At 25.3% G+C, this 72,089-nt stretch overlaps 4 protein-coding genes across 5 annotated transcripts; 2 read left to right on the top strand and 2 right to left on the bottom strand.

Moving 5' to 3' along the window:
- The first annotated feature begins 12,514 nt into the window (after nt 1–12,514).
- Nucleotides 12,515–18,809, top strand: LOC145839179 (protein Wnt-11-like). The gene is made up of 6 exons (XM_082946787.1): nt 12,515–12,573; nt 13,461–13,540; nt 14,508–14,671; nt 16,983–17,150; nt 18,090–18,273; nt 18,553–18,809. The coding sequence occupies exons 1-6, from the start codon at nt 12,515–12,517 to the stop codon at nt 18,807–18,809; spliced, it is 912 nt and encodes a 303-aa protein (XP_082802913.1).
- A 20,633-nt stretch (nt 18,810–39,442) lies between these two features.
- LOC145838378 (uncharacterized) lies at nt 39,443–46,997 on the top strand. 2 transcript variants are annotated; one of them, XM_082945957.1, is made up of 10 exons: nt 39,443–39,594; nt 40,262–40,333; nt 42,872–43,042; nt 43,205–43,291; nt 43,714–43,854; nt 43,912–43,992; nt 44,829–44,996; nt 45,060–45,158; nt 45,656–45,784; nt 46,770–46,997. In XM_082945957.1, exons 1-10 carry the CDS (start codon nt 39,555–39,557, stop codon nt 46,850–46,852), a joined length of 1,071 nt encoding a protein of 356 aa, XP_082802083.1. In that variant the 5' UTR covers nt 39,443–39,554; the 3' UTR covers nt 46,853–46,997. The 2 variants fall into 2 exon arrangements, with proteins under 2 accessions (XP_082802083.1, XP_082802082.1); XM_082945956.1 differs by having other exon boundaries at nt 43,711–43,854.
- An 834-nt stretch (nt 46,998–47,831) lies between these two features.
- On the bottom strand, nt 47,832–58,027 carry LOC145838652 (WD repeat domain phosphoinositide-interacting protein 3-like). Its single transcript, XM_082946275.1, has 11 exons — nt 57,975–58,027; nt 55,423–55,497; nt 54,405–54,503; nt 53,733–53,851; nt 53,080–53,143; nt 52,610–52,683; nt 52,025–52,141; nt 50,670–50,755; nt 50,164–50,262; nt 49,629–49,775; nt 47,832–48,825 (listed from the first exon to the last, which is right to left on the bottom strand). The coding sequence occupies exons 1-11, from the start codon at nt 58,012–58,014 to the stop codon at nt 48,750–48,752; spliced, it is 996 nt and encodes a 331-aa protein (XP_082802401.1). The 5' UTR covers nt 58,015–58,027; the 3' UTR covers nt 47,832–48,749.
- A 5-nt stretch (nt 58,028–58,032) lies between these two features.
- Nucleotides 58,033–59,429, bottom strand: LOC145838651 (interleukin enhancer-binding factor 2-like). Its single transcript, XM_082946274.1, has one exon. It carries the CDS (start codon nt 59,406–59,408, stop codon nt 58,281–58,283), a length of 1,128 nt encoding a protein of 375 aa, XP_082802400.1. The 5' UTR covers nt 59,409–59,429; the 3' UTR covers nt 58,033–58,280.
- Between the last annotated feature and the right edge of the window lie 12,660 nt (nt 59,430–72,089).

Genomic DNA, 72,089 nt, shown 5'->3' with positions numbered 1-72,089 from the left:
TTTTGTACATTGTTATCAAATGTAATTTGCCAGTTCTGTTGTATGTCTTTTCTTAATGTTGTTGAATGAAGATTTGTGATTCCTATACCTTTGTTTAAAATAATTTCCTGTATATTCTAAGTAATGTTTGGTTGTTTTTTTGGATGTTGCTCTATATATTATTTTTGAAACTAGGCATTAGTTGTTAAAAGGGCAAGGTTCTTTGCGGTAATTGAAAACTTATCTTTTGTGTTGATTTATCGTTTATATTGTTTCTGTTTAAGATTTTATTACTGTACTCTGCTTCTAGAATTACTTGTAGAACTGTATGATATTTTAATTGTGTTGCGGTTGAATATCTTATTATATAGATAGTTTTCATCGTAGAATGTGATAATTAGATTTAAAATTGTTTGCCTAATTTAGAACTTACATTCAGACTAAACGGTGGGTTGAAAAATATTATATCTCTTTTTCTTTGTCTTTTATTTCTTTTTGATACAGTAACCTTATCGTAGTTTAACTTATCTTTGTAATTGGCTAAAACTAATGCTTTTTGGAATTCAGTTTTTATATTATTAAAAGATTCTTCATTGTTAGATAGTTTTATTAGTCTTCTGTTTATTGTTTTGGGTAGTTGTTTTAGTACTTATCGGGGGTGATTGGTGTTGTTGTTTACGTATAAAGTTAGTGAGTTTAGTTTCTTGTAGGGTTGGTAACCTGAGTTTAATATGTTGATGGATACATCTAAAAAATCTGTTTGGAAAAATCCGGATTCTATTGTTATTTTAAAGCCGTTTTGTTTTAATAATTTAATTAAATATTTAGCAGTGTATTCAGCTTATCTCGGTGATTTGCTTCTTATTATCCCTAGTCCGTCATCTCAATATAATCCAAATTCATAGTCTGTAAAAATCTTACTTTTTAAAATTTCATTCAGTAAAAATAGCCCTATAAAATTATAAAATCGCAGATTGCTGCCCCTTTCAATGATCCCATGCTTACAATGAATAAATGATTTGAACTTATTTTTTCCTAGGTGTGATTTTTATTTGTTAAAATTGCTTTACAAGAGTGTATTATTAGATTGATTTCTTTGTCTGTTATTGGGTAAAAAAATTTTAGCAAAATCTAATGCTTTAATTAAATAATTTCTCGTTATACTTGGGTAAAATTTAGTGGTATCAATTTTATGAATCTAGAGTTTTTGTTGAATTTTGAATTTTCGAACCAGGTGATCACTTCGTCTGTATTTTTCCATTGGTTTAGTTTAGAATGTTTTCGTATTGTACAATTGATTTTATCTATCAAATTTGTTAAATTTTAAGTGAGAAGTGACTTACTTGGGTTTATGACTCTGTATTCTATTTTATTGGGGAAGTTTTCTTTGTGATCTTTAATTGTAAAAAATGCTTGTTTTTCTTCGAGTGTTTATCTTGCCTTCTACGTTGTGTGTTTTCATTAGGCTATAGGTCTCATCGTTTGTTTTATTTACAGTGTTTTTGTTTGATATTTTGTATTTGGCACATATTTTTTCGTTTATTATTTTTTCGTAAATATATTTGTCTACTTTATATACGTTATTTGACTTATCAGCGAACTAAAACAACTACTCGAAACAATTAACAGAAGATTTATAAAACTATCTAACAATGAAGAATATTTTAACAATGTAAAAAGTGGATACCAACATAATATATAGAGCAACAAAAACATCTTTTTTATGGGTAGTATTGCTGCAATCAAATCTGCCGTTAATTTTACTTAATGTCATCAAAATTATGGGTAGTATTTGCTGCAACTAAGTGAAATAAATTTTCGTACTTTTCATTTGTAAAAAACAAAAAAACTGTCTAGGCCAAAACTGAGGTTCTAAAATGTTGAACTTGAATTTATGTTTATGCAATGTAAACAATACTGACTAAAACAAAACACCGAAAACATTACATTAGTATTTTAAGTGTTAAAATTTTGCTTATAGTTAAGTTTATTTTAAATAGCTAAATCACTTGAAAAATTAGTGTGTCAATTTTAATTTTGTCATAAAAATTAATTAATATTTTTTTTTGTTTTTAGTATTAGCAATTTTTATTTCTAACTACAAAAGTAAAAAGTAATATGTTACAAAACATATTTTTTTCAAAAAAATATAATTTTCACATTTTATATATTTTGTATTGTATGAAATATTTTGTATTTTTTTACCAGATATAAAATTTTAAAAGAAGTGAAAGTTTCATTAGCAAAATGGGAGACTATATAACTGAATTTGTCTTAACTTATTTTTGTAAAATATAGAAAATAAACATATATGAAGTAAAACAATTGTTAAGTTGGTCTTTTTAGTTTAAAGTATTTGTAATAATGCTCATCAAATCAAGTAATTAAATAAAGTAAATCAAGTAATTAAATAAAGTAAATTAAATGTTTTTTTATGTAATAGTAATATTATTTTCATTGCCACCCTACCTGGAAACATTGAAAAATCTGGAGTTTAAAAATTTAGACAAAAAAAAACCTGGAAAACCTTTAATTTAAGAAATTTTGAAAAAAAACTGGAAAAACCTGGAATTTTTAATAGTTTTAACATGTTCAGTAGTAAAATTTAAATCTGACACAGAAAACCTATTTCATAGAGAGAATTTTTTTTATCATCAAAATGTTTTAAAACAAAAAAATTTTTAAGCATTTTTTTACACTATTTAACATAGTTATTTAACCTTAAATTTAACTTTAAACAAAAATAGACCCAAAAATGTGTACTTTTAAAGACCTGGAAGAAATTTGGAAAACCTGGAAAAAAAAATTAAAAAAGGAGTGGCAATTCTATATTTTAGTAACAGTCATTTCACAGTTTGATTATGTGGTTTTTAGTTCTTGCACAGTGAACTTAGTTGCTTAATTATTTGAGTTTCTTAATTTTACCATGTTTTTTGGTTTCTTCCTTTGACTGGTTAAATATCAAAAAATATTTTGAATGTTGTAAAACAGTAAAAAGTACTCAGTTATACCTCAGTTCAAAACCTACAAAATAAGATCATTTACTAAGTTTCTTTTGTATATCTTTTGTAACAGGTTTCTTTTTAAAAAGCAATAACACAAGAACTTTTTTCTTTAATTAGTAAATTGAAACCTTTGCCAGAAGATGAGTTTAAATAACTTTTTTTAGCGAATTTTCCAGATTAAGTTTGAGGTTTTTTTTTATACTATAAGTGATGATATATAAGAAATCCATATAAAGTTGTTATTATTTATTAGTTTTATTACTGCTTCTTATTTTTTTTACTAAGCAAAAATTTTTTTATTATTCTTTTTTTGTGTTTATATTTTAACTTAATAAGTTTAAGTATACCAAAAAAAAAGTTCTAAATAAGGTATTAGTCATTAATCATTTAAATTCTTTAATTATTTATCAATTAGACGTTTTTACTGCATATTTTATAGATATTTACAGATAGATTGATCATGTTAGTTTTTTGCTAATCTGCTAATGTTGTAATACAAGTGTGTTTCGTTATAAGTTTTTTATTTTTTATTTTAATTACTTCTTTTTACGTTATTTATTTTATTAATAAAAGGGTAGAACTTTAAAAAGCATTAATTAACAGAAAAATTTTGTAAAAATAGAAAAAAATTTTATTGTACTTGTTAGTGATCTAAATTTTATTGATTAATATAATAACTTATTTGAAAACTTAGTATTTTTGTTAGTTGTTTAAGTTTATTTTCTTAAGTGTTAGGTAAGTAAAACTTATGTAATTAATAAGATACACGTTGTTAAAGTTGTCAAAGTTACGAAGTTGTTTTTTTATTGTAACTTAAGACCAAAATGAGCACCAACTTTCATAGTGAGATTTTATTAAAAAAGCATTAATAATATCAACCACTAAGAATTTCCTTCTTTTTCAAAACATTAGTTTTTATATTTTGAATAATTGTTTTAGTCTAAAATTGTAATATTAAAAGGCAATAAACATTTGGAAACAAACAAAAAATGTTTTTTTTTCTTTGATTTTCTCAGATTAATAAATCTTAAAATATAAGTTGAAGAAGTTGAACAAGTTTTTCAGTATTCTAAACTTAATTAAAAATAGTAATCTAAAAATAGTTTAAAGAATAACCAAATAGAAAATGCTGCAATCTAGACTAAACCACTGTTACTGTAACCAAACAAATTAACTATTAACAAAAAAATCAAACAACTTGTTTAAGTGTATTCAAGTTTTTTTCTTCTTTATGAAATATTAAATAAAAAAGCTATCCATAATCTTTTAACAATTCTAGCCACTACTTCTGTAAGTTTACAAAATATAGATTAAATAAATGTACAAATAAATTAAACTATTGGTTTATGTGTACTCAAGTTATTTTTTATTTGTTTGTTTATAAATTTAAAACTACAAAAACTATCTATAATATTTATATAAGGCCTAGACAGTATTTTATTTTTCATTTAATTGCAGCACAGCAACTTAATTGCAGCTACATCTCAATACTACTCATAATTTTAATGAAATCACATCAAATTATGGGCATAATTGATTGAAGCAATTCTACACATAAAACAGTGTCCATAAAATAGTACACATAAGGCCAAACCACTACTTCTATAAGTTTACTAAATATAAATTACATACATACAACTATAAATCAAAATTTTAGTTTGCGTGTATTCAATTTCAATTTTTTTATTTTGTTTATAAAATCTTTAATAAAAAAATATCCAGAATATTTGTAGTATGCCAAGCCATTACTTCTGTTAGTATAAAAAATTTAGATTACATAAATATACTTTTAAATCAAACAATTTGTTTAATTGTATTCAAGTTTTTTTCTTTATTAAATCTTAAATAAATAAAAAATCTATAATCTTTAAAAAAGTCTAGCTACTTCTTTTGTTAGTTTACAAAATATAATTTAAATAAATGTACAAGTAAATCAAACTATTGGTTTATGTGTATTCAAGTTATTTTTTATTTGTTTGTTTATAAATTTAAAACTACAAAAACTATCCATAATATTTGTATAAGGCCTAGACAGTATTTTATTTTTCATTTAATTGCAGCAACATCTAAATACTACCCATAATTTAAATGACATCACATCAAATTATGGGCAGAATTGATTGCAGCAATTCTACCCATAAAAAGTCCTACCGTACAAAAACCTTTAATATTACTACGTCATAATACTTATAAAACTTTCAGATTCTAAATTTCTGTCAAACGTTGTTAATAAACTTTAGCTTTACTAAAGAGTATATGAGGAAATGTATCTAACATACGAAACAGTCGTATAAACCTACCGTTTTTTTATACAACCATATAAATATTTAGTTACAATTTAAATTGTCGAGACCGAGTGCTATCGACCAAAACTTTTTTTTAAATATTAATATATATACAAATAACAATATGTATATACAAATATTTATATGTCTATTTAATTCCACTCATCTTCAAAATTTTGTTTTTTAATAAGTTTTAAGTAAATTAGTAACCTTCAGTGTTGAAGTACATAAAAAAGTGTTTATAAAAAACTAGGAAAAAGCTATATAAATATTGTAAATAAATGCAAATCTATAACTTTTGTAAGGTTTCGGAACGAGTTATAACAGGTATGACAGAAAGAAAAAGACTAACGATCATTAACGATTTATATTTGGAAATAGAATTTAAGTTTATAAAAGACTTTAAAATTCGCAAGTCTCTCAACATTGTTTATCAAATTAGTTTTTGTTACAATTATTAGCTGAATTATGGTGGAAAAACTAAACAACATTCTAAAGTAAAACATATACATGTATGTGTGTAAACTTTGCCAATTAATAACTTGGAGAAGTATCAGTTTTAATCGTATTAATAAGCATAGAAAAAAAGGATTGTCAAAATTGAGAGTTTCTCTCATAATGTGTTCGAACAAATTAAGCAAAAAACCATAATTTCCCAAACAGTCGCACGATAATCTTAACGCAATTTAACACGTGATTAAATAACACCTTTTTGGGCGGAAACAAAAGAGCAATTAACACCAGAGCTCAATTTTTAACAAGTGAATTTCTCACCAAGTACAAGGCACCGACATAACAGATCACTATTTCAACTAAATATAGAAACTACATAGGATCGTCAGGTGAAATTAATGTCGTTGAGCAAACATTTTGAAAGTTGTTTGCGGTTAATGATGCTTGCAGTGGCCCTCTAATTACGTGATTATTTTATTACTGGCTGTCATATCTCATTGCCCGGCTGATGATGAAACTACACCTTGTTTTTGTCAGTTTTGTGAGCAGTCGATTTTTTACGTACGTTGTTTTATAAGTTTGTTATCAATAATCTGTAGGTTGGTTGAAATAAAGTTCAAAATACAATATCAATTTGTTAATATAGATATTTTTATTGTTTTAAACTTACACCTTTATTGATAGCTGTAAAGTATTAACTTATCATTTAGTTTATTGAAGGTTTATTTCAAACAAAAATGCTGAAATTATCTCAAAACAGTTTTACTTTTTGTGTTGTTAACCTTAATTAAAAAGTGATATATTTCTAGTAAAGTTTGTAATAGTTACAATTGATTCTTTTGGATAACATTTCAACGTACAAAATTTATTTATTAAATCACATTATAAATAGTTGTTAATGTGATTTAAAACTAGACGTTGATATTTTAGTAAGCTAGCTGTTGATGTAAAAGTTGTTGACATTTTTGAACTTTATCCAAAAAATAGAATAATGACATAACCAAAATCTAAACCTTTTTGTATTATTAAGCAGAAGAAAAATGCTCATAGTTAAGCCTTTAAGCTTTTACTTTAATGAAAATTTTAACTATATTTTGCGAAAAAACTTTATGTTTAATGTATATATGATTATCTTCTTTTTTTTAAACGTTCAAATCGAACAAAGCTTTTAAATGTTATAAAATAAAAATAAAGTCTTGTGAACTTAAGAATGGAAAAACTACAATTTTGGTTGGTCTTAAAGTATATTTTACCAATTGAAAATACAAACACCACTTGGTAAGCTCTTATAACAAAAATATTGATAGAAAAATATTTATCAAGTTCGTGTTTTTTGAGATCTGTTTTAAATCAAACTGTGTTATTATTGCGAAATTTGTAAAACTCGTTTATACGACTCAACACCTTTTACACTTTGACCATTAAAACTAGTTTCATAACACAACAGAAAAGTTGTTTTTTTTTTTTGGTTTAGTTTTGTTTATTTTTAGTTTTTTTGTAAAAAAAAACTAATTTTTTAAGTACTTTAAACTGTTTGTTGTTAATCGTTAGTTTTTTTTTATAAAATAAGTAATTGAAAAGAAGTTTAGTTGTTTACTGTACATATATGTTTTTAATTTGAATACATTTTGTCTCGATATTTTAAGCATTAAAAAACTTTATCCGGATATTTTAAACATTTTAATCAACTTTATAAAATAATAGTTTATGTTGACTTATAAATGTTTTCCATTACCGAAGCATATAATTGACTGTAGTTACTAGAAAATATAACTTTATGATAAAATAATTCTTAACGTATCACTAACATCAATTACATAAACACACATAATTTAAGCAAAATTTAAGTTTCATTTCGATGTTTAAAGGTTTACAAAAAAATTCCTTATCTTGCTTTGTTAAACATTGCACTGAAACTTATCAAATAATAATTTTTATTGACTTACATAAGTTTTTTGTTTACAAAAACTAGTCGTTAATTTTTGCTGATATAAATACAACTTGTTTTAATATACAACTATCAATAACATCAATTAAATAAACACACCTAACTTTAAGTAAAATTCATATGGTTACATTAAACAATCGGAAAAACTTTTAACTAATGTTTACTTCATTAAGACATTAGTAATGATTTTTTTTTATTCAATACGTCTAAGTTTTGAATTACCAGTGTCAATTTTTATCTAAACTCGTTCTTCAAAGCGTATGGCTTGCTATTTTTTATTAGTTAGTAAAACCTTGATTAAAATTTAAAAGCTACATTTATAATTGTAGAAAAACACAGTAATTTTGTTTTTCTACAATTACGAATTTTTAAAACTTTATTAACTTTAAATTCGAACTTCTTTTTTAGACCAATAACACTGAAGTTAAATGCTCTACTATAAAACGTCATAATATAATTCAAAGTTTAAAATAAAAAAACATTGAAAATTACTGTAAATTACACTTTTATCGTTTAAGGTAAACACTTAGCACTTTATTTAACACGGTAAACCGTTTTGCTTGTAATAAACTTATCTAACCTCTATTACAAAACGTAAAAATAATATCTTGGGAAAATAAAGTATTTTCATTAAATTTGTTTACTCTATCAGTTTTAATGTTTTCTTAAAAGTTTATTCATGTTTGTACATTTTTTCGTGCAATTTATACATCTTTCTAAAAAACATAAGAAATATTAACATTTCATAGTCGTTTATCGTTTTAAGTAAAAAGTCTTTTTTATTTTACAAAAAAATCTACAAAGTTATAAGTACTCGTTACATTGCCTAAAGTACTTTCAAAATAAATCGTTTTCAGTAGGCAATTATATTAGAACTATTATCTTTTATAATAATTTTTTTAGAGTACTTTAGGCAATGTAACGAGTTTTTATAACTTTGTAGATTATTTTGTAAAATAAAAAAGACTTTTTTTTTAATACCGATTTTGATAAAGACCAAAAAATCACGAAGAACAACACACAACCAAGGGAAGATTTGAGATACTTAAAACTATAATATTTTTACTGTAATAGTCGTTTATAAGTTGAAGTGTTAGAAATAGCTCTTTTTAATGCTACTCAAACAAAGAACTTTGACAATTTTAAAAATAGCAACATAGTTTAATAAAATTGTTTTAAATTTAAACATTTTAAATAAATTTTGCTGTCGAAATATATTTTTAACTAATATCGTCTACTTGATGTAATTTTTTTGTTTAGCATATAAGTGCTTTTACATAGGCAAATAAAATATTTCTGACAAAAATTAAATAAACTCTAATATATTACTTTTCAAATAGTATAGAAATTGTATCGTTAAAAATAACTAAGTTTTCAATATGTGATTGTTTAGTTTTGTACACAAAAATTCACTAAATTAGAAGTATATAAAAGTTTTATTTTCAAAATATAGCATGTGTTATAATCTAAGACTTAGTTTGTATGCTTTTTAAATTAGAAAAACGATGAGACTTTACCAGAAGTATACTGCTACAATTAATTCCCATCAAAAAAAAAAACAAATGCACTTGTTTAGAGTTGTGAAAATATTATTTTATATGTTTCAAAATTCAATACGTATACCTTTGATGAGGTAATTCGTTTCAGTACAAATTTTTAAAATTTAATATTTTAAATTTTCATGACACTTTGAATGATCTTGAGTATAACTTTAATAAAAATACATTAAAACTTTGTATTTGAAACAAATTAAAGTATTTTAATTGATTTTAAAATCAAAAGTTACACTGCTTCTTATTTTCACAAACAATTAAAATGTTACTTATTTTGGTTTCCTTGTTTTAACGTGTCATTATAAATTGAGCTTTTCTAATGTCATTATTTTGTTTTATTTTTATAAGGCTAGAAATAACGCTTTATTACTTTAAAGTATACTTATATTTAGTAACTTTTAAGTAACTTTAAGTAGTAGTCGTTCAAAATGTTTATTTTTTCGAACAATTAAAAAACACTAAAACGTTAAATAGCTAATTAATATTACATTTTATTTATTACGTTAATAGCGAAAATGTTGTTCTACAATACTTTTAAGATGTTTTTATTAAACAAGTTTGGGTTGTGATGTCTTTTGAATGTTTTATTTTACAATTCAACTCAAACTATGAAATTTTTACTAAGTTTAAGTCTTTTACTAATTTTAAGTACATTAAGAACATCATAACTTCATTAAATACATTGATTGGTATAGAGACTTTTTTTATATAAAATTATATAAAAGAACTTGTAATTTCACAACTAAAAGTAGAATCAATTGAAAATCATACTAAAAAGTTAATTTCAGAATTAAATTACTTGTACACTTTTTTATAAATATTTTATTACTGGAGACATCATTTGACTTCTTAAAATAAGTTTAAATTTATTCTCAGTTTGACATAATTTTGCTACAAATATTTTAGCAATTTAATCGGTAACTTGCTTTAAAATTTTATAGGTTAAATATTTTAAAGGTTAGGAACTTAGGTTTAAACTTCTCTATCAACAATTTTGATAAGTTAATTGATAATTAAAATTAACTTATACAAATCACAAGTAAAACTGAAGTTGTATAACATTGGTTAATTTAACATTTGCTAAAAAGCCATAGCATACTTCTTGGAAAACAAACTTTTTTTTACAAGTTAAATTATTGTCAACTCGGAAAATTTTTAATAGCTTAACGCAATTAGCCGACGTCAAATTAGCTCGGAGGCGACGTTTGAAACTTCGCAACAGGAGACAAAAAAGATGACATGACTAATTTGGCTTTTTTCGATATTTCCTTCCGACTATTAGAAGTAGGTGGGCTTCATGAGAAATTTGAGTCGAAAATCGTTCATCCGTGGCTAATAGCTGCAAATTACTCGTGTTCAATATTCGCCATATTCGATAGAAGTCTGCTTTGTTGTTTTTTCATAACTTTTTTTCTTTCAATGTGATTTTTTTGTAGATAAGATATCTTACATAAGATTTATGTATTTAGTTTCAAAGAACGTTTTATTTGATTTGTTAGTTTGACATATGTTAAAATTAAAGTGTGAACGTTTTTTATACATGATTGAAAAGTGAAGAGGATTTTTGAATTCAGTTTATTTTTGTTACGGAAATTTGCTTTTTTTAATTTCTACGTTTGTATTTTAAAATGTTTTTTATTTAAAGTATTATTACTAGTTGCTTTCAAGATTCAATATGTTTTAAAGTAAACTAAATGTTATATTCAAAATAAAGTAATTTTTAAATTAAATTAGCTTAATTTATTTGGTATTTATTTGTTTATATTTTCAGATGTTAAAGATTTAGTTAAAGTGATTTTACTTTATTTCTTATAAATTTATTGCGGGAAAAAGACCTTTATATCTTTTTTTATATGTTTTATTTTGTTTAAAAAAATCTTTTTAAGTCAAACAGCTTTTTGATAATTGTCCACAAAAACACTCTAAATAAAATATTTTTTTAATGACAATATACTTCAAAAAATATTAAGATTCAAAGCACTTGAATCCATTACTTAAAACTTTATTGTCGCAGAACTTTTATATTATGATGTTAACAAGGTTATTAGCGTTACTAGCAAGCTATTTAATTCCGATCACTCACAACTTGAAAATACACCGAACTCTGTGCACAAAAGAAAAAAAGTGAGTTTTTTTATTAAATATACTTTTTGTGGCTAATTAAGTTAATTTAGACACATTTGTAGGAAATGACTTTTCTCATAGTTATAATGTGAACTTTTTGATTAATTAAATTAATGAACGCAGGTGTTATTAATATAAGTTATTTTGGACAGTTTTTTAAAGAATGTTTTTAGCTGAAGTAGTTTTATTAGTTAGTATACTATTATCTCTCGACCAACTAAGTACCTAGTATAAAAAAATTGAATAAAAATAATTTCAAAAACTTATTCTGGTATATTTTATGGCTTATTTATTAGTACTGTTTATTGAACGACAAAAATACGCTCAAAAAGTTTGGTCCAAGGACTTTGTGTACAAAAACACCTTTCGGTTATCGAGTTGTTCACCAGAACAGTTTAATGTCATGTCTAGAACAATTTATTGTAATGAATTATTTTGAAAAACAATTTAAGGATATATAAACAACTACAAGTTTAAGTACTTACCAGTTTATTCAAAAAACAATAGTTTTTAGGTTTTAGAACGTTGTTCGTTAAGTTTAAAAAACTAAAAGTCGTTTGTAAATTCATAATCATTTATGGCTCATTTATTGACCTAAATAAAGTTTATTTTATATATTTAAGGGTTTGTATTGTGTTGTAATTTACAATTTATACCTTGACTAAAAATTATTCTTAAATTAAAGTAGAAACTGGAGAGAAATAACACCGAGAAATGTTCGACTCGTCGAAAGACCAACAGTCAGAGATTTGTGCAGTTCTGTTTTAAACAGTGAGTTAAAAAAATTAACTGCAAAATATACAAACTAACTGTTATCAAAAATAAATTTAGAATTATTCTTCTATTTCAACTGGCTATGAATTAAATTTGTAGCAATAGTATCATACAATTGTAAAGTTTTAAAAGTTAATTATTTAATATATTTAATACATTCCTTATTTAACTGTAAAAGTATCAGATTTTTATATTATAAGTAGTTGATGCTTCAACTTAAAATCTATAAGAGTCGGTAGTTTTTTTCGTTCATTCTATGATCTTAAAGCTACTTTTTTTAAAGACCTAACTATAATACTTATTTAAAATAATATAGAAAATTTCAAATCGCCAAAAGACGAAACAAACTTATACAATGCTGTCTGCGTTGGAAATCATAAGTTTAAAAGCCAAATGGGAGACGGTTATGAGAAAGGAGTAAAACAATGTCGGGAACAGATGAAAAACGAAAAGTTTTTTTTTTATTATTTTAGATTCTTTCAAAAAATATTCTTTTTTTTATAACTTTATTACTTCCATTTTATTTTTTTAGTTACAAAGTTCTTAATCATCATTCTAAAAACTCAATACAACTTTTTGTTTTCTCATTTTTCTTTTACATTTACCAAAAAGTTTGTATGAAGTTTAAATAAATTAATTAATAAAATTTAATTTTCAATGAACAACAAAATGTTTAAACCGATAATTTTTAAACCTAAACTTAGTTTAAGTTACGGTGTTTCAAATAAAATTTTTTGCACATAACTACTGTTTTGTCCAATAATATCAGATATAATCTTTACAAGTATATAAAATGGTTTTTAAGTTACTTAAAATATATTGATGTTCTTATTTTAAAACAAGTATTTCGTAAAGGTTTGAGTAAACAAAAATGTTAAAACTTAAAATTTCGTGTGTAGACGACTACAACGCACAAATGTAGTCTAGTACTCCATAAAATAAATTGACTGCAAAGCGCAGGGGTCGGCAGCCTTATGTAACTCGCGGGCCAATTTTCATAGGAAAAATTGCTCGCGGGCCGCACTATTTAAAAAAACACCTTTGAGGGCCGCATTTATTTAAAAAAAGTTCGAGTAATCAGTATAAAAATATTATTTAAGACCAAATTTATGACAAATTACGCAATATTAGAGCACTAATAAGGAGTAATTATTGAAACAAGAGCCTATGTTTAATTTTTATTGCTTTTAAAATGTAAATTTTTGGCTCAAAAGGAGCTCACGGGCCACAGATTTTGACTTTGAGGGCCGCATTTGGCCCGCGGGCCGCAGTTTGCCGACCCCTGGTATAGCGTAATGTTTTGAATACCAGATGATAAAACTACAAATAACTTTAACAGATGGAACTGTTCGTTCAATGAAGGTTCGTTCGAAAGAAATAAAGTTCAGAGTGATAAGCTGCTGCCGAAAGGAATACAAGGTTTGTGGTGGTTACATTACAAAAAATAAAAACATGGAATTCGTTTGAAGTGAATTAAGCGGCGGATGAAAGCTACTATGACGCAATAAGTTACACTGAAGCAGACTTAAAAGCGTTACGATTTTCAGCTACGTTTTATTTGCTTAAACATCTGTACAGCAAACATTTTTACACACTTTATTATTATCTGAGTTTCAATGTTATCTAGTTTTATTTTTCCATAAAAGCTGCATTAGTTAAACTTCAAACTTCAATTATTTTATTGAAAGTTTGATGTTTAAGTTTTACTCCAAATTCTTTTAATATAACATTATACTAAAAAGTAATAAATATACTAACAATCGCTTACTTTCAAGCATACTGAATACCGAATCAGATAAATAAATAAGTATCATGTTACTTGAATATATGGAAAAACCCAAAAAATATTTAAAAACTAAAATATAGTACGTGATTTCTTACCACTTTTGAAATAATACTTTCTGAGTTTAGTCAGTGTTTTAACTAAATATAAAAAGTTTCCAAAAAGTGATATATTTTTTAAATCGAAAAGTACTTGTTTTAAAGTTGTATTAAACTATTTTTTGATCAACATACATTTTTGATAAAGTTCATTCAATCATCAAGACAGATGTAAAAGTTTAATAAATATTTTTTTCAGTTTTATAGTTTTACAAGACTTATGATAATCGTTTTTAAAGACTAATTATTTTAAATAACAAAAGTCAATTAAACATCTTCAATTGTTTGTAATCATATTCAATTCTTTGTTTATAAGCATCATAACAACAAAAACAAACAGAAACAAAGCAATCAGCGTTCTACTTTGCTCTTACAGCAATATGTAAAACAAAATACGTAAAAATCAATATAACGTACAATAAACTGTTAAACTATCCATACTTATTTGTTGTAAAATATTTAAAATTTTACACTTTTTAGTAGTTCACTATTAAACAACAAACAGGAACAAAACAATCGGCCTTCTACTACGCTCTCACCAGGGTATCGATCGCCCACAACATAAATGAGGCGTGCGTCCGCAACACCACTTGCTGTATCAGCAAAGGGAATCCCCCCAGACCACATCCCAGATTTCCACACGTTTACATGGTCGCTAACTCTTCTGTGGTGAGTAGATCAATTTAGTTGAAAAATTGTTTTTATTCTAATTTTTACATTAGTAATTAATTTTACATGGTTGCTAACTCGTTCATGGAAAATATCTGTATATATTTTGGTTATTAAACGAGAAAAAAAGCGTTAATAATCAATTTCACATGGTTACTTATTCTTCCGTGGTAAATATTTTAATTATTTTGGTACCTAAACAAAAAAAAACAGTAGTAATTAATTTATTCTAACATAGTTATAATTCGTCTGTGGTAATTTTTCTTATACATTTTGGTAGTTTTTAATGTACTTAAACATGTTTTTGTTAGTTTAGTTTTTACAATGGTAATTCTACGTAGTCGCTGATTCTGACATAATAAATGTTTTTGTACATTTTGTTAATTTCTTGTATAAACAAAAAAAAATGTTACATGAGTTTTTACAGAGGTAACTAACTAACTGTACAAAGTTGCTAAGTCGTCTGTGGTCAATTAAATTTTGTTATTATTCGGCATAGTTCAGATCAGGGTTCGCCGAAGTGGGCAATATCCCACCTTAAGGGGCGCTTTTGGTTTGCAGAAGGTGTTAATTGATTAAGCGGTGAAAAATTTTATGGGTTATTAACTAATGTAGTGGCGATATTTAATAAAAAGAGGCGATTACTTTTAGATTTCTTTAAAGGGGCCGTTTATGAAAAAGAGTTGTGAAAACCCCAGTTTAGATAAATAAATTGTTAATTTAAATTCTTACGTATCAATTAGTTATACACAATCTAAAGTTTGAAATTGTGAGTTTGTTTATTTCTTTTGTTCTTTTGAAAGTATTTTATAAAAAAAAGCATGCATAAGTTATGTGATAGTTTTGCAACATTAACAATTTTCATCATAAACTACTTAAAATTTAGTTTTGTTAGCTAATTAATTTGTAGGAGAGTTGAAAAATCGTTTAAATTTGTTTAGATAAACTTAAATATCATTAATTTGCTTGAAAAATGTAAATATTAAAAATATATATATAGGTATTAAGGTTTATTAAAATCTAACTAACGGGTTTAACCTTATAATTTAAACAAACACCTAGATAATAAAACATACATATTAGATGTCTAAAAGTTTCTAAAATTAACAAGGTTTCCAAATGAGGTTTGATTAGTTGATTAGTGTATATTTTGAACATAAGAGTTGCAAAACATAAACTTATTTTATATATTTTCTTATTATTTAAAATAAAAGTAATACACTTAAGTGTTTCCTTTTTTCCGCTTTTGAAATTTTAAGTGTTACAAGGTTACAACACTTAAATTAAAGCGCTAATTGATAATAATCAATTGAAGTACTTTGTAAACTTACATCAATTTTTTATTGATTTTTATGTTGATGAAAAACTATTTTTTTTTCTTTTTTTTTCATCAAAATCCTATAAAACTTCCTTATCTTTTACAAAAAACAAAACAAGTATAGTATATTGTTTTTTTGTAAAATAAAAACATTAAGTTTACGCATTTATACTTAACTAAACTTAAAGCGTTAATTGTACAACTACTTTTTTGTCATTCAATTTTTTAAGTCTTTGATGAAACATAAAATTCGTTTTATACACCAAATTAGATACAAGCATATTAAGTTAAAAACACTAGTTGTAAAAAACATTTTTACAATATGTCTGAGTTTCCTATTAGATTACAATTCAACAAATACAACCAAAGATAAAATGTTTTGAATTATTAAAAATAAACACTCAAAAGAGAAAATAGTGTTTAAAAGTGTTTTCCCTTTGAAATTAAATTAGCAATGACTCAAAGCTTAACCAATCAAAGTGGTGAAACTGAACGTAATTACTAAACTACTAGTCAAGTAATTACATTCCTACACTTAGCTTCCTAAAATTTTTATACCAATTGAAGCTCGTGATTAAGTTATAACTCGTTTTTTTTCATTTGTAGTTTCTTTAATGAACTCGATAAAACTTAATACAAACAAACGATAGATTTCAGATTTTTTAATGCTACTTAATCTACATTATTTTTTTTGAACTAATTTTGTATAATTTAATTAATTTAAATCTAGTCGACTTGTTGCACTTGAACCCTAGAAAAGTGTAAATAGACTTACAAATCATAACTATATAAGTTTTTTAAATGTCATAAAATGTTTATAAAAATAAACAATAAATAAATGCACAACTTACTAGCTCAATTATTTATTCTTTATTTTTTACAATAACATCTACACAACTAATTTCAAGCAATCGTAAAATTGGCATATTTTTATTTTAAATAACATATTTTTAATCTAATTTATTATATTTATGTTTGAACATTTTAACACAGCCCAGCACCAACGTGAAAGTGAACTGGGTCAACCTGTTCAACACCTCGCTGGGCATCCAGCAAACGAGGAGAACCCTTAAAATCGACAGGGGGTCGCGGTTTTGCCGGGAGAAAAGATTGTCGAAGGTTGACAAGCTCAACATACTCAATGCTAACATCGGTCTGAAAGTAAGAACTTATTGATGATATAAAGTTTAAAAATGTATTATATATCTAATGTAATTTCAATGTTAAAAAAAAGTATAACCTATCTTTTGAATCTACATATTATAAGATATTTTTACTTTAAGTCAGAGAATATGAAATAAAATTTTAATTTGAAAATTATTTAAGTTTATGCAAAAGTCAAACTCGGTTTTATAGTTGAACAATGGTATCTTAATTTAAATATTAAAATACGCTAATAATAAATTATTTTGTCTGAAAGTCTAGAAGTTTTATAGTAGTCTCAGACTTAACTAGCAGCAAAGCTGTTTTGTTCGAATTTAACCGCATAAAATAAGGTTTAATGCAATAATACCTTATTTACAACAGAATAAGTCGTAATAACATTACTGAAACATCGTACTTAGCTAACATAATCTCACTATACGCTTTAGTAAACACGAAATTCTTTGCTAGTTTACAAATCCGTTACTTTTTAACATAAGTAGAGCTTTATTTTAAAAGTAAAAGTACTAAGTTTAAACTACTCCGTGTGTTTAGAATTTTTGTAATAGAACTGTTTTTACTTCTGTAAGAAATTGCAGATTTTTTATATGAAAAAGTTATTATAAATGAAAAAGCGAACACGAATTATTTTAAAAATAATAGGATTTAAGCTGCTTAAATGTTTGTAAATTTATAATTCTTTTCACATTAAGTGAATATATACAACCTTTGGAAACATTTGTTTCACAATAATTTTATTTTTTTTAATGAAAATTAAATCAAAAAAGTGCAGTATACTTAAAATAAAATGCTTTTAAACACAACACCAAGTATAAGTTACTTTAAAAGGTGAACAGAAGCAAAAAATTTTCAAAAAAAAGTACAAGTAAAAAAATATAGATAAATTCAGAATAAAAAGTACTCCATGCTTTTTGCAACACTTTTTCTACTTAAAAGGTGTACAAGAGCAAAGTGAGGCACAGATGCAAATGTGTAAACCACCCGGGCAGACTTCACAGGTGCGGCATGGTGGAATGCTACAGGACCAACCCACCTCTTTCGTACCTGGCCAGGACGCTGAAGAGAATGATGATGGAGGCCCAGTACGTAAGCGAGAAGAAGCTAAAGTGGTACTACAAAGGTAAAGATGAATGCTGAAAAACTATATAAGTATAAGTATATAAGTATAAGTTTAAAGTTTTCAATTTGTTCTTTATAACGTAAACGAAAAACTTTTATAAAGTGTGTTGTAAATCTTGTTTACCAAAATTTCAATTGATAGTAGCATTTAAACAAAGTTAAGAACACAGCTAAATACACTAAATATAACCTCATTGGAAACATAGTTTAATATGTTCAGTATTTTTTCAAAATTATGAAAAAAAAATTGTCTTATACTCACAAATATTTTTCTCTGAAGACTTCAAGAAGCGAGGGACGATACGGCAGCGGCGGCTCATCTTCTTCAAAAATTCCCCGGACTTCTGCGCGAAAAACGCCAGATTGGGCCTCGGCGGGATGCGGGGCAGGGAAGTCAGACACGTGTCTATGTGTTGCGGTTCGGGGGGATTTACCAGAATGGTTACTAAGAAGGAGTTTTACTGCTTGCAGAGAAGCAGGGAAAAGTGCTGGTTTGAGAGGGGGGCGTGTAGGTGCGAAACTACAATTTGCAACTGAAGCAGTTGAGAAGTTTAGTTTAGTTTGTACCTGGTTCAAACAAGGGTATCATAGTGGTAGGATGTGCGTTTCAAGTGAGTTAAGGTGACACTCTGGTGACCAAAGTAGCAGAATTTAGTTCTTGGTTTTACATGTGCCTTCTTATTGATTCGAACTACCTTTTGGTTTTTCTTTTAATGCTTAGCCCGCTTAGGTAGGATTACTTTAAAGTTAAACCTGGCAGTTAGAAATTATTTTTATTCAAAAATAAACAGTTTTAGTGATATTCTAAGTTTAGCCCTACGCTTTCATGTTGTTAAATTTTAATTCAAAAGTAACCTTTTTATTATAACTCGACACCAAAATATTTTTCAGTAAGCTTAATTTTTTTAATGTATTTTCAAACATAAACAAATTTTGAAAGTTCTGCTGTAGTGTGTTTAACTTTACAATCATTGAAAAACAATCTTTTGTTAGAAAATAAAATAAAAACTAATTTGGTTTCTATTAAAAAATTAAGCTTAAATTTGATTATTAACCACAATTTTTAAATTTACTTTACTGATAAAACAGTTGCCTAATGGTTTAGAACCACTTTTTGTATTAAAACAGTTAATTATTTGTTAACTACTATTAACTTTTAGACTTTGTTTTATTTATTTTATTTTTATTCTGCTGCGCAGATTACTTCTTGTCAGTCATTTATATAGCTAGTAAAATACTATTAACGTTGTGTAGATATTTGTTTAAAAGTTAAACTGCTTTCTTCTGATTAATTATCTAGTAATGAAAGGTCGATCCATTCATTTTGTATCTTAAGTTTATCAATTATAAAACTTTTAAAAACAATGATCAAAATCGTGGAAAAATTTCTATAAAATATAACTCTAATGGTTTTTATTTTATTTAAGTAAGTAGTAAGTATATAAAACTTGATTTTCTTAACATTCTGTGGAATTTTCTTAGCTCTGTAAAAACAAATTTTGTTTTATTTTATATGAAAATCTCTACTTTTTTTCCGTAGTCTTTAAAGTTATTTTTTTTTAATATTTGTAACGTTTTAAACAAAGACTCATTTACGATGTACTTTCTACACTGTTTTTCACTAAATAAACCAATTATTTGTTGCTGTTATTAAAGTATAGAGTTTTATATAACAAATCAGCATAAATTTATTATAGAACTAAATTTAATTAGCTTTTACTTGTAAAATATAGTTTCACAAAATTTTTATTCTTTTAAAAATAATGTTTTACAGTTGTTGAATTTATAATATTAAAAAAAACAAAGTATATAAAACAAGTCATCGTAATTTAAAAAATTATTAACACGTCCTGAATAGATTTTTATTCCAAAGAAAGTTAAAACTTTTCTAAACTAATTTCTTTAACTGTTTACTTGAAAACAAACTTAGCATATCCATGGTTTTCTGCTAAACACAGTTTACATCCTTAAACAAACAGCATTTTTACAGCGTTGTGCAAAGATCAGTCAATTGAATTTTAGCTTTTATGTTTCATAATGTTTAAATGGTTTTAATTCAAGCACAAGCAGCAATGTGTTACATGACCTTTATACTTAAGACTTTATAATATTAACAAAAGTTTTGTTCAGTGTTTAAAAAAAAGCAGTTATTATTATCGAGTAGTTACATATAAATAAAATAAATAAGTTCGTATTTTAAAGTTTAAAAATTATGCTACTTCTACAATTTTTTGAATGTCTTAAACTTAAACAAGCTTTGAATGTAAACTAATTTAAACTTTATCAATAACACAAATCCTCGTGTATGTTGGCTTAAAAAAATAAGTAATTAAGTTTTACGAGAAAGTATAGAATACGTCATATCATCTATATAGGCTTTACTTGCAAACAATACATAAGTAAAACATTTTAAAAGTCTGCATTTTGATGCATTTTGAAAACTACTAATGATAAGTAAACTTTGTTGGCATAACTTTTTGTATTTGATTTTTCTTTGTGGCTAAACAAGCATAAAAAACAAACTATAAGCAAGATAGAAACAACCTAACTTAGTTTGATTTTATCAATTCTTAACTTTTTTTTGCAAACAAAACAAACAGTTAAGACATTTGTTTTTCTAATAATTTGAATTTTTGCTTTTTTACTTACGAAATATTGAATGAATTCGTTTAAACTTTAATATTATTTAACTATTTAAGTTATTACATTGTTAAACGTCAGTAATTTCTTATTTCACAATGTGCGTAAGTAAGCAGTAGTATACTTTATTTTTCTATAACAAAGAATTTACAATTACTAACTTAATCTTATAGCTTAAAAGTTTTAAAAAATTTAGAGTATTTATTAAAAATACAATTTTTCTAGCAGTTTAATAAAAATATAAACAAACAAAGGCAATTAATTATATACTTAAAATTCAAAAGATGTTTTAATTCCGAGCTCAAAGCTAATAGAAAAAATATGCTTAAACTTAATTTAAGACTAAAACTCCATTAATCTTTCAATCAAGGCTAAAAAACATTAACATCCGAATTTTGACATATGTCATTTAACAAAATCACATAAAGTTTTTTTTTTCGAAAATAAGTAAATAAATCTTGTTTAAAAAAATACATTGAAAGAAAAAAAGCTATGAACAACAAAGCAGACTTCTATCGAATATGGCGAATATTGAACACGAGTAATTTGCAGCTATTAGCCACGGATGAACGATTTTCGACTCAAATTTCTCATGAAGCCCACCTACTTCTAATAATCGGAAGGAAATATCGAAAAAAGCCAAATTAGTCATGTCATCTTTTCTGTCTCCTGTTGCGAAGTTTCAAAAGTTTCATTCGTCGCCTCTGAGCTAATTTATCGTCGGTTAATTGCTTTAAGCTATTAAAAACTTTCAGAGCTAATTTATCTTGTTAAAAAAAGTTTGTTTTCCAAAAATGTAATGGCTTTAGAAAAAAACTGCATTGACTAATTTTGTATGGTCAACGTAGTATTTGTTTTCAATTCTTGCTGTACAACATATAGGTTGTACGTAATTGGTAATTGTTTTATTAAGCAATGTTTATATAGAAGTTTAATGTTAACTGCTGTAGAAAGTTTGAAAGTTTTTTGTACGTTATATAATTTGTAAGTTACATTAAGAGGTTTCAAAAAGACTTTTTGTGCTATAACATGAAAATATTACATTTAAAAGAATAGACTATACTAGTTAAAAACATGAATCTTTCAAACATACATAAACAAAACTTGATAGTATTCAAAATTTATTACCAAAAATAAAAGATTAGCATTGATTCTTATGAAAGGATTAACATCAAACTAAAAAACTATGTATACTAAAATTCATTTAAAAAATGTATAATAAAACTATTTAAACAACTAAAAAAAGGACACTTATTGGACAAAAAAGTAAGTTTGAAATGTTAAATTTTAAAACACTTTTTAAAAGTATATTTTTAAATAGAAAAACGTCATAGTAATTTTATAAGTTGGACATACAACAGCTGTTCTAACACTTCAATATATAAACGAGTATGTGTTTTGAAAACTTGTTTAAACTACAGGACAAAATGAAAATACTATTAAGAAAAAACAAAGTTGTAAAAGTGAACACAACTTAGGGAAAGCATGCGACTTGCAACAAGTAATATTGTGCTTAGAGGTTAAGTAAGTATATGCAAGCTCAAAATGGCTTATTTTCTGAAAAAACTACGTTTAAATTTTGTTGTTGAACAAATATAATTTATTAATAAATTTACTGTTTTTATTTAAACATTGGTAGTTCAATTTTTAACTTTTTTAAATTGCAAGAAAAAAATTACTTTAACTGCTTTATATTAAAAAATCTTGTTTAAATTTAAAATAGATTAAACTATGTAATACAACTTTTGTTAATATTTTTTATATTAAGTGCGTTTTCAACAATCATTAATGTAGCGATTAAATTTTAATCTGGTTTAAAAAATATAGTAAGAAAAAATTTAGTTATAAAGTTTATAAAACAAGCTAGGATAAAAAAAATTATTATAATTCCTAAATCATAAACACGTATTTAACTAAAAATGTGCTCATTAAATATTAGAAAATATATGTTAGAAAGCTTTGTCGATAATTTATGGATCGATATAAATTTACTCTAAATAGACTTATTAATGTAACTGATGATAATTAAAACCATTTAACCATTCCAAGTGTTGTCTATTTTCAAATTTAGAATTAAATATTCAACAAAGCAAACAAAACATAAAGTTTTTGTAAAAAAAGCACCGGTGTTAAATGCAAACAAAAATAACAAAATAAATAAATATTTACAGTAAACCGCTGCATTCGCTTTAGATTAGTTCTAATGCAAAAAATATATTTTGAATAGTCATAAACAGTAAATATCAACTTACTTCTATAATAAAACTCACAATGAAACATAGTCGAACTTACAGTTCTATAAAACTAGTTTTACTGATCAAATTTTGAAGGGTATTAGTCGAATAAAATAATTTAGCGCGAAAAATGTACAACAATAACTTGGCACAGTTTAATTTTAATCTTATAATATATTAAGTAATATAATCTATAATATTTTATACTGTAAAAACTTGGCAGATAATGGTAAAAATTTGCCAATTAACTTATTTTTCTAATCAATGAAAGTTATAATGTTTGTATTTTTTATTTCACAAAGCATTTTTTTTTAATTTAAAATGATAATAAGCTATACTTAAAAGAACTTATTTTAAAATAATAATTAATTTACAGATAACCTAAACATTAACTTGTGTCAATTTAAATTAGTTAAATTTTTACACTTTAGAATTTTTTTCCTGCTAATAAATAATCATGGACTTGTATATTTTTTGTTTGTTAATTATAGTTTTAAAATAGCTTTTTAGTTTTTTTTTTAAACTTTTAAAAAACTTAAGAAAAAAAATCAAATTAGCTAAAATAGTAACGTCTGGTTGTGAATCGCGTTTTTAACTTATTTTAGTATTAATACTTTAAATGTGAATACATTGTCGAAAAGTATTAATTGTAAACGTTACAAACTCTGTTCAAAATATATCACTTTTTAATATGGATTAAACACAAAAAGAAAAACTTAGATGTTAACTGTGAAAACCGTTAGCTATAGTATTAAAAAAAAAACTTTACAAAGTAACAATATGTTTTTATTTTGATCTATTCTGCCTGCTAATTTTGTTTTCAACTTATAAACATTTATAAGAAAAAAAATTCAGATTAACGAACTTACAAAGGGTGTTGCTGTAAATTATTTACAATTTTATTTCAAACAGCTCACAGATGATAGATCACAGCAACAAACTCAAAAGCAATGTGAAAGCATGAGCACTCACAAAACTGCCAAAAACAAGTTAATAGTTTAACAACCGGGCAATGAGATATGACAGCCAGTAATAAAATAATCACGTAATTAGAGGGCCACTGCAAGCATCATTAACCGCAAACAACTTTCAACATGTTTGCTCAAAGACATTAATTTCGCCTGACGATCCTGTGTAGTGTCTATATTTAGTGGAAATAGTGATCTGTTGTGTCGGTGCCTTGTAAGTAGTGAGAAATTCACAAGTTTTGTTAGCGCTCTGATGCTAATTGCTTCTTTGTTTCCGCCCAAAAAGGTGGTATTTAATCACGTGTCAAATTGCGTTGTGATTGGCGTGTAACTGCTGGGAAGTTGTGATGGTTGTGTGAAGCGCATTCATGCGTACAAAAAAATTATGATCAAATGTATTTCAATTTTGCTTATCTTTCTGTTCGCTTGTTATAAAAGTTATAAATAATAAACTTAGGAAAAGTAAATACCCAGTACTGTTGAAATTTATTATTACATTTTACTTAATTCTCTATCTTTACGTTATCACTTTTTTTTTTAATTTAGTTCGTCTTTACTGTGTTATTTAGATTCATTTCGTAGTTTAACTACTTATTTGTAATTTTTATAGACATCAAGTTATGTTGTATTACTTAGAAAGTCACAGAATCATAATTCAAAGCACAGAAAAACGTCGGTAGTTTTTTTAAGTTAGACATTTTTTAAATTTTTGTACTAATTCAACAAACTTGTTTTGTTCGAAAATCTGAACTAATATTTTTAAACATTTATTAAACTTTTGTTCTTAGTTTGCCTAAAAATTTGTTGTAAAATATAAAATTTAGTTTAATGCATTATAACATATAAGTTAAACATGAATAAAAAAATAAAATTCTATTCATGTTATATATCAGATTTATTAGTAACTTTGTATTTACAAGTTTATTAAAATATTGTTGCTTGATTACTACAAATTCAATTAATAAAATAGTTTGTACAACTTAAATTAAAATTACTAAAACATAATTCTTAAGGTTTTCAACTTGGTAGTAAAAAAATCATTATTTAAAATCAAAATAATTTTCACAACAGTTGCTACTGTAAGGAAGTTTAAAGTACATATTCATAGCTAATAACTTAGAAAACAAAACAAAAAAAATTCAAAAAGGTTTTAACAGTAACTTTATATTAAAATTTTAACTTTGAGTAAGATAGCTTTGTAACTAAAATTATTCAAAATACAGGAGGGGATGTTGGGTTTTCAAATTCATTTGGGTTTTATTTTAGAGAGTTACACATCGTAGATTTATAGTTTGTTACATACTTGTGACGTTTGCGTTTTGACTTTTAATCAGTCTTTTTCGAATAAAAACTGTGCAAAATAACTAAAAACTAGTGTAATAACAACAAAATATGCAAGATAAATTAGATAATAAGATATATACAATCAGTTACTAAAGTTATAAACTACAGTAAAATTGCAGTTTACATTAATATTTATAAGATGTTAAAAGAAAAATATATCTAACTAGTCGGAATTCTTAGTGGGTGGGTAATATCCTGTTCAATTAATTGTTTGTTTAAAATTGGATTATGACGTTTAATTAAGTTAGCTTTGCTGATCAGGGTCTCAAGTTTGTTTATAAATTCTTTTAAAATACTAAAGTTGTTTACAGTTATTCTTTCATCTCTACAAATATTACACTTACTAATGTGGTCAGATACAGCTGTTTTACCTTTAAGATGTTGTTTGACTCTTTCTTTAGTGGTCTTGATGTGAATCCAATATATTGGATGCTCTTATCCTTAGAGCACTTATATTCATAGACCACGTTAGATTTCAGTTCGTGGGATGTTTTATCTTTGTTGCTGAAGAAGTTACCTATTTTACTTGTGGTAAAAATAACTTTGAACTCTTCAATATAGTTGTTCAATAGTTTTCTATTTTCTTTTTATATTCGTTACTTGGTTTTTCAATTTAAGGTACTTTCAGAATGTTTTTGAAGTTTAAACTATTTAGTTTCTTATTAGTGCATTCTTTACTGTGGTTAATAGATCTTTCAATTACGTCATCAACAAATTTCTTTGGATAATCATTTCTTATGAACTTTTCTTTTAAGTTTGTGATTTCTTGTTTGTAAATTTTATCAATAAAAGCTATAAATTTTGCTCTATTTAGAAACCATAGTATCAAAGCCCTTTTCCATTTAATTGGTGTTATTGCACTAAAATTTAAAATAACATCTGTATCAATTTCTTTTTTATACTTAAACATTATTTGACATTAAAATAAATTCTTTCAAACAATATAAATAAGACTCAATTTTTCAGAACAAAATATATTTAATGCTGTTTTCGTCAGTTGTATACTAAGTAATAAAAATAAAGTTTCAAATCTAACTTATATATTGGAAATGCAATCAACGTAATTAATAATAATAAAGCAAAGAGTAATTAACAATACGTAAGTACTTCTAATTACAATGCAACTAAAAAATAATAAAACAGAGCAACAACTTCTAAAACAAATTATTAGAGTAAAAAATGCTTCAAAAAGATCTGCTATTTCTAAACACTTAGTAAATAACCTTGATTGTGCTAGTAATTACAATTTGAAAAGATTTAAAATTGTTAAAAATTGTTTTCACATTTCGGATTTAATTAAACTTGAGGCTATTTGTATTTTGTTAAGAAAACCTAACTTGTGTAAAAATAAAGATTTTGATTATACTGTTTCGTTGTTTTCTTAATTTGTATATAAGTTGTTGCTCTGTTTTATTATTTTTTAGTTGCATTGTAATTAGAAGTACTTATGTATTGTTAATTACTCTTTGCTTTATTATTATTAATTACGTTGATTGCATTTCCACTATATAAGTTAGATTTGAAACTTTATTTTTATTGCTTAGTATACAACTGACAAAAGAAGCATAAAATATATTTTGTTCTGAAAAATTGAGTCTTATTTATATTGTTTGAAAGAATTCTTTTTTATATACTATTGTTATTATTTTTTCTATCGATAGTTTGATTTTTATGTCCAACGTTTCCACCTAATTCATAGGTGAACTTTATTGATTTTATTAGTTTGTTTAAATTTTGTCGAAATTTTCAAAAGAAAATAGAAAAACTATTGAAAAATTATATCAAAGACTTCAAAGTTGTTTTTACCACAAGTAAAATCGGTAACTACTTTAATTAATTTGTTAAAGTAATTTAATTTCAAATAAAATTTAACCAACTTGTTCTTAAAAACTTTACTTTGCTGAAACTTTGCTTTTGTTCTATCTCATTATTTTTTAGTTTTTAATATTAAACAGTCATTTATGAATTATGATACACAAATATAAAACGTTAGTTTTAAACATAAAAACTTACAAGAAACAAGCAAGCACACTACTTTTATTTTTGTAGTTGACAGTTTGAAAAATTCTACAAAAATATTATTTTAATTTAATCAAATTATTTAAAAGTTCTTTTTATTGGTTTATTTATAAATGGTATAATGTTTTATAGTAGCTACATATAATTATAAACAACAAAACTTTTGTTTTTTTTTTCTTTCTCCATCTCCAATCTCAGCATTTATTAACGTTAAAAACCTAAACATGCTTTTAAAACTCACATACAAAACTAATTTTGACTCCGCTAATAACATCAATCATCGTCTATGTGTTAAGTAGGCCTTAAAAGATTAAGGGTTTAAGTTTAATTTGAAAAAATAAAAATATAATTCAATAGCTACCTATAGATAGTATATTTTGATTACTAGCTTACAACTTAATCAAATTTTTAACTTTAAGTTAATACTGGCAGACAAACGTTTTTAAGAGACTGTGCTATTTGTTTCAGTTTAAATGTTTAGAAACAAACGTTAGCTATACAGACATCACTACTACATTTTACTATACAAGCATAACTTAATTTCTTTAAAATGATATCATTCGTTTTGATTACTACAAACAGTTAAAAAAAATTTTTGTTTTTAAAACTTATTTGTTATAATTTTTCTTCCCTGTGTCTTTTTGACTATTTTTAGCAATATAAACGGTTTAAATTAAAAAAGTTAACTACAATCTAAACTTTTCTTAGTTACACAGAACGTTACTATGCATTTTTTGATTTTATAAACAACATAGTTAATAAAAACACGACTTAATTCAAAACAATGATTAAAATTAGTAATCATTCGTATTTTATATAGTGATATGCAATCAAAACTGAACAAATATAAATGCTTTTTAAAAAAAATATTGTTTTTTTGTAAAACTTACGCGTATTTAATAGTCCAATTAAACGAAAGGTAAATGATGGTACAACTCCGTTTCTAAAAGCTATTTTTTTGTTTAACTTTATTTTGTCAACATCTATATGTAGACTTTATAAATGTGATACAGAATATGAAACTGTTTAATGCTTCCAAAAAGTAATAATTTTATCTTTAAAATCAATTAGTTATCAAGCAGTTTTGTTTATTAAAAAAGCAAACAATGTTTTGTATCTTGAGTTTAAACTTACACTTTTTGAGTTACAACTTAAATTACTTAATTCCTAGTAATTTAAATAAAATATTTAATGTTAATGTTTTTAATCAAGACTATAAACTCGATAAAAATTATAAACTTTTACAGTTAGAGCGCCGCTTAAGGGACAAAGTTTATAATACTTTTAAATTGTTTTTTCGATATTTCAATTTTTACTTTTCATCGTCAGTTTACAATCGTTTTTACAAAAATATTTCCTGAAATTAAACAAATCGTAGGTATTGTCAGCTCTTAAATAGTTAAAAGCTTACATTGAAAGTTAAATAATACTTTGTTTTAGCAACTACTAGTTTGTAACGAATAAACTATTTTGTAGTATAATTACCTCTAATGCTAAAGTGCTGATTTCTTTAATTATATAACAAACAAACAAAAATGTGTACTTCAACTTTTTATACATTTTTAAACTTAAAAATTAAATTGATATCGATACAAACTCAAAAACTTATTAAAAAATAAAAAATAGTTAAATTTAGATAAATCAAAGACATTCATAATAGTCAAAGTTTTACTATATATTTTATACATACATATTAAAAAATAGTTTAATGATTTTATTACCAAAATCAAAGAACTTAAGTTGTTGCTTTCTATATCAAGTAGTTGTCATAGTTTTATTCTTAAATGCAATTAAAACTAAAACTCCAATAAAAAAAAATTGACTATTAAAACTTTAGTTGATTTACAAAGAATACTTTATTATTTTTGGTAAGTATCTGAGCTCCCTAAAAATATAATAAAATTTAATTTTTAACTATAATTTAATCATTTTATTTTATTTTTCAGATTCGTTCACTTTTTTATGCTTTCAGCAAGCAATGAAAGGCAATCGTTTGAAGTAAAATGTTAATCATGATATAAAACACAGTTAACTGTAAATTTATAGTGCTTCACGAAATTTTAAATAATTCTAATAGAAACTGAGTGTTACTGAATTAAATAAATTATTATTTAAAGTTACAATAAAAATAGTAGTGATATAAACTGTTATTTCATTTTATAAGGTGAGACAGATCTTTTTACTTGTTTGCAGTTTAAAATAAAATAACTTGAAATGAAAACATCTTTTTAGTATAGCATTAAATTCCTTTGTTTTTGAAAACCTTACATTAAAAGTCAGTTAAGAAAATATATTTTTAATTTATAGACAATTGTTTTGCTGTGTATGCTGTTATTTATACACAATGTAGTGCCCAAGTTAGTTTAAAATTTATAAAAACTATCAGTTTTTAAGATAACTTTTTTTGAGTTTGTTTTAAGATGAACTTTGATTTTTTTCTGAAACAGTGAACTATTTTAGACTTATAGATATTATAATGTCATAAATACTTTAAGACATCATGTTCCTAAAAAAATATGTCTATTTTGCTAAACTAATATGTTAAAACATAAAAACAACCCAACTTTATAAGTTTTTATTAAATATAAGTTTTAGAAAAGACCATAGTTTCATACATTTAGTTTAAAGAATCCTTAAACGAGGTTTTACTTTAAATAAATAAACTGAAAAATTGCTAAAAATCGCTGTTACGTTATTTATAAACGGTTTTCAAATGGAAAGTAAAAAAAAAATAAACACATTTCAAAGTTTGTAAATATTAAAAACTGCTTTTTATTTTAATTATAATCTTTTGTGTTTTGATACTTTGCTAAGTAAGTTAGATAAAAGTATAGCTAATTAAAAGAAACTTTAGATACATTAGTATTTTTGGTTTTAAATTTTTTTGGTAATAATTGTAAAAGTCATTCCAAATGTTTATTTTAGCGACTTAATAAAATTAAACATCAAAAGTAAGTTTTTTTCAATTAAAAAAAATTGTTAGCTGAAATATTAGGTACTAAAGATATTAAAAATAAAGCACACAAGCTTAAAGAAATAAGCGAATGCTACTTAAAACTTCAAAGACCTGTTTTAAAACGAATTTATAAGTGAAATTATATCTGAAATCTTATTTCAGTTACAAATAATATTTCCTGCTTGTCTCATATATTTATCACATGTTTTCCACTTTAACTTATAGATGTATAAAGTTTACAGATTGATTATTGCTTAAAGTACTTGTAGTGCAAAGTACTTTATTGCAATTAAATCAATGCACTTCCTAATTGCTAAAGAAAAAGTTATTAAATGTTGATTTTTTGTCACTTCAAAAGTGTCTACTGCAATGAAAGAGCATCAATGAAAATATACCTAGCAATCAAAGTTAAGTGAATTAAAAGTTTGCATTATTCAATTTTCACTAATGTAAAAAAAATTTTACTACTAACTCTTAAAATTAAAGTTTTTTTTTATTCTGCCAAACTTAAGTGAACTAAATTTTTATACTAGCTTCCACTTATTTTGATGAAACCTACCGTCATTATGTTTAGTCGTAGACAAGAAATTAAACTGTATTTTTGGTGTGTGGTTTATTAACAAAAAGTTTTTTCCGTTCACCCGTTTTGATCGTTTTTTTGTCGTACAATAAACAATTAACTTAAATTGAGTGTGTCAAATGTGCTAAACGCCTAACATAAAATAGAAAGAGTTTAAAAGAATTTTTAAATTGTATTTTGAATGAGATTGTAAAAAAACACAAGCTATTAAAGCTTTTTTTAAGCATAGTAAAACAGCTTTAATGTACTACAATTCGAACAATTTCGCACAAACGAAAATGCTTGTCAACGCTTTCAATAAGCCTAGATATAAGATTTTATTTTAAAAGTTGCTCGTTTAAGTGTCTTTTCACTGTGAACTTGATTAGACTCTTGTTTCTAATAGTTCAACAGTGTTAAGCTGTAAAATTGGAATGATCGTAAAAATATCTTAGACACTGTTTAATAATCTTAGTTAAAACTATTTTTGTGTTTTGATTGCGACAGTTTAAAAATTTCTGATTTATTTTACATTCACGTACCTTTAATTTAAAGTAGTTATGTTTTTATAAATGTAACAAAACTTTTGAAGTACTTTATTATATACTGAGGTAAATATTTTACAATAATGTTTTTAGTTTATTAGAAAATCTTTGTTTGTTCCTAAAATATTTGATGTTTGATCTCGCATTAGAAAAACGATACTTAAAAAATAAGGTTTTTGAGAATGAAAAGTTGATTTACTTTATACAAGAAAAGTATACCCTGTAAAGCTGTAAAGATTGCGAGGCATTAAATGCAGTCTTTTGAAAATCACTAAAGTCTCGTTAAGTATAACTTTGTGAAAAATACTAAAATATTTTAAACTACATTAGTGAAAGGTTAAATTTAATAAAAAGTTAACCTTAAGTAAAATTAAAAACCTTAAACTTAAAAAGATAAGTTAAATTAAAAGAATAGACTTATTTGCAAACTTAAAGTTTCAAACGGGAAATATTAAATGTTTGACGTTTTGTTGCTTTCTAGTGCTACCTAATATTAACATGTCTTTCTTTTTAATTATGAAAAGTAAAACAATTAAGCACTTTTAAGTTTTGATTAAAACAATACATTGAGAAAAACTCAAAATTGATGGTTCTAAAGTATTTAAACATAAAAAGTTAACGACTTTGTGTTTTGATTAACTTCATGAATCAAAAATTTAAAACAAACAACTTTTAATTTTGATACTCAAATAAATTTGCTTAAGATATTCAACATGCAAAAATGTTTATTTAAACTAATAAGGCTTTTAAAGTTAAGTACTTTAGTAGTAATAAGTAGTCATTAAACTAAAAACTCATAAAAGTGTGTCGTATAAACAAACAATAATTTATGAACTAAAAACTGTCAACATAACACTAAAATGATATTTTAAAAACAAGTAAATTAAAATTTAAATATTTTATAAAAATTTTAAAAACAATTAAATTTTTGTATTTTCATAAAGTTGTATCAAATATTTGTTTGTTTTAAATATTCACTGACACTTATATGGTAACGAAAAATGTTTTCTGGGAAGAAGTGAGTGTTTTGCATCATATGTAATTTTACCTGCACAATTAGTATTTGACTTTTAATTATTAAAAACTTAAATACACAAAAAATATATTTAAAGCAAACAAAAATTTATCGGTTACACACCATTCGGAGAACACAAGAATAAGATACCAATACTAAAAACCACGAAATGTTAGAAATTATGAAGCTCGAATCTTAAAGCAAGTTTTTACAACAAAAATCAACCCTTTAACCTTGTGATCACTAACACCAGACTGAACAAGTTGTTGAATACATTCTAATAAATGTACAAATTGTATTTCATTTAATTATTGCATAAACCACAGGTAGTTAAAAGTTGACAATTTATCACAAACTACAAAACTGAAGAAAAATAGATAGCTTAAGTTTTTTAGTTCAGAACTGTTATTTTAATTTATTTAAAGTATATTTGAAAAGTAAAAATTTACAACAAAACTTATTATTTGTTCTCAATTTTTATTTTCTCTTCATGTTGGAATAGTAAACATTTTTTTTATACGTTTACTTACTGTAACTTAAAAAAACAAAAAAATATGTTTTTATTTTATATGACCTCAAAATTTAATTCTTCATTGAACTAAAATTTTGCAATTTAAAAACAAAAAATATCTTTAAATCAGTTTAACGAAACTATAAATAAACTAATAACTACATACATGTAATTTTTGAAACACATTTTGCAATTAGAAAAGCTTTTCAAGTAAGTACTTGAAAATATCCTTTTGTACAAAATAGATGTTTGCAAAACTAAAAACTTTTTTTTAAGTTTAAATTTAAAACAGTTTATTTTTTATGATTCTAACAAAAACTTAACTTTTTTGAGACAGATACCACACATATTTATTAACCAATTTGAATATTTTGCTTTTGATGAAAGTTTTCTAAGCAATAAACTTAAAAGTTTATGTTTTAAAGCGGTTTAAAAAAATTAGCTAATAAATTTATAGCTTTTGGCACTATAATCATTGCATTAAATATAAATATCCTATTTAGCAAATATGATTGGTCAATTTTCTGTTATTCGTTTAATGTTTACTTTTAATTCAAGCTAGGCTAAACACTAAGTTTTATTTTAATTATTATGACCATACGCTTATCAATATTGTAGTATTACAAAGCAACTTTATCTGTTTTAAAAAATGTTAGTGATTTTTTTTTCATTCTGAAACATGTATAAACGTATTAAGACTTATTGTTGGAAACACAAAATACTTTTATAATGATTATAATAATCTTTAAACTATTTTTTCAAAGTTAAAGATAATAAGTATATTAGTTTAATACCACTATTTAAAGTGTAAACGTACAAACTAAAATCATATCTTTAATGGTTACAGGATGTGAATTAAGATTTTATATTTCTAATAAGCATATTATTATTTAAATAAAACTTATAAGCTTTATCTACATTGTTAGAACTTGTTACATATTTTGTTAAACTACTGTGTATTAAAGTAATATTCTAATGTTTATAGCTTAGTTTTTTAAGTTTAAAACACAAAATAAACTTATGTAACAAAAACTTACTTTTCTTACCCTTGAAAGTTATACTTAATAAAGCTGTCTTAAAATTAAAACATACTTAGACAAATTTTAGTCAAACTTCATAAAGCGAGCCAACAACCGATTTTATGTAAGCCGGTATTAATATGTAAGCAATTGCTATATTACAGTAATTAAATTTTTAAATCCAACAAAACTAACTAATTCTAATAAAGCGTGCGACGGCCATCTTAAATCTGGAAGCTAAACTTAAAGTTTATTTAATCTAAAAGTGCGTATGTTTAAAAAATATTTACAAAAATAAAAGTTACATTAACTATTGTTAGCATAAATTAAAGTTTTCTTTAACAACCATTGTAACAAAATTCATTAAAATTCATAAAACGAACTTTTAATTTACAATTTTCTGCAAGCAACGCGTCGCGTATAACTCAAATTCAAAATGGCGAATTGCGCTTACACGTTAAAATTATCGATAATATGACGCGTGCTTGTTTACACTTCGCTAAGGTGGAATTAGATAAGTTTAACACCGGATACTTAAGTGTCAATATATCAGGTGCATGCATAATCGAGTGTGTGACTGTATAATCGAAGCATGAACAGTTTGGTCGTTTTAAGATAGGTTTCAATGTAAGCTTTATTTGTGAAAGGCAGACGTTACTTTTAGTTTATTCTTTACTGTTTTATTTTATATTATGTTATTTTTAGTAATAACAGTTTTATAGGATAAGTTTCTTAATTTAATACTAGGAAATGTCATAACAAACTTGTTTAAACTTTTTCAACTATATTTTAATTTTTGTTTAGTTATTTTTCAAAATAATCCTTAAAATTTGAAGTTTGTTTGGTTTACAGATTCTAAAAAGCAGTACAAATAATTTGTTCTTTATCGACCAAACTAGTTTTTAGTAAGTTTCAAATCTTTATACTTTGTTTATTTATTTTACTTTAAAAAGCATATTTCAAAAAACCTTTACTAAAAAACGTAACTTATTACTTAAACTTTGAACATTTTTTTTTTTTAATTTAAGCTTTTAATTTTAGTAACTGCTTATTGAAACTTTCAGATCTGTGTTACTTTTCTAATACAAAATCAAATCTTTAAATTGCTTCCAAAGCAAGCTTAACCTTATAAGACACACATGACAAAGATAAACTTGTTAAGTTGTTAAGTATGTTGTTATAAAAAATTAAAATAAGCTTCTAGGAAATAAAGTTGAATATTTTTCTAAATAATTATTTGAAAACTTGTTTTTAAATGTTTTTTGTGTTATTATTATATTATGTTACAATATATATAAATTTTTATAAACAAGTTCAAATTTTTATAGATTTTAATTACTTTAGTTTTTTGTATATAATAAACCTTAAAGTTACAAAAACTAATAATTTTATACATCTTAAATATAATACTTTTATTTCTAAGGCTTTTTTGTGAAATTAAATATACTAAAATAAACTAAAAAGTTTAATCTTTACTAAGGCTCTTTAAATTTACTTAATTTTTTTAATTATGAAAGAAATAATACTAAGTTTTGCAAACTTTTGCAATCAATCTTTTAAAGCACTTAAAAAAAACTACTCTGCAATTTTAAACCGTTCTGACAAATCGTACATACTATTTAATTTTAAAATAGTAGTCTTCTATAACTTTTTTTATACTTAACTAGAATCTTAGGTTTGGCTTAACTTATATACAAAGTTTTGCTTTTAAATTTTTATGTTTACTGTATATTATAGACTATTTTATAAAGGTAAACCCTATATAGTACAAACTACAGTTATAGTTAAAAACAAACAGAATTTATTAACTTGCTTTTTTACCAAATATTATATGCGACTTTAAATTCACAGTGTAATTAAACTTTATTTTAGTTATAACAAATAATTATTTAAATGCTCCTAATTATCTAAAGTTTATTTTCAATGTAGCAACAAATAGCTAATAACAATGTTAAGCTGGTAGTACAAAACTAAATATTATAAAACAAATATTAATATAATGCTTTGTAAGCTTTAGGTCGTATCAGATAACAAACGTTTTCTCATTTATTCAATCTATGAACACACTATTATGTTTAAAATTTTAACCGAAATTAATAAACTATAACTGATAAATTTAAAACAGTAATTTATTTACAAGTAAGTTTTATGCCTTGCTACAAAAAAAAAAGTTTAATGAAAATTGTATTTGTTTATATACAGTACTATAAGTTTATAAATCTAGTTCCAATGTGTATTTTAATAATTCTAGCTTAAAAAAGACATTTTTTATAAAATAAATGTCAATGTGTAAACACAAATTAATGGTTGTAAAAAGTTTAAGAGTTCTTTACTTAAGAAATAAAAAAAACAAATTTATTTACACAAGTAGTAAGAAAATGCTATTACACAAACTTTTTTGTATTTTTATAGTTTTTTTATGTAGTTTAAGGGTTTTTCTTCAAATAGAAATTGTAATCATAAAAACTTGTAACTAAAAATATAATGTTAAAATTAAATCCAAAACTAAGAATTTTAAAAGCTTTATTCACGCAAACAGTAATAAAACTCTTTAGCACTAAAATTTTTAATAAATTATCGTTTCATAAACATAAGTTTTGTTTACTTTAAACTACCATTTGTTAATAGTTACTGCAGCAAATTTTTAAATTATTTACTATTTTAAAACTAACAAGTTTATTTACACGGAAAGTTGTAAAAATTGCAAAACAACCGACGAAGCAGCCGCCATTTTAAAAAGAAGACCCTCAACAAAATTAAATCGTTCACGCGAAAACTCATCAAAACTAATTTTTTACGCTCAACACACAACACAACGCGCGCTTTAAACACACTGCTCATGTTACGTCATAAAAGCGTGTGTGACGTATTGCCCGCACACTCACTCAAGTTGCGGTTTGTGTTCAGTTTGCAATGTTACGCTGAACTTTTGAGGTTTGTTTTGTAAAATTGCTGCTCAAAACCTTGATTTGGCTTTATAAACTAATACTTTTTTAAGTTAAATATTTTATGTAGTTAACTTTACAAACTGTAGTGTGAATACTCAAAGAATTGAGTTTAAAGCTTTTCAACTAATGTAACAAAATTAGCTATGACCAGTATCTAAAACTCTCTTATGAATACTTTTTATGAGTTATCTTACTTTTTTATAAATAAAATTTTTTAATAATTGAATTTAAACGTTTACAAAAGTGTTAAAATTAGATTAGTTTAAACCTTTACTTTTTTATGCCAATTACGCAAACTTTATTTTTCATGTATTTACATTACAATATTATTTTTACTATTTTAAAACTAAGCATATTTAAAAAATTTGAAAGAGATTTTTTTTTAATTCAAATTTATAACAACATATTTTATTTTATAGCTTGTAACTAGTATCATAACTTATTTCATTTCATTAATTAAAATTTTAAAAAAGTACTAGGTTTGTTTATTAAAAACAATACAATGTCAATTTTTTATATAACAACTGAAAAATACTTACAACACAAATACAAGTTAGCGTTTAATTGTTTTACATTACGTTTGATATTATCATAGTTACTAAACTATTGGTCATAAAGTTATAACTTTTTGATAACCGAAAGGATTTTTTTGTACACCAGGTCTTTGCACCAAATTTTTTGAGGGTTATTTTTTGTTCAATAAACAATATAAATACGATGTTTTAACAACTTAGTTGCAAAAAAAGTCTAATTTTTGAGTATTTTTTACAAATAGCAAACTTTTTTTTATCTTTATCAAAGCATAAAATTTATACAAAGTTTATTTGCACCATAAATAGAAATAAAAAACAAACCTTTAATGAAAATAACCAACCAAAAGTTTTAAAATGCTCTTTAATAACATTTAGTGTTAACCATACAACAAGTTTTTATAACCAAACTGCTATCATTTTTATTTGTTTGTTGAGTGTCTATCTACAGTAGTACAAATCGATTAAACTTTAAACACAAGCTACTAATGCGTATTTTAAGTGTTTTTCAACATACTTCATTTTCAGCTTTACAGATAAAATTTTTAAGATAAATATCGATTTCTTTCGCGTTTAAAAAAAATTTATTCAGGAAATTTAAAGCTTGGTTGTTTTTTTATACTAAATGTAACAACTTTATATCAAAAATTTTATGTCATTTCTCTCAGAACTACTGTTTATTAAATCCGAAAATTTTTGAAAAGTGTAAATCAGGGTTTCCCAAACTTTTTTGCTAATGGCCCCCTTTAAAGAGTTTGAAAAAGTAATGGCCCCCTTCAACATGTAGATTACTCATAAACTACAATAAAATACACATAAGACCTTTTTTTTTTTTTGCTCTTCATCTGAAACTCGAGAATATCTAGTGTAAGTTTCTAAACTGCCATAAAATACACATAGGACCTTTTTTTTTTTTTTGCTCTTCATCTGCAACTCAAGAATATCTGTGCAAGTTTCAAGTTATGGCCTCATGGCCCCCCTGTGGCTCCTTTACTGCTCATGGCCCCTCCTCTTCCCCCTTTGCTGCTCATGGCCCCCTGAGTATCTGTCATGGCCCCCTAGAGGGCCACTTGGCCCACTTTGGGAAACCCTGGTGTAAATTAATATACTTTATTTGTTTTCCACATTACGTTTTAAATAGAAAAGTAAAAGAAGAAAACAAATACAAATTTAGTAACATAATATAAATTTAGTAACAACTTTATATCAAAAATTTTATGTCATTTCTCTCAGAACTACTGTTTATTAAATCCGAAAAATTTTGAAAAGTGTAAATTAATATACTTTATTTGTTTTCCATATTACGTTTTAAATGAAAAAATAAAAGAAGAAAACAAAGACCGTTTTTCAAAGCTAACGTAGGAAAATTTATTTAAACATTTGTTTTTATTTTTAATTTTTAGATACTAATGTAAAAAAAAATATATAATGTTACATAACAAGTTACATAATGTATTTCACTTTATAAAACAGTAAAAAAAACAGAAAGCCTTCAGTTATTTTTTCTAAAAACTGATAAGAAAATCAGTTGTACTTTCGTTTAAAAACAGCTTGTCGTTAAAAGACAACTAAATTAGTTCATTTTAATTATAAAGTAGTATTAAAAATATTTTTACCAGACAAACTAAAGTATAAATATACCGTTTTTTTTAAATAAAACTTAAGTTACTTTATTCGTAAATTAAAGTTATGTAAAAAATAATACCATGGTTTCTTTAATCGATTTATTTTTTTCTATGCAATGGCTAAGGATCAAAAAGGTTTTATATTTTACAGCTTTTTATAATTAAGTACGAAAATTATATGGTTACGTTTAAAAAAAGCAGTCACAAAAAAGTCAACGAATTTTCAACAATAAATATTTTAAGGAAGTTTGTGATCAACTAAACTAGTATTTGAGAAACCCGGAAGTTCCAAAAAAATTTATATTCATTACACTAACACACTTTAACAACAAAGCTTGTTTTAGTGGAAACTTTTAACAAGTTTAAGTTATGAAGGTTTTGTTAGAACTGTTGGTTTTAACTGCTGTGGGTCAGTTTTGTATCTTTTTTATATAAAAAAATTAATAGAAAAATATAAATTTAAAGACAATTTTAGTTTACTATTTTACGATAATTTTTTTCTTAATGAATAAAAATTGAAAACAAAGTTTTAAGTACCAACTTTTGCAGATTCTTAGTAGAACTTAGTAATATAAAATTACTCAGTTAGCATTATATTAACAGTATTTAGTGTTAAGTTTAAAGTTAAATATTAATTGTTAAGAGTCTTAACTTCTATATTAACTTTAAACTTCTGTAATATTTAGATATTAGTTAAAAATATTTTACTTTTACCGTTTTTGAAAATATTAAGACATTATAATAGTATAGTTAATAAAAAACCTTATTTAATACTTAATATCGTAAAACGTTACAAATGCTGTCTGTACCATCAGGTTTGCTTAAAATTTAAATATAAAAACAGAAACTAAATGTTTACAAAAACAAGTTACATTTAGTATACCTTAAGTTTGCTAATTAGATAACTTTTGTGCTATTTGTTCTACTTTCGATTTTTTTTTCACTGTGGTCCTTAAAAAAAAAAATTTGAAGAACTTGAACTGTAGAAAACTTAAACCGTCGAAATTTAAATTTTCATGTATACATTTTCGTCAAAAAAAGTGTTTCATAATTCTAATTTATGATTTATTTTCCAGCTTACGGATTCTCAAAGGAAATCTCAACTGACGAAAAAGAGATTTTCGAAATCGCTCTGCGTGATTCAGAAGGTATTCAAAATAATAAATATTTACTTCAAAAATTATAATTTAGTTCATAAGAATACGCCTTGTATTGTAAATCAAATTTAAGTAAAATAACTTTTGGTAGTTTTTTACTTATTTACAAACTTCTGTTTATTTTCACTAAAGACACTCTTAAAACTGGTGTAGTTCAATATGGCTTATGAAACAAAACAATTAAATATAAACAAGCGAACGGATTTAATTTTTGGCATTACAGAGTCTGTTAATCGACTAATTACGAAGTTGGCTTCTAATTCTTATGTGAAGTGCAGCGGGTATTTAACATAACAACTTAAAATAAATAGTTTAATAACATGCTTTGTTTTTTAGTTTTAGTTAGTTGAATTTTAGTAAAAAAGGAAGAAAATCTTTTTATATAAAGTAAATGCTGTATGTTACATACTTTCATTTAAACTATCATAAAACTTATTTTTAAAGTGAATGATCAAAAAATTTAAAAACTATTTAACAATTGGGACACGTTCAAAATCCACCCGATGAAAATCCACCCAGTCAAATTCGAGAACTGACAACCGAACGAGGGTAAGAGTTAGGGGTAATAGTGATAGTGAAAAATAAATTAAGATAAAAAATAAAAATTCAAAAAATATATAAATAAATTAGCAACTAATGAAAACGTAAAAAAAAAATTGGTGGATTTTGAACGCGGGTGGATTTTGGTAGTACACCCTAAAAGTTAAAACTGTTTCAAAACTTTTATAATGGTGTTAAAGTGTTTTTAACCTTTTATAGAACTTAATTATACTAATAGAAGCAAATTTTGAAAATATTCAACGTGTCGAAAAAATGTAATTATGTTAAAAGGAAAGTTAATATACTAGCTAGAGTAAATAACAACTGATAATATTTATAGAGAAAGCTAAGCAAAAACAACTAAAAATATTTTGATTGGCTATAGTTCAAATTTTCTAACACTGTAACAACACCTTCTTTAATACATTTTTAATATTTAATACATCAGTGTAAACTTTTAAGTAATTTGTATAATGAATTATGACTCTCAGGTAAAAACTAAATACATATACTTAAGAAAAATATTTTTTAGCTTTTAATCAATAATAATATTGGTTTTAGGCATGCGATGATTTAAGTGAACAAATGGTCATAAAACATTGTGCTCTTGAAAAACCTTATTAAAATTTTTTTTTGAAATAATAGCAGATACGACAATCATGAAAAGCAATATGTAATAACAAATTGTCGAAATATGATATATTTTTGCACGTAAACTTCCTAGTTACATCTGTGTTATTTACTTTATTTGTACCAAAAATTGAAAATTATTAAAAAAAAATTTCACAGCGACGAAATTTTCAGTTTTGTCTCCATACATAACTTTTTAACTTATGTGCAAACTTTAAAAAAGTTATTTTAATTTTTCAAACATTATGTTCACATCAAAATATTCACAGACTATAATTAGTGTTATTAGTTTTCATGATTAATTATTAAAACGTTTAAAAATATTTAATGCACTAGAGAAAACTTTAAATCTAGTTTCGCTTTTTTCAACAATTTTGATAATGTTAGAAGAATTTGTTATGTACAATTTACAACATAAACTTCTTTGAAACTTCCTTATACCTTTTAATTAAACCAATAAAAAGGAAATGTTGAAACTAATAAACGTGCAAGTATTTGCGTAGGTGTTCATTAAGGAAACGGAAAAGGTCTGTGAGAAATTGTTAGTCTAGCTTTAGTTTAATAACTATTAAAATAGTTTTGTTAAAAACAACTTTCCAATTAGTTGTTTAGTTACAAAGAAAACTTCAAACCAAAAGAAATATTATATTTTAAACCGTTGTAATTAAACTTGTATATAGGCCATTGTAATACTAGTTATTTTACTTATCAAAAAGTAAACAAATTATTTTTTTAGTAAAAAATTTTTGTTTCTTTTAATAATTTGCTGAGGCTAATGTTACACAATAATCAGAAAACAAAGCGTAGTAAAGAAAAAATAAATTAAATTATCTCAAATCATACTTCTGTTATATAGACAAATCACAAACTAGAATGCAACTAATACATAAGTAATAAAAACTACAAAGCATTTAACAAATTCAATTTGTACAATAAAAAGATTTTACGTATACAAACAAGTAATAAAAGAACAAACAAAAATTTTATAGTAATCAAAAACTTCGTGTACAAAACTTATTTTACGTTTATAGTTTCTAAGCTGTCAAATATTTTACTTTTTTTAATAACTATTCATGTCTGTTATTATTAAATTTATTGATGAGTACTTGTAAAATTACACTGTATAGTGTCGAGACGTCAGTTTAACAGCGGTAAATGTCAACTGAAATATTTTATCTTTAAATGGGTTACTGCCAATAGTATTTAATTTTGTCACCGCTTAAGAAAAAATTTTAAAATTTGTCCTTTATTAAGGTATAGTATTTTTTCATACAAAAACTTATACCTTAAAAAAATTAAACTACCAAAATTAAAAAAAAATACAATCTTAAACTGTCAAACCTGAGAACATGAAATTAGATTACTTTGCAAATGAGAACGAGGATTATGACGTAACAAACGTAGCAGACGAATACATACTAAGTCTGGAGGATGACAGATCTCGTACGAGAAACTTTTTCTGTAAAGTCAACAAAACCACAAAAAGATATGTTAGGAAATGCAGCTCTTTTAAAAGAAAAAGAGTACGAGGTTAATTACTAATTTATCATATTTCAAAAATTTGTAAATAATATTTTCTTTACAAATTAACTTTAAAAATACTTTATTTAGTTGTGTTAGAAAACTATTTTCTTCCAAAAAAAGTTTTGTTTCAGTTGTTACTTTACCTTAATTATGAAAAACTTTTTGAAGCTTTGTGCAGAAAAACAAGGAGAAATGTTTGTTCTAATCAGCAAAAACTAGTTCGTATTGGCGATGAACCGGAATACAATCTATCAGGTAAAACTTTAAGTTTATTCAGTCGTTAAAAAAAAAAGTTACTTTTACAATTGTTCTAAACATTTTTTTGATGTTATTATTTTTAATTACGTGTTATTATGGTCATGACCAGATATATTTTACAAGTATTTACTTTTTTATAAGACTATAAAATTGAAATAGAAACAATCTTGTATTTGCAGTAAATTTTGTACACCTTTGCATTTTGTATTTACTTAAATATTAGAAAAATATCAAAAAAGTTTATCAACATTTTAACTAAGTTTTGGAGAATCGTACCTTAAAATGCTATAAAAATGAAACTTTATAAAGAAATAATAGACAAGAGTTATGAAAAATATATATTTTAGTTAAAATAACTAGCAATAAAAAGCTCATTGGTGTATAGCTTTTAATATATTTTTCTTTGATGGTGAAAGAAGATGAGCTGATAGAAGAAAAATCTGATGAAATTGTTCTAGAGGCTGACAGGCCCACTTTTATAAAACTGTTTTGCAAAATCGACAAAAAAACAAAAAACTATGTCAGAGAATGCAGCTCTTTCAGGAGGAATAAAATACAAAGTAAGTATTTATTTATTCAACTTTTTTTTTTCTTTTTAATTATATGTTTTGTCACAGATCTGTGCGAAAAAGCGAGAAAGAATTACTGTGCATCTCATCAAAACTTATTCCAAGACAACACAGAAAACCTGGTTCAAAGTTAGTTAACTAAGAAAATAATAACATAGTTTTGTGAGGAGCTTCTCTATTTTATACTTAAGTTTTTTCTGGACAAGACGTAAAAAGGTACCCGTGGAGTGCGACTCGATAACCAAAAGGTTTTTCGTGCACTAGGTACCAAAACTAAATATTTTCAGCTTTTTTTATCGTTCAATTTACCATGCTAATAGTAAATTTAAGATACAGGTGAAATCACTATGAAATGTTTAGTTTTCAAAGCTTAAAATAATAAGCGCTAAAAAACATAAACTTCAAACTTTCTTTCAACCGATAGAGATGAGTTTAGTAATAACTTAAAATTAAATAGTTTCAGCTGATTTTCGTGATGAGGTATTAAAATGCATATGAACAATTTAGTAAATTTATATTTTTATTAAGCTGTTATGTTTTTCAATCGGTGCAATTTTTTTTTTTGAGTATACTTTTAGACTTTCAATTTTATAATAGTTGTTAGCAAAACTTTTCAAAATTAACTAGTTATTGCATTCCTAAGGTGGTTTTACTTCAACTATATTGTCCTTAACATGACGTTAAAAGGTATCCCAGTGGTAATAACTCGATAACCGAAAGGTTTTATCGTGCACCAGGTCCTAAAAACAAATATATTGAGCGCTTTTTTTTTACTCAATAAACTATAGATAATTCATTTTGCCTTATGCGTTTTAAACCTTTGGTTTGTAATTTCAACTTAACAAAGATAAAAATGAAGCTGTTTGAAAAAGCTGAAACTTTTAGTTTTGACAAAAACAAATTATTTTTATACATAGTAAATGCTTAGTATACTTCAACATTGCTCTGAGATTTTTTCTATTCAGACTCGCTTTTAATTGCGAACGACGAAGAAAAATTGGAATCAGAAGAAACTGACGAAAATTTCCCAGAAGCTGACATGTCTGGCATAATAAAACTGTTTTGTCAAGTCGACAAAACAACAAAAACTTATGTCAGAGAGTGCAGCTTTTTCAAAAGAAAAAAAGTTCAAAGTAAATACTTTTAATTGCTTTACTTTTATTGCAATTACTCGAATTAAAGTAATTTTGTTTCAGATATTTGCAAAAAAGCAAGGAAGAACTTTTGCTCTTCACTTCACAGCTTATTCTATGACGAGAGCAATTTAGACAACCCGTATAAACATACAGATAACAGTAAGTTTCATTTGCAGCTGAACTTCAGTAAGAAATTGACATTTTAAGAAAGCTTTTCACTGTAATTGGTGTGTAGCTCGATGGCTGAAAGGTCTTTTTGCACACCAGGTTCTTTGACCGAAACTTTTTAGCGTTGATTTTTTTAATCGTCTTCAATGAACTTCAAGTTTAAGTATGTCTGGAGATTAATTTTATTACAATAATAGTGTAGATGTTTCTGGTTTATGTGAGCAAACCTTTAGAGCTACACAAGTTTTTAAGGCGAATATAGATACAGATAAATTTAAAGATAAACTCTACGTTTGTACATCGATTATTTACGAGATTTTAATGCTCTAAACAGAAATTATTAATGAAAATTAACACAAACATTTAATAACAGTTTAAAAATACAACACCAAGTTATTTAGTTATTTTTTGTATAGATGTTTACTTTTCGTTATCTTAAAAAAGTTTAGTGATCTAATCTTTTATACTAACACACAAATAAAAAACAGATTTTGTCACAGATGACAAAAAAGACTTGGTAAACAAATATAACTACGCTAAACTTCAATATCTTCTTTGTGAATTTTTCCATTTTGAGAAATTCAACTGTAAGAGAGTGAGGGATTCGAAATTGAGAAGTTGGTTGTTTTTCAGTTAATTCTTTTTAGTTATTTTAAACAATTTTAATTTTTTATTTGTCTTATTTTGAGCCCTTTTTCATTTAATAAAAAAGCTAAAAAGTCTTATATCTTTTAAGCTTTTAATTTGTAAATTTTCTTAAAAATCAAAGATCTGAAAATCAAATGGTTTAACAAAAAGTTTTTATTATATTTTTAAACGTTTTCGTTATTATTTTTTTGAAAACTAACAAAGATTTTAAATCAAACAGTTTAATTAGTTCTAGATAACAACCATCGGTTATGGATATTTTAAACTGTCAGAACCAGACATGTTAAAAAGCTCTGCTTTGTTTACTCGAGCGTGAAATTACTAACTTAAAACAAACCAAAGTTTATACGCTTCATTGCTGAATTACCATAGTAATTGTTAGCATTTTAACAACTCTGGTCAGAACTACACTTCAGAGATAACTTTGTCGGTATGTCTTTAAAATTGACATGCTAATGATAATCTTTCTCTACTCGAAAATAACTTGCAATTTATTAAGAATTGATAATAAAATAACAGCTTATTCCTTGAGTCATCTTTGTGCGTACTCAACAGAAACATTTCTATATCTAAACTGTACTAAATCTAAAAAAACACTGAACAAAGTCGTTCATATGATCAAGCATGTACTTTAGATTTATTGACCAAGTTTAATTGGCTTGGTTTCTGAAATAGAATAGATAGTGTAAAACTATTGCAAATTTCAATTTTTTTAATATGTTTTTTTGGGTGGTTGAGTATAAATTTAAAAAAAATAAAAAATTAAATGTTTTAGAACTCGGAAAATTATGCAATAAGTAGAAAAAACTTAAAAGCATTCCAACTCACAATTATTTTTCAGTTGTATCTTTTAGGAATAGTTTTTACGCTTATTTTATACTTAACTATAGAGGATTATATTTTATAAACAATTAAACTTTTAGCATTTAAAACAAACTATTAATTTTCTTACAGAATTTTGTCACCATCTACAAAAGAGGAATTATTGTGGAAAGGGACAGTTTTATGGGATTGGTGATGAGAATTCGGATTACTAAACTGCATAAAATAATTTTCTAACATAATTATGTTTATACTGACTGTTTTGCATGACTTAAATTAACATTTTTATCTTTAAAAATAACTTGACAACTTTTTTTGTTAATTTTAAACTTTATTACAATACATATTTTCATTGCAGGATTGTACTTTTTAATATTATAAAAATGTGTAATAACTTAAAATAATGATAAATTTGAGATTATTTTTGTGTTTTATAAACAAATATAAAAAATTTTTTAACAAAACTTTTTACCTTGTTTATTCAGTTAGGATCATTACACTGCTAGTGACTAGTATTAATTAAAACTATTTTTACTAGTAGTCAGAACTTGTATTTAAATAAAAACTCAAAAGAAGAAAAGAATAATTGATTTTACACATCAAAACTCTCAATAAGTTCATATGCTTGAAAATTGCACAAAAAAAACACAAATCGAAACTCTGATTGCGAAAAAAAGTGTTAAAAGTTATTAAAAAGTTGGCGAACGAAAAAATAATATGAGAGCTTTTAAGTATATATTAAAAACACTACAAAGATGATGTTAAGTGAATTTAGAAAAAAAAAGTTTTATTCAATTTGTTCTATAACAACAAATAAGCCATATCTTAAAAATAAGAAATAAAACAAAATATTATTTTTTTTATTTAAAATATATGTAAGGCAGTTATAATTTTTTTTTAATAAATTTGTCATGAAAGTTTTAAGCTATCAAATTTAATAAAACAAGAAAGAGTTGTTTAGTACTATTTAGAGATAAAAGTTAAGTTAATTTCTAAATGAAATAAAAACATGTATTAATGTAAGGCTAAAAACTGAAGTACCTATTTACATATTAACAAAATTATTATAAGTGAAAAACACTATATACAAATTAAATGCACTTAAATATTACAAAACTTTAGGAAAACTTATAATATAGATTAATCTTATTGTTACATTTATTACAGTTAACTTTGCTAGTAAAATTTTCACAAGTATCTTTCTTAGTATTCAGTACTTTCTAGATTATTTTTTTAAACTTTGACAAATTTATGAAAAAGCTAAGATAGACATATGAATAGAAGTCATAAAACAAATATTTTTAATATCAAGTATTATTGGAACTTAATTAAAAACCGAACACTATAGACTTGCTCCCTCAATACATGCTTTCTTTAAATATTCTTAACAGAACCTTACATGAAAAAAAATAATTAAACTTATCCAACTTGTTAGGTTATGGAAAGCAACGAAAATCAGCATAATAATAAAAACGCAATAGTTTAATAGAGTAAAAAGAAAAATATGAACACAGAAGCATAATATAACAGGGACTAAGCTGGTTAATAATCACAAGGCTGCTGAAGCTTTGTATGTTATAACCAAGTTATCTCCCTACAACAAAGACAACATTCGTTTGAACCAGGGGTCGGCAAACTGCGGCACCCGGGCCAAATGCGGCCATCAAAGCCAAATTATGCGGCTTGCGAAGTACTTTTTAGCTGAATTAATTATTTGAATGGTTTTGCAATGAAAGCTTACAACTAGGTTAATAAGGTGCTATTTTACTGCTTGTTTTATTTTTAGTTAAAAATAGTGTTTTTTACTGATAATTTTTAAATAACTGCGGCCCGCGAGTTACAAACGGCTGCCAACCCCTGGTTTAAAAGCTTTACACTTGATAACTTTTATTCAGTCGCGATGTTCGTTTTAAACTTAGGAAATAAACAAAAAACTGTCAAAAATAAGTAAATTAATGATACAGAACTTAAAAAACATTAACTTCTTGAAACCGACTTTAAAAATATTAAATATACAATATATAACTATGAAAATGTTACTTATCAAAACAATGAAATTTAATCTCCTTAAACCCTACAAAAGAAAATTATTTTTACAAGAAATTTCTTCATCTAATCATCATCATTCATATCGATGAAATGGGCGAAATACTCCCTGGTGACATCGCCCTTTTGATTGAATGCGAATCTGTGTTTATTTATTGTACTGTGAATAACTAAATATTTTACTATACAAGTTTTGATAGTCGTTTAATACATTTGAAAAAAAAAAGTTTTTTATTCAAATATTCTCTGGTAACATCGCCCGTTTGATTGAATGCGAACCTGTGTATAATATTTACTTTACTGTAAATAACTACACCTATAACTATACAAAATATTCCCTCGAATTTAATGAGAGTCTGTCGAGCGTCTTATAACACAGCCATTCAACATAATTATGAACTTTATAAAACCTGAATGTTATAGTGTTTGTTGTAAGTAATTTTATACGCGTTGCCACAGATCGAGCTAAGAAAAATTTCATGACTTTCCCTGACTTTTTACTAAAATTTTCCTGACTTTTCTAAATTAAATTCTTAACTATAAAATACATAATCAAACACTTGAAACTATATAAAGCTTTCATTCTTATTTCAATACAGGTTATAACACCAGTTTTTTTGCTGAATTCAATCGTCTAATTTCCATTACATCACTTGAATCATCATATAAAATACACAATCTTATATACATACTAATATAAAATTATCTGGCACGGCATAAAATAACAATAAAAGAACTGTCTTAATTGAAATACATAAATAAATAATACATATCATTAACCTGTGATAAATACCATCATGCAAATAACAACTTCAGACGAAATATCACTAGTGAAGTATAATAATAGTAAAGTATATATGAACCTGTGATAAGTTCCATCATGGCATATGATAACAACTGAGGAACTATCATTGGTCAAGTATAACAATAGTAATATATATAAACCTGTGATAAGTTCCATCATGGCATATGATAACAACTGAGGAACTGTCATTGGTGAACGCGCAAACTGATCTAGATGATGTCGGCAAGCTTATCCTGCAAAACGATCTGTTTGAGTTGAAGTACTTCGGTACCAGTTTGCTGCTGCTCCTGTATTGATGAAATATATTTTTACTACATTTTAAATAACATGAGGTCTGTATCTTGTATAAAAAAGTTAGTTTTTAGTAAATATAATTATACAGTTTCTGAGACCGCTTGAAAAAATATTGATAAAATGAATGAAAAACATAATGTCTCTTAGGTTTTGACTTGCTATGTTTTTAAAAGTACCAAACACTTCAAGGTGACTCAACAAACAAAAATTTTTAAGTTGAGTAGCTTATACTTTTTCAATATTTTGTGGATGGCAAACTAGTACAAACAACACTATAAATCCAACTGAAAACACAATACTAAATTAAGTATACTGTAGGGATCGATTTTAACTTTTGTTTGAAAATGTGAAATAATAATTTTATATATTATTTTTTCTTACTTTTGTTGAGGAGATTGGAAATCTTGCACTGAGAAAATGTGAACAGTACCATGATCTGAGGATGAACAAATCAGCGTGGAGTCAGAATTGAAGTTGATGCTGAAATTAAATGTTTAACAAAGAAAACTTAGACAAGACTCAAAAGTAACTGTCAAGTAGCTGCAAGCTTTAATTTTGGAACGGTCAAGATATATTTTAATATAATTATCTTGGTAGTATGTGTTTGAAGTACAAAACGTTGAAAACTTAAACAAGACACAAAAGTAACTGTTAAGTAATTGCAAGCTTTAACTTTGGGATGGTCAAGATCAATTTTAATATAATTATCTTGGTAGTGTGTGTTGGAAGTACAACACTAATCGGAACATTTTATTTTCTGATCAGAACGACCAACGGTATAATTTTTTAGTGCGAAAAACTGTGTACTCTGAAAAGTGTAAAGGCGAAATTTAAAATTAACCCATATAATAAAAGAATTATAATTGTTTAAAAATTGTAACACCAACCAATGAATTGTCACGTTTGCCGAACCCCTTCTCAGTTCGTTGACTTTCTCTCCGGTGGTCGTGTTGAATATGCGTATCAACGTGCCCTGTTACAAAATGAAACTGTTGACAACATGTAAATAAGAATATTTGGTTGCAAATCAAGTTGGGTAAAAATAAACGTAGAATTAAAAAACACAATTGTGAGTGCAATTGTTAACCTTCAATTTATGCTAGCTGATTTTAATCATTTTAAACCGTTTTTTGACATTTCTTATCAAGTTCTTTAGGTCTCAAACTGTAAAACGTATGGATGATTTATAACACTCAGTGTTTTCTACAACCAAAAAAACAAGAATTTGTTATATTGAAAACGTAACTTGTTTTTGTGGTAAGGATTTATATTTTAACTAGTTTTGAAAAGGTTAAAAAACAAAGTTTAAACAATTTTCTTTAGGTTTTACAGTGTGTTTGGTATGAATAAGATTTTATATTTTTATTAAGAAAATTTACATAAAATATTTTTTTACTCATTTTTTTACTTTGATAAATTTATTTAACTGTTTTCTAAAACAATAACCCATTTACTATTTCTAATACTTTTATTTGTATTTGTTTTAAAAAATTTGCAAAGTAAGTATTTGAAAGAAATAGTTCTTTAAAAACTAGTCTTTTTAACAGCAAAACAAAATCAAAAAGTTTACTTAACACTTACTAGTAATAGTTAAGTATGCATAGGGCTGTAACGTTAATATGATTGTTCTATTTACGTTTGTAAAAACTATTTTAAACCTAATTACACAACTCTTTACAGTGATAAATTTAAACACATCAACAACTTAAGTTTCATAAACTTAACTTGTATTGTCGTGTTGTGAACAAAAATTATATAAAATATTGTTCAATTACTATCACAGTTTTTATGGATGTTAATAAATTACTATATGTGGGATTTAGTAATAAAAAGATAAGTTATTGTTATTGTTATTTTTATTCAGAACATAACAAGGTTATTAATAATAAAATTCAAGTACTAAGGAGTCTTTTATTTAAAAGTAGTTACTAGTGAATTTGTAAGATTGTTTTCTTGTTTTTACTAAACTTTAAATACTACCTTTAGCAACGGAGTACTATCTAGTTCATATAATAAAACTTAGTATATTGTTTTAAAGCTTTTACAGAGGTGATTAAAATATAATTTACAAACAAACCCACCTTATCAGAGGCAGTGGCAAGTAGTTAATAAATTAATAATTTAAAACTAATCTATAGTTTTAATTCGAGAGGAAGAAATACCTAAACACCAGTAGCAAACCATTTAGTTTGCAGTATAAAATAACCCAATAAAATAGTTTTTTTTTTGTAGCTAAACCCACCTTATCAGAGGCAGTGGCTAGCAACTCTCCCTTCAAGTCAAGAGCCAGGCTGCTTATTTTGCCCTGGTGAGCTTGAATCACCACAGGAGGATTTTCGCTCTTTGACAGGTCAACTACCTGTTGAAAGATAAATTAAAGTTCCTATGAAAATCTGTATAATTACCAGAATACTTGTGAAAAATATTAAAGAATCATTATTAACTTTAATTTATTAATAGAAAATAGTGTTAATAGAAAAAATAATTGGCAAAACCATGTTAACATCGGTAGTTTGAAAAAATTTAGTTCAGTTTCTAACTGATTACCAATGTTCAAAAAAGTTTTAAAAACATGAATGAGTGTATTAAGGAGATAGTAAAAATTCAAGAACTTATTTGTATTTTGTATAAAAGAAAAAATAAAAATGTTATGAAACTATAAAACCAAATTAATTTCTCCTGTATTAGTTAGTTCTAAAAAAAAAGTTTATATTACCAGATATAACACAGCTAAATTTTTTTGAACAATGTTTTTTTTTAATGACAAAATTAAACTAAGAAAACAACAAAAAATTATAACATTATTGTTAAATTAATTAAAGTTTACCTCGACCGTACCCTCACATTTTCCAGGATAAACAAGAATTGAATTGCTGCTGCTAGGGCATAATTGACATAATCCTATATATAAAAATTAAAAATATAATAATAAACAAGAATTGAGTTGCTAAGGCATAATTTGCACAATTCTATAAAAATATTTTCATAAAAACAGTTATTCATTTTTTTCTAAATAAACCTGGCAATAAAAAATTTAAAACTGGCACAACCCTGTTCTATACAGTAACAAAAAATAAAATGTTTAATAAAACTAAAATCAAATAACTGGCATAATCCTGTATTAAAAACATAAACAGTTAATATTAGTAATTACATGTGTTAATATTTTCTACTATAAAACCTAATCTATTTAGAGCAGTTTTTAAGTTATTATTTTCCTTGATATGTTTACATAACAGACTCTAAACTTTTTTTTTTCTATTTTCAAAGTTCTTTTACTTATTTAAATAATCGAACCTGATTTGTTCAGTGCAGTTTCGTAATTGTTGACTTGCTGAGGGTCTTGAGTGAAGGTGAAGACCTTAACAAAAAAAATTGAAAATGATTTATTGAAAGAGTTTACAGAACAATGTTCAACGTAAAATAACTTATTTCAAAAATAATTGTTTAACTTGTTCAACTAAACAACTTAAAGACTATCAGAAGTAAAACTACATTAGTCTTTTATAGAGTTTATCTTCAAAAACTTTACCTTGAGAAAATACTCAATATTTTAAACACTGTTAATAATAAATTATTAACTACAACTGATTTTTAAATTTTAATTTTAATTATTTTCCTCAGGTAGATTTTTAGTTATTTTTGGAAATCATTTTAAAAAACTCAACCTTTATGTATGATTAAATAATAAGTCAACAACCAAAAAAAAACATTTTTATAATTATTAAAAAAAAATCTTTTAATTTATTTTTATAGTTTTAAGTAATGAAAATTGCTTATCTAACTGTTAAAAATATAAATTAAAACCTTCATTAATGCTTGAATCATTTATACAGGTTTTAACTCATAAATATGACTCATAAGTATTTAAAACAACTTTAATTAATTTTTTTTTAACATTAGTTTTAATAGTTAAAAGAAATATTTGTTTACTATCAAATTTTTCTAACCTTTATAAAAGACTCCAGCACCACCACAATTCTGTCTCTCCTGAGTTTAACCGACAAAACATCAGAAGCAAACCTGAGTTGGATAACTACTTTCTTTTGCAGGTCGTCCCAGATCATTACTGTTTAAATAAATAAACAATTAATCTATATATAAATTTATCATTGTTTTATTTTTATTATATTTGTCAATCAATTCTTTTTAAATCAAAACTTTGTTTTGCAAATCGTCCAAATCATTACTGTTCGAAAAAAAAAAACTAATTTTTAGAATAAAACTTAACGAGTATAACTGTAAGAATCGAACAAACATATATTTTTATTTTTTGTTTTAAGTATCTTAGAATTGTTTTTGAGCATAACATTAAAAGTTTTACTTTACAAAAATAATTTATATTTTTGTTTATATACTTTTTCCTGAGAAAAATAAAAACTCAGGCAATTGCTTTAAAGGAACTACTATCAGCATTTGAGTTAGACAACACTTAATTCAGATTACTTAACAATACAGTTTAAATATTTAAAATGTAAGCATTTTTTTAATTATGATTTGAGATCAAATGTTTTTCTGCAAAAACATCATTAAAATTATCCGTACCTTAACAGTGTGGAAAAAGGGATTAAGTGTGTATGTTTCAAATTAAATTTATATAAAATAAAAAGTCAACAACAAACCTTGGTTGGGAGGAAACTGAGGCTTGTTGCCACCTCCAACTAAAGCAACGTAATTGCAACGGAACAACATTTCAACGTTTGACACACCCCCTCCGAAATCTGTTTTATACACATGGTTTTTTTATTTAATTTCATCTTTTTAACTTAGTTAATTTATACTATACAAGTCTACAATTTTATGATACAAAATTTCAACGATTGATACTCTGCCTCAAAAATCTGATTAATCTTACAGAAAGTTTCAATAGTTAAAAATTTCTAACTCAATTAAGTTATACTATACAAGTCTACAATTTTATGTTACAACATTTCAACCTTTGACAAACCACCTCCAAAATCTGATTGATGGAAAAAATAAATTTTATCTAGAATATGTTCACTTGTTTTATTAAGACATAAAGTTTATAAATTATTTCCAAATTTATAATACCTTGCCAAAAAAAAATTCAATTTGCATCACATAAAGGCCCTGCTTTAAAACCAAATTTTTCAGCTCAGTTGTGGCAAAATGTGCTTTTCACAGCTGTGCCTGGAAGTTGCTTTAAAAGAATCAAATGTATGGTAGGTTTCAAAATTGAGACTAAATGAAGCTAAATCAACATGGCTGCTTTTATTGCAGCTATGCACTTAAATAAACTTTATATTGTACTTTGTTCATAGTAAACTCATTAAAAGTGCTCATAATAAATTAAAAAAACAGTTTAATTAAGTTCTTGCAATTTTTATTTTTTAACCTTTACTGAAGAAAATTTTGTCATTATGGAGCTAGTAGAACTTTAATAATTATGCTAAGCAAATATTTTACAGTATTCTTTTTTTTTATGGTTAATGGTTTGATTCCTATTTACAAACTTTAAATTTACAATAATTCTCCACAACTGAAATTTATTTGTAAAAAATTCAAGTTTATAACCTTATACATACTTTAAAAAGATTATACCTCAAAATGCTTTATATGATTTAGAATTTAAATGCTAGATAACAGTTTAATTTATTTTATAAGAACATTATTCACAACCTTGCCTTTCTTTTTCTTTTAACGGATGAGAATTGTAAACCCGAAAACCATCTTGCATTCCGCAAGCAAAACAACCTGTGAAACATGTTGTACATTTTTAAAAAAAGTAAACAAAGAGTTCAGTATGTGTTTCACACATGTTATTTCAATTACTTTTTAACTTTTTTGAGTAAAATCTTGATATAGTAGTATATTCAGAAATATTTAAATGGAGGGAATCATGAACTCAGTTTAAAAAGTTGTAACTGTAACTTTTAAAAAAATTAAGATGGCTTGACTAGAATATGATGTACAAGCAACTCTTAGTATATTTCAACATATAAATTTTAATAATAAAGATATTAATATTTTACTAGTATATTACATTTTAAAAAACTGTTAAGTTAAGTGATTCAATTATAATTCTTCTAGTAGGTATGGACTGTTTCAACACAAAACTAATATTGAAAAAGTTTTTTTCTAGTTTTTATTAAGAAATATTTTTTATATAAGTCTCTAGTAAATTCTCTTACAGGATCTTTGTTAAAAATTAAATTTAATTAATATATATTTTTATTTATATAGTTTAAAAATGTATAAATTAAGAATCACGAATACTTACAAACCAGTATAAATAAAGTAGAAGTTTATAATTGATAACAATTACATATCATTAGTCCTGTAACTTTTTAACAATTTTGTACTTTTTATTGCTCATAAAATACAGCTATAAATAACAAATATTTTTTTAGTTTTGAAAAATTATATTTATGAAATTGTAATCAACTATTTATTTCTTAAAAGATTTTGTCTGTTTAAACTACATACAGGGTTGCCGCTCTTTGAGTCGAACAACTCACTTTGAGTAGAAAAACTGACCTGAGTAGCCTTAAACTTCCCTCAGTCATCAGATTTTTTTCAAATCCTTGAAAAAAAATTTTGCCGGTGGCGCTAACTACTTATACCTCATGTCAGTTTTTATTTGTATAATCAAAAGGAAGATTGTATGTGTATGCTTCTGCATTAGATATTCACTAAACTTATGAGAAATACTGTTTTCGAAAATACAATTTTAATAGTTTAAATTAATTGAGATTGCAAAGAAATATTTGTGGATAGTTTTATAAAACCATGTTTGCTTACTTTATGTATTATAGAAAATAGTTGGATTTTTTTGTCATTTTAATTTTTACGGCACAAAATACTCACTTTAATGCATATCTCTTAAATTCAATGTTAAAATAAATTTTAATTTACTAGTTTAATATTAACTCAAATCATAAAAATAACATAAAAAAACTACTATTATTTATAAACATTAAAAAATCAGAAATCATGTTGTCAAACCAAATTAAGTAATAAAATATTGAAATTGAATCAACTAAATCTAATTCTAGATTTGGAAAAAATCTGTCCTGAGGTTTTTTTAAAAATTTAAACTCTTCTGAGATGTTTAAAAAAACCTAACTGTCTTAAGTAATCATGAGTTTAAAAATAAGTCAAAACACCCTGGATTATCCTGAAACTTCCAAGAACTTAAAAACATCCTGTGTACTAGAGTGTGTGGCAACTCTGAAACTTGATATATATATTAAACTATTAAACTATACTTGACATACTATATACAAGAAGTAATTTGAATTACTGAATTCTTTTATTTCTAATATGATACTTAGCATTTTTTAACCTTAAGACTAAATACATAACTATTCATAGAGGCTTTCTGGGACAAAAAAAAACTTTTTTAATATACGTTTAAAAACTATTTTGTTATTGAGTTAAATAACTTTTTTAGTTTAGTTGACAATTAATTGAACCTGAGAGAATTCAATAAACAATTTACTTTTACATTTTACTTAAGCATATTTTTTTCAGAATTGAATTTTAAGAGGTAGTATTCTTTATTTATATTTTACTTTTATACATTTTTTTGTTTTACAAACTTTATTGTTTTCTAGTTATTGAAACAATTAAGGTACTGTTATTTTAAATAATTATAATATATTAAATGTTCTTACATTTTCGTTTACTTACACCTGTTGTAGCAAAGTCAAACATTGAAAAATAGAGCTTAGAAAAAATATGTGTTAAGCATTTAATAAAATAAATTCTATTGAAAATACACTATTTTATTTTTTGAAGTACTATCTATTTTATATCTACTAATCACGTGACTACCAAAGAAAGTATAGAACTATTTATTATTACTGACTAAAAAGTTAAATATTTTTTGAACAAAAAAAATTCTTGTTACTAGCAATATGGAGCCTTGTATTTTATAAACGCTTCAAATAAAATGTTAAATAAAATAATACATTTATTCTTTATATAATCTAGAATTACACTTAAGAAGTAAACTCAGTTGTTATTGTAACAACATTTTGAAAAAGCACTTTTTCAAATTAAAGTGTTTTATTCATACATAACTATAAAATAATTAAATTGTACAATACCTTAGTATATTTGAAAAGTATATGCAAACTTTATATAACTATTTTCTTAACTAGTACAAGTTCATTGAATTACATCTTGACTTTAATTATAAAACTTATTAAAAAAAGTTATTTAATCACCTTGGTCTTGATTAAAGTTACAGGAAATAAGGTTGTTCATAGCTACATTAGTTTAACCTGTTACAATTTTGCACGTTACAACATACAAAATAATTAAAACAATAAAACAAAAACATTTGAATTTTATTAAAATCTATGTCTATATAAAAAAATAGTTTATTAAATTTAAAACAACAGCAAATTATCAATGTTCAAACTAATTCTATGAAACTAATCTCAGTTTTTAACATTAGTATATGAATAACTTCATAAAAAATTTAACTATCACAATTTTCTATTTACAGTTTTTGTTTTCCCAATATTCATTTAATTGGTGTCCATGTTTTCCTGCTTGGCGTAAGACTCATTTTCTTCCTGGCTAACTTTATCGTAAGCCTTCTCTGAGGGAGTCACCACAACGTTGCCCACAATAGTGACCTCCGTGACCAATTTCTCCTCATTGCCATACTCGTACACTTTCTCGAAACCGCCATGGCTGACAATTCTCAACAGAGTTTGTGCAGTGAAGCATATCTGGTCCTGCTGCTCCAGTGAGAGGAAAGTGTGCACTCTGACATGGCCATTTTCACAAGGATCAACAATACCTGCTGAGCCTGGGAGAAAGAACCCGGCTGCTAGCAGCCTCAAAAACCTCTTGAAGGCTTGGAAAAGGCTCAAGGTTTGGTTTGCTGGGTTTCTCATGACGCAGTGGTGGGCTAGCAGATCAATAATCCATGTTGTCAAGGGGCTGAATCCTTGGAAACGGTTGCTGAGGTCCTTGATGATCCTCACCATGGCAACAACGTTCTGGTGGGAGGCGTTTTGCTGGAACCACTTGGCGTGTCGGATCGCACAGATGGCACTGTGTAAATAGTTTCCCTCAATATGAACCTCCTTTTTTAAAAACCTCAAGTTGCCTCCAACTGTTCCAATCAGGATTTCAACGCTTAATTCATCCTTTTCCAGGGTGAACCCACCTGCAGACACTGTGAGTTCATAACCTTCCAGATCCAATTTGACCTTCTCAGCAAACTTGGGGATGATTTCCTTGGCTGGGAGGGACTTGAGCATGACTGCAATTGATCCGGTCTTGTTTCCCTTCATGGTGGTACCCTTCTTCAAACCCCCGACATGTTTCAAATCTTCAATGACCAGGTCAAAGTCTGCTGGGGGACACTCTTTCAACCCTTGAAGAACCTCAGTGACCTCAGTCACCATCTCACTCAGTTTAGCTTCATCACCGGCCGACACTTCCTCGTTTCTTTTCTCCAAGAAACTGTTCCACTTCTCCTCTTCCGTCGAAGGCTGCTTGCTCTTGACTCTGGGAAACTGGTTCTCGCAAAGGACCACGTCAAAGGGAATGTGGGGCACAAAGACGCGGTTCTGCTGCATACCACCCCGCTGCATCCTGTGGTGTCCTCCCCTCATTGGTCCCCTGTTTCCTCTTCCTCTCATAATTGTATGTTTTATATAAAAGTATCTGTTTGTTATTTGTTTTTGTTCAAGTATTTTAAAAACATATAAATTGTAGTTAGTTATTAAAAAAACACAATATTGTTGAAATTTGTTGAAGAACATCTGATTTAAAAATAATATTGTTACTGTGTTTCAGGTAAAAATATTATCCAACTTAGTTCATTAATTTTTAAACAAAAAAAAATCAGCTTTGATATGTTCAATTTAAATAAATGTTTTTTTTTAACTACAATCCCACTTACTCTCAATGTTGTGAAATTGGTTATATACAAGTATCTGTTTTAAAAGTAAGGTTTATTGATGTGTATATGAAAAAATACTAATTACTATAAGATGTTTGAATTAAAAAAAATCAAAATATATCATATCTAATCTCATTGTGCTTTCAATTGAAATAATGAAAAAATATGTGTTTTTTTTTTTTTGAAATTGTTACATTATAACAATATATTAATGTTTTGAAGCAGTTTTTTTATTGTGTTTCAGAAAAAAATATTCAAATTGCCTATTCTTTAATTAAACATTCAGTTTTAATATATTCTATATGGCTAAATTAATGTTTTGTTCTCAATGACAAACAGTCACTTACTCTAATTATATTGGTTTTATTAAACCAATCATTTTTATTGATATTGATTTATCACCAGTTATTTTTACTATTTTATTAATATGAAGTAATTAGTAGCTTGATAAAATATCAACAAAAATACCATATTGTAAAAATTTGTTTTAACTTCATTAATGAACATTTTTGCTTTGTAGTTTTTCATCATTGTTTGAAAGTTAATAGTGTAAGTGCAAAATGTATTTAATATAAATTTATTCATTTACTTAATCTGAACAATTTATGAACATAAGCAAGTCTTAAAAGATTATTAAAAATAAATGTTTAGTTAATTGTGAAGGTATTTTTGTATCATTTTTTAACTAAAGGGTAGTTACAATCCTGGTTTGACCATAATAGAGTAAAACTAATTGGATTTTCTTTTAAATTTTAAAACTGACTAGAATTAGACAAAAAACCATTGAAGCAAACTTATCTAAAGTTAGTCTTAGTTTACTAGTTTTTTCTAATTGTAAGCTTCTATTGTTTCCAAGCAAATGGTGTATACTTCATATACTAAAAGGTCTTTATCATCATCAATACATTTTGACCATAGTTGTGAGCACTCATTTTTATTTATACAGAAAGTAAAACAACTAAAAATTTGAATTGAATACCTTTATTATGCTTGTCTACTCTATAGTATGTGTCAAATATTGTCTTATGTTTATGTAGTGTACCTTTTTTGCAAAGATTTTCAACTATACTGCTAAACATCCTTATTATTTATACGTCAAACAGTGAGGGTTGCTATTTTTTAAGTAAAAAAAGTCCAAAGTGACCTAAAACTGTCCCTGAGTCACCCTGAGATTTATAAATCCAAAAAAAAATTTTTTAAGAAATTAAATGAAAACAATTTATTCAACAAGATTGGTTATAGAAAACAAAATATTGCAACTGAATCGACTAAACCTCATTTAATAGTTATAAACATCTATCTTAAGATTAAAAAAATAACACTATTCTGAGTTTTTTATAAAAAACAATCCTAAGTCACTCTTAATTTTGAAAAAACTTCAAAATATCCTGAGAACCCTGAGTGTGTGGTAAACCCTAAACGAAAGCTTCAAGACTTTGAAGTAACAATAAAAATCAAGGTCTTAAAGTTAATTAGTTATAAAACAACAAAATATTACAACTTAATCAACTAAACTAACCCAATATTTATAGAAAAACTGTCCCTAATTTTTTTAAAAAGCTTTAGTCCTGAGTCAGCTTAAGTTTTTTTAATTTCATCTGTCATAACTTATGCTGAGTCATTCTGATTCTTTTTTTGTGCATCCTAAGTATCGTGATTGTGTGGCCCTGTAAATTTAAACCAACTTTTGAGATTAAATCAGTTTAGTAAAAAGGTTTGGAAGTAAACATGTGGAGAAGAATATTCTTGAGTTTTCAAAAAACGACTAAAAATCTATCTTATTTTGAATTTATTCAAGTATTTAACTTTAATTCTTATAAAATTATTTCAATATTTTAAGAAAAAATTTAGTTGTAAAAATATTAAATAGTTTAAAAATAAGTTAACTGTAATAATTGAAAAAAAAATCAGTCAAATCAAAACAAGTCCAATAATATAATTGTTCAACATAAACTTAAAATTAGACTGATAAAGTTAAATCATAAACTGTAGAAGATCAACTTTTAAAAAAGTGCCTAACCCCTCTATAGCCTTAACAAATGTTGTGAAGCTCAATGACAAAAAAGATATAGATTTATGCCAGGTCTCTATAGCAATAACTATTTTTCTACTGTTTCTACTGTTTTTGTTAGGTGATGGATTGATATATTAGGTTTAATAAAAAACACCTGAGTTTTTATTTTAGTTTTGAAACAATTTAGTCTGTTTTTTTTTTTAATTTAAAGCTAGCCTGAGCGGTCAGCGCAATTTACAGCTATTTTTTGTAGCTGTAAAATAGATATTCAACTAACAATTTAGAACAATATTTTTGTCACATTATTTTTTATTATTTGATAATTAAGTGGGTAGTTGAAATAAGAATTAATTTGCTTTATTGATACATATTGCTAAATGCAGGGTTGCCACTCCTTTTACAGGTTATTAAAAGCACACATTTTAGGGTCTATTTTTAGTTTAAAGTTAAGTTTAAGGTAAGAAACTGTGTTTAATAGTATAAAAACAATGAAAAGATACTGTAAAGCTACTTTAAATATGTTTTGAAATAAATAAAAATTTTGATGATGACAAACTTTTTTTATTTATATGATAGACTTTTTAAGCCAAGTTGTAATATAACTACTGGACATGTGAAAATTGTTAAAATTCCAGGTTTATTAAGTGATTTTTGTTTAAAATTCCACGTCTTTCTAGTTTTTTTTTTTTTTTTTTTTTTCAAATTTCAGGTTTTTCCAGGTTAAGTGGCACCCTGAAGTACACATTTTTGGTTTACTTGTGATTAAAATTAAGTTTAAGGTAAAAGCTGTAGCAAAAAGTATAATAATCTTGAAAAGATGCAGTAAAGCTTTTAAAAAAAATTGATGGTGACAAAATTCTTCATCTATATGTCTTATGAATATGATTATATTCATATATGAATCATATTCATATATGATTTTTTGTGTCAAATCAAAGTTTAATTACTTTACATTTAAAAATTGTTTAAAACTCCAGGTTGGTTAGTGATTTTCATTCAAATTTCCAGGTTTTTTAGCATAAACTGTAAAATTCCAGGTTTTTCTAGGATTCCAGGTTTTGTGGAAACCCTGTAAATGGGGTATGGTGTTTTTTCATAAAAAAGATTTATTTGAAAACTTCAGGCCAATTCAGGCTAATTAGTTAGAATATTTTTGAGTTTGAATGAATGAAAAATTCTAAGTATAAAATATCAGCTTTATGTCATGAAAACTATATCAGAGCTTAATAGAGTTTTAAAAATATTCTTTACTGTAATGGAATACCAGTTTCACTGCTGTCCTTTTTAGTTGAACATCAAGCATTATAAAATCAGTGAACCAGAAAGCAAGTTGATCTGAAGCAACTTCACATTTTTAAGATATAACTATATAAACCAGCCACAGTGTGATTGCAGTGATATTCTAGTCAAGACCTTTCAGATGAAGTTCTAGAACTGAACAAATTTATTATTATATTTTTTAATACTTATATTTTTAAACTTAATTGTTGAGTTCTTTTTTGAATAATGTTTATTACTTATAATTGATCCTTGAATTTTTACTCCAAATAGTTAACTCTTAATTTAATTATACATGTTATAATGTATATTCCTGTTAGATTTCATTCTTGTGTAAAAGTTTTGACCACATTTAAAGTACTTCCTAAAGTAAGATGTTTTTTTAATTTTTTAGTGTATAATATATTCTTTTATATAAATTTAATAACCAATAAAAGTCATACTTAGTAATTATAAGTAGTATAGAATACCTTTAAGCATCATTTAGTTCTAAGTTAAGTTTATATCTATTTATGGTTTTTAGTGTGGTTGTACACTAAAGTGTAACCTTACAAATTAAACATTTAAATAACAGTTTTTTATTGGGTACTATATGTTTGTCTTAGTAGGTATGCTTCATTATTTTTAAACTTTTTTATATTTAAATGGGTAGTTCAATTAAAGATGTACCTTGCTTTTATAGCATAGTGTTAATTGCTAAATAGGGTATAATGTTTTCTCATAAAAAAACACATTTGAAAAATTAAAGCCAAATTCAAGCTAGTTAGTTAAAATATTTTTGAGCTCATACAAATGCAATGAATGAAAAATTACAGGTATAAAATATTAGCTTTTTGTCATGAAAACTATATTAGAGCTTAACAAAGTTTTAAAATTATGTTTTTACCATCCTTAATAATCAAACTACAATAACTTTGTTTAAGCAATATGTAGGATTGCTAAAGGTTTTTTGTGCATTCTCACAGGTTGTTTGTAATTTCTTCCATGTTTTCTTAATTTCTTCAAGGTTTTAAAAAAAATAATTTTCTTGGTCCTCTTTAAAAGTAAAATTAAACTAAAGGTAAAAAACATTGATAAGATACTGTAAAGGTACTTTGAGTGTTTTTAATGAAAAAATATATATTTAAAAAAAATTGTCATTCTGATATACTTTTTGTATCTAATTTAAGTTTCATTACAATAGATGCATAAATAAAGTAAAATTCCATATTTTTAAAGTTTTTAGTGTTATTTTTACGAAATTGCAGTACTTTTTCAAAATTCTCAATTTTTTTAATCTAAGGGCATAGGGAGGGGGGTCCACATTGATTTTTAGAAGTTGATCTTATTTTATAGAGTTTTATCTGAGCTATCAGATGTTTTTAACTTAGTAAAAAAAATCTAAATAAATTTTAAGATATAAGTAACCAAAGTCAGTAACCTCAATAGGTTCCTAATGGAAAGCACAAAATACAAAAAAAAAGACAATTTCATTAAAAAATTTTCTCTACCTTCAATATTTCACAGTTTAAATTTTCACAGAAAGTCTACTATTAAATTTTAAAATGATTAAATGCAGAATTTTTCAATTTTTAATTAAAGTTTTTACTAAAAAAACAACTTATTTTTAGTGTTATTTTTACAAAATTGCAGTACTTTTTCAAAATTTCTCAATTTTTTTAATCTAAGGGCATAGGGAGGGGGGTCCACAATGATTTTTAAAAGTTGATCTTATTTCATAGAGTTTTATCTGAGCTATCAGATGTTTTTAACTTAGTAAAAAAAATTTAAATAAATTTTAAGATATAAGTAATCAAAGTCAGTAACCTCAATAGGTTCCTAATGGAAAGCACAAAATACAAAAAAAAAAGACAATTTCATTAAAAAATTTTCTCCACCTTCAATATTTCACAGTATAAATTTTCACAGAAAGTCTACTATTAAATTTTAAAAAGATTAAATGCAGAATTTTTTCAATTTTTAATTTAAGTTTTTACTAAAAAAAAAACTTATTTTTTGTTATTTTTATCTAAAATTTTATTTTTTTGATATTTATAAAACTGCAACATTCAAAGTCTTTTAAACTATAAAAGGAACATTTCCTGAAAGTTTGAATTCTCTATCTCAAAAAACAGAAGCAGAAGATAGATTTTTAGTGACTTTTTAAATTTCTGAGAAAACTGCGCCAAAAAAATTGTGGTCTATACGTTTGTATTGTAAACTTTTTACTAACTTACAATATCTTAAAAGTTAAATAGTTCTTTTCAATTCTATAAAAACTGACATGTAGGTACTTAAAGCTTTCATATTAAGGCTTTCATGTTACTTTTTAGTAAAAAATGTTGGACCCTGCTCCCTATAGCCTCTGGGTAGAAAAACATCAGAACTCACTTTTAAATTCTATGCTTTTCTAGGTTTAAATTTTGCCTAAATTGTCAAAATTGAGGTACTTCAGGATTCTAAGTTATTTGGCAACCTTGTATGTGGGGTAGCTTAGGTAGTGCGATAAATTTCATATTATTCTTAAAACATGAAATTTTTATATAAATATTAATTGCTAATAATGACTTTTAAATAAACACTATCCAAATTGAAAACCCTGATGACTATGATTGGTGAATGTAGAGAAAGTTCTTAGGGTTATTAAAAAACTTTATTTTAATAATATGTTCTACTTTTTTTATTTTACTATCTATCATTAAAAACCCATTTTAAAAACAAAAGGTTAAAATATCTTACACTTTAATACTTAAATTTCATTTAGTACTTTTATACTTCAAATAATTTAGTTTCAGGCTTTATTCAACTTTCCAATCTAAGTTAAAAAAAATAACTGTTAAAGTTTTTCAGTTATAGGTGAAAATCCACAAATATTATATTTATTTGAATGTTAAATAGTCATGTTGTTCCCTAACTCTGCAAAGAAATGATTTGGGATTAATTACAATATCGTTTAAACTCAACTTCTTAGTTTGTAATTTTTTTAGTGATTTCAAAATTTGTTTCTTCTTAAATAAATTTTATATTCTATTCAACTTTACTTATACTTAAAATAAGATTTTGCTTGAAACTTAGTTCAATACTAAAATGGCTTTTGTTTTTATAAAGCTATTGAAGTTCTATAGTTAATATTATTCTACTTATAACTTTATTTTTAGCAAGAGATGTACATAAAATTAAAAAGATTTCCTGATCAGAAAAAATATTTTAAAAAATTTCTGACACTTTTTTTCAATTAAAATCTATAAATATACTGTTAAGTACAAACATAGTACAAAATTGATTGTTAGTCACAAAAAATTTTTTTTTGATTAGATATGCTTTTTTTTTATCAAACCAAATTTGAAATTATTATAAGGTATCATCCTAGGTTCAAATCAAGGTTCAGCAAGCATTTGGTAGTCACCAGTCACCGCGGGTCAAAAAAAAAAAATCTTTTTGCATTCGCAGTTTTATTTTTACAGTAAATTTTGTTTCTTACTCATTATTTAATTTAGTTTTTTAAAGGCTACTTGACCTTTTTTTGCTTTTGGTATAAACTTATCAACAATAAGTTAAATCATTTCGAGCTGAAGGTTAATTTCCTTGATCGTTAATTTAAGTTATTTTGTTGATTAAAGTATTTTTTTAGTTTTTTTTAAATAATTTTTTTTTAACTTTTATTGAAAATACTTTTAATTGAATAACTGCAAAAGTAGCTAAACATAAAATCTTCTTTTTTTTAAACCAACTATAGTTTACATAAAAGAAAGTATTGTGTTACTAAAATAAATCAGCCATTATAAGAAGTTTAATCACTAAAGCTTTGTTTTTACCTTAAAATAAGAAGTAAAGTTAAATTGATAATTGCCAAATTATTTAAAACTTTGATTTCTTCATCCTTCTACCAAAGTTATTAGATTAAAGTTATTATTAAAAGTTGTATAAGTTTTATACATAGGATATTGAAACTTATTTTTTTATATTATATTAGGAAAAAATATAACTAAAAGATTGTTAAAAAACCTGCTCATAACGAAACTGATTAGAAGTGAAAAACTTTGAAAGTGTTCATCAAAAGGAGTTTAGTTTTAGTGCAATTTGTAAAAAATCTACTGAGCGTTTGTACGGGAGAAAATGTACAATTAACACCGAAAAAAACTATATTAGAAATTTGTCACTGAATTTCAATGAATTCGCTTTTCAAGGTTAGTTATAATTGTTACTTTTTGAATTAATTTTATGACTTAAACCTAATTTAGATAAACAAAAAAATTACCCACTTTTTGAAAATAGTTGGCGTATGTTAGACAGATTATGATTAAAAACTTTAGTGTAATTCAATTAGGAAATTTTAGAAGAATTTTTTTTTAATACATTTATTTTTAAAAACAACTTTAAACAATTCTTAACAAAAATTTTTTGAATTTTTTACTGATGAGTACATTGCTTTTAAATATCTAATTGATTTTAAAAATTAATCATTACACCACGTTTTAAATTTAGTATCGTCTAAATAATGGTAAGTTACTTGTAACTTTAATTTTTTTTTTATTTGTTAAAATAAGTTAATAAGGTACATCTGTTAAAATTACCTTTAACATAGATATTTTATAAAATGCTCTATATAATTGCACCACTGTTTATAGTTTCGAAGCAAGTTTATGACTGTTAGAGAAATTTACGTTTGAAAATATAATGAAAAGAGTTTATTAAAGAGTGAATCTACAAAATTTGTTTGTATTTTTCTATCTTTTTTAATATGCGTATAATAACACAATACTTAATATATTAATTGAATTATTTTTAAAACTTTATGTTATAGTTAACTATTATTCTAACTATACTATACTAAAGGTATTCATTTTATAATTTTTAACAAAGATTAAACTACTTTTAAAAACCAAAGCTTAAATTCCCTAAAAATACTTTTAATAGAGTTTTAAAATTTTTATATTTTGTAGTTCTAAAAGTTTCAAAACTAAAATTATAGAAATAAAATAAAAATATAAAAGTTAGTGAACAAAATATAATTACTTAAAGCAAAACCTATTCACAGTCTAAAGTTTTTTGTCAGATATTAAATCAAACTAAATTTTCAGCTGGAACAAACACAGTCGAAAATCAAAACCTTTACGTTGTGAAGCTAAACACAATTTTCCTTGAAGAAAGAGTAGAGAGTAAACTAAGCAAACTTTTTGAAGATAAATTGAACCTTAATCATGCACCTTTTTATCTGCAACTGGGCAAAGTTTTCAAGCTTTCAAGCCTTTATAAAACTACTCACCGCTATATAGCACGCGTTTTCACAATGATTGATGAAAGTAAAAACTTTTTAGAACTAGACTTCTTCCACCTGTTAAGAATAATTTCAAGCTCGGGGCTTTTCTTAACATCTGAACTTGAAGTGTTCAACTCAGTTGAGAAGTGGTTGAACTTCAACGTTGAAGAACGTACCAAATTTGCAGAAAAGTTGTTATCAAAAGTTCGTCTTTATTTACTTTCAAAAGACTCTTTAAAATTTGTTTCAAATAAGTGCTCACGTTTCTTAAAGTTCAACGAGAGCATCAAGTTATTTAATGAAGTTAGGAAAAAAAAAATAAATTTTATTAAAGAGTAGTTCTAGCAGATCTCGCATGAGTAGATCTTGTGATCAGGAGCAGTTCAATATTATATTTTTTGGTGGATTTTATAGAAGATTAAACAGATCAGTTGAAAACGTAAATCAAGTTGACATAAGCTCCTTCACAACTTTAAAAAGTCTTTCTCCGATACAAAAAAAATCTTGGTATCACCAGGCAGTATGTTTAAAAAGGAAGCTTATTTGTTCGGCGAAAAAAACCACCGTTGGGTGGCAGACAATTATTCGCCTGCCACTGAAACTTGGTGCGAACTGACCGACGCGTTCGACAGCCGGGAAAGATTTTGCGCATGCGCGTTTGTTGATAAAATTTACTTGTTCGGGGGGAGCTTGTCTAACCGCCCTGGACTCGTAACTGCAGTTCGACCCGGAGCAAAAGAGCTGGTCGCTAGTGGTGCGCATGAGCGAGCGAAGAATGCGGCCGGCTTGCGCGCATTTCCAAGAATCGATAGTAGTTAGCGGCGGGAAAAACTGTAAATGGAAATGTTTGAACACGGTCGAGCAGTATGACGTTGCATCAAACGAACGGCGGGAAATGCCCCCGATGGTGGCGGGAAAATTTTTTCACGGTCTGGCCGTCGTCAAGCGCAAGTTGTTCGCCGTCGAAGATGGCAGGAACGCGTGCGAAGTTTTTGATGGCGACAGGTGGGTCGCTCTGAGCGGCTGCCCGCGTTTGCGACCGAACCACGCTTTGGCGGTCGGAAGCAAAATATTCGTGTTGCAGATCGAAAGCTCATGTTCATTTATGACGTCGACGAAGGTAAATGGTCGAAGGAGCCGTGTGAAGCGACTAGAAGTTTATTTAATTTCTCTACTGTGAAAATGCCGGTATATAGAAAATAACTTGTTTACAATGACAACAGTTTTCACAGCATTCCTCTAACTATACTTCTTTATTAAACTGACGCACGTTTCTCTTTGTAAAAAAATAAACACAGTTACATAGGGTACTGCAAAAAATTGAAGATGAATTTGTTTATTAACTAAATATAAGGTATTATAAAAAATCTATTGTTTTTCATGGCACAACAGTTTAGCATTATTAGTTAATGCTCAACAATTTACTCCTTACTGAAAATGATTAACTTATATTTACTCTTAGTTGTTGTATATAACAGTTCTGCTTATTTTTAATAAACACATATATTAATCCTGTTTATACTCTTCTTTTGCAGCAGCACTTGTTTTTCACAGAACTGCTAGTTACACTCTTTATATACTTAACACAGAGAATTGTATGTCAGTTAAAAAAAAAGTACTGTGCAAGTTATTGTTATTGCTGTAAATTACAACGAAATTAAAATCTTTATACGAAAACTAATAGCATACAATTTTTCAAACCTTAAAATGTTTTTGAATAGAAAAGGTAAAACTTGTTATAAGCTTAAACTACTCACCCTTCTGCTAAAATATTTTTCATAGTTCTTGGATAAAGTTGTTTTTATGTAAAACAGCTATCATATTTACTTTGTATATTTTAAGTGATTACTTTATGTTCTAAAATCATGATTCTGAGAGTTTTAATAACTAGCGTTTAAACTTTTAAGGTAATTTTTAACTGTTTAAAAGTTTTTTAGTAATTATAATTAGTTTCAATTGGTAACATTTTCCTAGTAAATTGCACAGAGTAAAATTTAAAACTTATATTAAAGTAGAGCTTATTTGGAGTTTTATACAAATAAAGTTTTGCTCTCTAAATTTTTACACAAAAATGTAGTAGTACTTGTAATTTCTTTCGTGAAATAGAACTAAACATTGAAATTTAACAATGAAATTGTTTTTTTTCAGTTTGTTACGTTGTAAAGAATCGTAGTAGTGTATTCTACTGTTATCTTCTAAACTATTTTTTAAATAGATTTGTGCAAATTTTATATTTTATTCGTGACCGGTTTCGGTGGCAAGAGATTGCGACCTTTTCAAGCAAAAATCAAATATGAAACTGCATATAACAATGTTAGTTAATTATACTGTTGTTTAAAAACTTATTCATGCGTGAAGAATATAAACAAAAATAAAAATGTTGCATATTCGAAAATTCAAGAATATCAGAGTATATTTAGATAAAATTGGTACTAGTTTTTAAAAAAAGGATTGAATTAATATTAATATAACGAGTCAAAATAAAAAAACTGAATCCAGAGCTTTTTTTTTTTTAAAAATAATAATAAGAATAATAAAATATTTATACCTCTTCTTTAAAAATAATAATAATAATAATAAAATATTTATACCTTGAAATTTATCTAAATGAAATCAAGAATTGTCTAAAATTGTGGTTTTAAGCTAAGAGTCAACAAAACCTTAATAAAACTCAAAGTCGCTGAAGATTAGAAATCTAATTTGTGTTAAGTTAACATAACAGTCAAAATTTAGACGGATTTAATAACTATCTAAAAAAGTTCTAAAAATTTATTTAAGTTGAATTAAGAACTGTTAAAAAAAACTTTTTTTCTAATTTAAGTCAAATGTCAACAAAAGCTCAATGAAAAAATCAAGAAAAATAACCTATTTTTTACTTTAATTATGATTTGGTTTAAGTTTTGTCTGCTTTCCAGTTTATTAGTAAAAATCTGTTTCTGTGTCTGCATGAGTTCATTAATTCCGTTCTTTTGTTGATGCAATTTGTACCGGATTCAAGGATTAGTAAAGCTTCTTTAAAGCACAACCTGCATGTCATAATTCCTGGTTTTAGTTTTTTCTCCCTTTGTAATATTTTCCAATTTATGTTGTATTTCTTATTTTCATTTTTTAATTTATGGGTTTATTTTGAGAGTTCAGTTGCTTGTTTATACTGGAGGTAGTTTTTGTCATTTGGATTGCTTTTTATTGTTGTGTTGTGTGTAGATATGCGTTTTTTTAGCTGATTACCACTTAGTCCAATGTATATTTTTGTTAAATTATCTGTTTCTATTGTTGCCTGGTAGATTACATTTTCTGCCCTACATTCTCCTCCTTCAAGGGGGCAAGTTTCTTTCTGCAGTTACATGATTCATCTTTGTTTACTTTATTGTTGTGGTTTTTTATTATTGTTTCAATGTTTGACATGCAGCTGTAGCTTAATTTTATATTGTTTTTGTTTAAATATTTTTTTAACTTACTATTTTCTCCAAAGTGCTTGTTTACTATTTTGAGAAACTTTTTACCTATGTTTGTTTTTACTGATTTGCAATATGGGGGATTGAACCATATAATTTGTCTTTTCCTTTTTCTTTTTTTATCTTTAAATTCTTCTGTGTGGTTAATTTCATAATTGTATCCGTTTACCTTTTTCATAAAGCATCATAATAGTCTTTTTTTATGTTCGTGAATAGGTTTTTGTTACTTGAATTATTAGAAAGTCTGGTCTCTACCATTTTTGGGATTTGTTTGAGTATGGATGGTTTGATTTTGAATTTATGTAACTTATTTTGTTGTTGTCTTTTCTATATGGGTAGAATGTATGGTTCAGTAGGTTGAAATTTAGGTCTTAGTAGTCAATCTTCCAAGAGGGGTTTTCTATAATTATATTTATGCCTATGCCTTTAGTG

This window comes from Thalia democratica, chromosome 6 (genome assembly GCF_965202585.1).
Source record: "Thalia democratica chromosome 6, ktThaDemo2.hap1.1, whole genome shotgun sequence".
NCBI lineage: Eukaryota > Metazoa > Chordata > Thaliacea > Salpida > Salpidae > Thalia > Thalia democratica.
Note: the sequence above shows the minus strand (reverse complement) of the source record. Positions and strands in the feature narration are given on the sequence as shown.

Bases quoted from the DNA above. Each gene is read 5' to 3' on its own strand.
- LOC145839179 (XM_082946787.1), top strand. From the start codon at position 12,515: ATGGGAGACGGTTATGAGAAAGGAGTAAAACAATGTCGGGAACAGATG. The intron at 14,672-16,982 runs GTGAGTAGATCA...ATTTTAACACAG, and splicing joins TGGTCGCTAACTCTTCTGTG to CCCAGCACCAACGTGAAAGT. The intron at 17,151-18,089 runs GTAAGAACTTAT...TCTACTTAAAAG, and splicing joins ATGCTAACATCGGTCTGAAA to GTGTACAAGAGCAAAGTGAG.
- LOC145838378 (XM_082945956.1), top strand. From the start codon at position 39,555: ATGAAGGTTTTGTTAGAACTGTTGGTTTTAACTGCTGTGG. The intron at 43,855-43,911 runs GTAAGTATTTAT...GTTTTGTCACAG, and splicing joins CAGGAGGAATAAAATACAAA to ATCTGTGCGAAAAAGCGAGA. The intron at 45,785-46,769 runs GTTGGTTGTTTT...ATTTTCTTACAG, and splicing joins GAGGGATTCGAAATTGAGAA to AATTTTGTCACCATCTACAA.
- LOC145838652 (XM_082946275.1), bottom strand. From the start codon at position 58,014: ATGAACAACCTTATTTCCTGTAACTTTAATCAAGACCAAG. The intron at 55,498-57,974 runs GTGATTAAATAA...CATGTTTCACAG, and splicing joins TAACTTTAATCAAGACCAAG to GTTGTTTTGCTTGCGGAATG. The intron at 54,504-55,422 runs GTTGTGAATAAT...TGTATAAAACAG, and splicing joins AAAAGAAAAAGAAAGGCAAG to ATTTCGGAGGGGGTGTGTCA.
- LOC145838651 (XM_082946274.1), bottom strand. From the start codon at position 59,408: ATGAGAGGAAGAGGAAACAGGGGACCAATGAGGGGAGGACACCACAGG.